This window comes from Carya illinoinensis, chromosome 8 (assembly GCF_018687715.1).
Source record: "Carya illinoinensis cultivar Pawnee chromosome 8, C.illinoinensisPawnee_v1, whole genome shotgun sequence".
In the NCBI taxonomy this organism is placed as follows: domain Eukaryota; kingdom Viridiplantae; phylum Streptophyta; class Magnoliopsida; order Fagales; family Juglandaceae; genus Carya; species Carya illinoinensis.
In genome coordinates, this window is record NC_056759.1 from 913,012 (window position 1) to 966,061 (window position 53,050).

At 34.6% G+C, this 53,050-nt stretch overlaps 8 protein-coding genes across 10 annotated transcripts; 3 read left to right on the plus strand and 5 right to left on the minus strand.

Annotated features, from left to right (window-relative positions):
• Positions 1–2,921: 2,921 nt before the first annotated feature.
• Positions 2,922–3,410, minus strand: LOC122318650. The gene has a single exon (XM_043136208.1). It carries the CDS (start codon positions 3,408–3,410, stop codon positions 2,922–2,924), a length of 489 nt encoding a protein of 162 aa, XP_042992142.1.
• A 7,341-nt stretch (positions 3,411–10,751) lies between these two features.
• On the minus strand, positions 10,752–11,808 carry LOC122318230 (ethylene-responsive transcription factor ERF003-like). Of its 2 annotated transcripts, none has more exons than XM_043135432.1 (2): positions 11,590–11,808; positions 10,752–11,499 (listed from the first exon to the last, which is right to left on the minus strand). In XM_043135432.1, the coding sequence occupies exons 1-2, from the start codon at positions 11,670–11,672 to the stop codon at positions 10,986–10,988; spliced, it is 597 nt and encodes a 198-aa protein (XP_042991366.1). In that variant the 5' UTR covers positions 11,673–11,808; the 3' UTR covers positions 10,752–10,985. The 2 variants fall into 2 exon arrangements, with proteins under 2 accessions (XP_042991366.1, XP_042991367.1); XM_043135433.1 differs by having other exon boundaries at positions 10,752–11,484; positions 11,590–11,802.
• Positions 11,809–13,382: 1,574 nt separating this feature from the next.
• LOC122318148 (ethylene-responsive transcription factor ERF003-like) lies at positions 13,383–14,527 on the minus strand. Its single transcript, XM_043135328.1, has 2 exons — positions 14,285–14,527; positions 13,383–14,183 (listed from the first exon to the last, which is right to left on the minus strand). The coding sequence occupies exons 1-2, from the start codon at positions 14,365–14,367 to the stop codon at positions 13,688–13,690; spliced, it is 579 nt and encodes a 192-aa protein (XP_042991262.1). The 5' UTR covers positions 14,368–14,527; the 3' UTR covers positions 13,383–13,687.
• A 4,690-nt stretch (positions 14,528–19,217) lies between these two features.
• LOC122318211 (aspartate aminotransferase P2, mitochondrial-like) lies at positions 19,218–24,512 on the plus strand. The gene is given in 11 exon segments (XM_043135410.1): positions 19,218–21,077; positions 21,264–21,302; positions 21,390–21,479; positions 21,584–21,692; positions 21,782–21,891; positions 22,227–22,261; positions 22,263–22,362; positions 22,556–22,588; positions 22,590–22,723; positions 23,261–23,525; positions 24,212–24,512. Coding segments are annotated over 11 exon segments (1,224 nt in total). The 5' UTR covers positions 19,218–20,900; the 3' UTR covers positions 24,344–24,512.
• Positions 24,513–25,436: 924 nt separating this feature from the next.
• LOC122317871 (probable receptor-like protein kinase At1g80640) lies at positions 25,437–29,495 on the minus strand. 2 transcript variants are annotated; one of them, XM_043134920.1, is made up of 10 exons: positions 28,917–29,495; positions 28,433–28,603; positions 28,003–28,142; positions 27,776–27,908; positions 27,602–27,665; positions 27,416–27,512; positions 27,161–27,263; positions 26,505–26,623; positions 26,308–26,397; positions 25,437–26,023 (listed from the first exon to the last, which is right to left on the minus strand). In XM_043134920.1, exons 1-10 carry the CDS (start codon positions 29,059–29,061, stop codon positions 25,871–25,873), a joined length of 1,215 nt encoding a protein of 404 aa, XP_042990854.1. In that variant the 5' UTR covers positions 29,062–29,495; the 3' UTR covers positions 25,437–25,870. The 2 variants fall into 2 exon arrangements, with proteins under 2 accessions (XP_042990854.1, XP_042990853.1); XM_043134919.1 differs by having other exon boundaries at positions 28,003–28,253; positions 28,917–29,494.
• Positions 29,496–35,722: 6,227 nt separating this feature from the next.
• LOC122319022 lies at positions 35,723–36,964 on the plus strand. Its single transcript, XM_043136877.1, has one exon. The coding sequence runs from the start codon at positions 35,991–35,993 to the stop codon at positions 36,549–36,551; it is 561 nt and encodes a 186-aa protein (XP_042992811.1). The 5' UTR covers positions 35,723–35,990; the 3' UTR covers positions 36,552–36,964.
• A 3,086-nt stretch (positions 36,965–40,050) lies between these two features.
• LOC122274152 lies at positions 40,051–43,226 on the plus strand. The gene is made up of 5 exons (XM_043083122.1): positions 40,051–40,517; positions 41,977–42,027; positions 42,121–42,183; positions 42,278–42,346; positions 42,536–43,226. The coding sequence occupies exons 1-5, from the start codon at positions 40,182–40,184 to the stop codon at positions 42,815–42,817; spliced, it is 801 nt and encodes a 266-aa protein (XP_042939056.1). The 5' UTR covers positions 40,051–40,181; the 3' UTR covers positions 42,818–43,226.
• A 1,368-nt stretch (positions 43,227–44,594) lies between these two features.
• LOC122319320 (aberrant root formation protein 4) lies at positions 44,595–51,380 on the minus strand. The gene is made up of 14 exons (XM_043137338.1): positions 51,039–51,380; positions 50,448–50,624; positions 50,190–50,339; positions 48,806–48,869; positions 48,047–48,222; positions 47,882–47,941; positions 47,508–47,658; positions 47,346–47,411; positions 46,969–47,240; positions 46,792–46,863; positions 46,523–46,600; positions 46,229–46,435; positions 45,428–45,479; positions 44,595–45,009 (listed from the first exon to the last, which is right to left on the minus strand). Exons 1-14 carry the CDS (start codon positions 51,114–51,116, stop codon positions 44,789–44,791), a joined length of 1,824 nt encoding a protein of 607 aa, XP_042993272.1. The 5' UTR covers positions 51,117–51,380; the 3' UTR covers positions 44,595–44,788.
• Between the last annotated feature and the right edge of the window lie 1,670 nt (positions 51,381–53,050).

The following is a 53,050-nucleotide window of genomic DNA, read 5'->3' on the forward strand; positions in this document are numbered from 1 at the left end:
GCCCACTAGAGTTTCCCGTCTTGCACTCAAAACAGTGTGATCAATTCTTATTAACAAACGGATAAATGCGGCTAAGTTTCTCAGTACAGAAGATTAGGAAAAAGTGGACATGGGGAAAGGAGGAGAGAAAAAGAGAGAGAGAGAGAGAGAGAGAGAGAGAGAGAGATGAGATTATTTTCAGGGATTGCAAGCTACTGCCGTGGCCAAGGGTCCTTTGAGACCTTTTTACAAACAATTAGTATTCATGGAGTTAGATGAGTTATAATTCATATGTAAATATAATTTACATTGCCCAGGTTAGAATCAGATTGAAATGAGATTTAAATCCAATACAAAAAATCCAATATAAGTTCTGTTAAGCAATAAAAGTTCAAAGTATACACAAATTACTGGAAGGGATTGCAAGTTACTGCTGTCGGGATGAGTGGGGTGCCACTGAGCGCGAGCTACTTTGGGGAGGCAGTTTCCAGTTCTCTTCCGTCGAGTTTGGGTTGGGATAGATTTCAATTTTGGGTTGGGAAGGCCTTCCCGTCGTCAGGTGTGGATTGGGAATAAAGACTAATGCATCCGTCTGGTGTCTATTGGGATAGGAAGAAAGCGATTTAGGTAGATTTAGGAAGAAAGTGGGTTTATTCGGGTGTAGTAGGCTGTATGGTTGAGATTCAAATCAGATGATATGTCGCAATATGATTGGTGGGCTGATTTTTTGGGTTAACCAGATGGGCTGATTATAAGATTTTTCCTATTTTTTTCTTGATCGTAAATCGAAGAAATTTTCTAATTTCATTTCAGTTATCAACACAAAAGGACTACTACTTTTTCTTTTTCAAATATTTTTTAGTCATATATTCATAAGTTGATGTGTAGAATTGACACCATGTAGTTTGTAAAAGAGAAATGCTAAAGCGGGAGCTTTTTTTTTTTTTTTTTTTTTAAACTTAGTGGTTAAGAATATAAAAAATGAATTGAAAAAAAAGGTGCATTCGGTGAGAATTTGAGAGCTTTTTTCGGTACCTGTAATATCACTCTTTGTAAAATTTGAATTTATAATTTTTTTATATATTAAATATTGTCACATCAACAAACCTATAGATTTTTTTTTGTTTTTTTTTTTGGGTTGGTTTAGCTAAGTAATTAATTAATAAAATATTGTATGCATATGGACAGTTAATTGATAATGACACCTCCATTACATTACTCCATGCAAATTTAAACCAGCAGTTGGCAGCAAGTGTGGATGGCCTAACGGGCGGAACGAATCTAGGAAACTCTTCACTTTTTCCTCCTTCAACCTTACCGAGAATGGGTCCTCCCAATCTTTCTTTATAATTATTTTCAAGTAAAATATTGGGCTAAAATCCGGGCTTTTATCGTGCGTTTGATCCATCGGTTTCTAATACGTGTGGATAATTTTTCAAGGAGTTTCTATAAAAACCTAGCAGGTTCCTTTAATGTCAAGACAAAGAAATGCAAGTTGGTCCAAGTCATGATAGTCGGCTGTAGTACATTATCAACCACACAAAACCCTCTCCCTAGAAATATATATTCTTTTTAAAAAAAATAAATAAATATAAATTTTATATGAAAAAATTTAATTTTTCAATAATAAATTATAGTCTTTAAAAAGTATGTGACTAGAGCTTGCTTTTGTATATTTTTTTAATTATATTTTTTTAACAGTTTTAAATATTATTAAAAAATATTTACTTAATCATTAAATAAATAAATAATAATAAATCCTAACTGTAGGAGCGGAAGAGTAGCATTTTCCAGTTTTTCACAGGATGGGACTTTCAATATTCACTATTCACGTGAGTGACCGTTGTCCACAGACAAAGGGAAGCAGACGCCAGAGTACGAAAGCGGTGTCAGCGGTCAAACAATGAACGGCTGAAGCACTGAACATTCTGGGAGTTGCCCTTTCCTTTATCTCCGACGTCTAGACACCAATTTGGCTACATTACGTATCTCTTTTCGGGGTTTTGTTACACGTATTCTCAATATTCCAACACTCCATTTTTTTTTAATTTTTATTAATTTATTTTTTATTAAATATTTAATATATAAATAATAAATTAATTAATTTAAAAAAAATAAATTCAAAAAAAAATATTAAAAAATAAAAAAATAATAAAATATTGAGAGATTGTGTAGATTTTTTCCTCTTTTCGTTTTCCTACCAAACCGTTTTTGTATCTTCCAACAACGGTAATTGCCCTCAGTACTTACCGTCCAAAACAAGTTACTTTTATTGATCCAAAACATGCTTAACAAAAGTAGCGGTTGAGATGGGTTACAGTAGGTTCTGGGTCCTACATAATTATTGCACAAAACAATTTAGTAAGCCAAGATATCTCCTTGAAAAATGACCCACCTCACATGGGTTTGTCCTATGGTCGGAAGCTTTGAGGAATTCACGCCTACTGTTCTAAATCTAATCAAGGTCGAACAGCTCAGACCACACCCAGAACCAACAAAGATTCAAGAATAGGAGCAAAAGAGAGAAAAAGAAAGAAAGAGAATAGCTTTCTTCTTTTCTTTCTTTTTAGTCATTAAGGAAGCAGGAGGAAGCTTCAACTATATAGAGCCGAAAAAAGAAGTGACAAGTAATAATCACTTCTACCATGCTTCATCAATCTGTTTGACAGCTTTTAATTACACCAAAATTATAGCAAAAATGTACATTACAGTACGTTACTACATTGAATCTCATACGAGTAGAATTGAAAGAATCTATGTTCTGATTTTGTGAAAGAGAAGTTGGAAGTTGTTATATCTAGCTATGTATATATAAGCAAGTTTGAATCATCTTCAATTCTGTTCACGACTTTCTTCTTTTGCGTCATAATAAATGGGTTAACGAGAGCTAATGATCCATCAAGCATTGCCAGATTATTGTAATAGATACCTCTTCGCAATCTTCACCTCTTCCAAGCATAAACAACCAAAGAAAACCCAGATGGACCGCCTAACTCAGTCTCCTCCGCGTTAGCCCACTCCAGAACCGAACTTCCTCCCGATGATCCCGCCGATGAAGACATTGATGTCGACGATGACGACAAGCTCTTCCTCCACTCGACCCTACTCAACCCATAACCCCAGCTCTGTTGCTCCCACAAAGCCATCCCATTCTTCTCATTCAAAGAATTCACCTCCTTGTCTTTTTCTTCTTGTTCTTCTTCTTCTTCAAACCTGAACATGAAAACAGCACGCCCATCTTCGTTGTCTTTCTCGAACAACCAGTTGTGCACGTCCCACGAGATATGTACGGGCACTCCATCGACTTCAATTCTCTCATTTCCTCTGAATTTCCACTTTAGGCGCTTTATCTGCAAGACCTTTTTGTTATCCACGCTGAAACAGAGTCTGGTATCATCGTCGTAGCCGCAGTCTATTTTTATATCCCTCATTCTGCCTCCAAATCTTGCTCTCGTGGTGTATATTTTGTTGGCAACGACATGCTCTCTTTTCAAGACGAGAACTTGGGCACTGTTAGGCTTTCGGGCTTTGGTTTTGGCGTAGGCTTGTTTGGTGCAGTCGCCAACAAGGAGGGTCATTTCATTCTCAACAACTACGGCGATGTAAAATCCGGAATGGGGTTCGGGTCCGGACCCGAACTTGGATTTGGTCAGGTCCCAAAAGATTTGGGTGTTGGAGTTGAGCTTCTTGGTCCCATGCTTTTTCCAGAAGAAGAAAGGTTTGAGGTGGAGATGGAAAGAGAATTGGGAAGGAAGAGAAGGATCAGGAGAGTCAAAAGGGTGGTGATGGCGGTGGAGGAGATCGAGATGGAGAGAGTGGCCGAGGAGGGAGCGAGACCAAGTGAGGGAGAAGAGGCCGAGGGGAGTGTGGTAGAGGCTGCAGGTAGCGAGGTTAGGGTGTCCGGCGGGGATGGGCGGAGAGCGCTGATTGTCCTTATTAATGGTTGATGGGCGGAAGCAAGAGGGAAAGGAAGAGGAGGAGCTGTGAGACATTCTTATTCTGTTTTTTCAGGTTCTATGATCTGGGAAGTGAGTCACTTGCGTTTTGTTTTGTTTTGTGGGCTTTGGAACGTCAAGGATGGGTGTTCCTTCATAAATATGTGTATGGACAATATATATATGGAGATAGGAGAACTTTTTTCCCTGCTGTACGCCATTCCCATTGGAACTTTTACAACTAATTACAGATGTATATATCAAATATTTGAATATAATGAACTTAAAAGAAGAAAAGTCAAGGGAAAAAAAAAAAACCATTGAATATTGAAGTGTTTGAATAGTAAACTTGTTTTGTATCTGGCCGTTTGAAATTTGAACGAGCATATCAGGAAAAGCCAAAGTCCACTCAAAGCGCGTCAACGTCGATCAGGAAGTAGTCTTCTCTTATTTTGTATGTGTAAATTCCTATATATGTAGCATGTGCCCATCATCATCAGTCATGTACGTTCCCTTTATCATCGCTGCACTTACTCCGCAAGTTCTTGTTATATAATAATAATAATAATAATATGATCATGAGCTTTATATTTATTCCAGGTCATAAGTCACTAAGTCAGTCCTATATAATATCCTTGCTCTAACTTCACGAATAAATCAACGTTACTATATACTATTCCTCACTAGGAATCGATCATATATGTCACCCTGCAAGTTGCAAATTAAGCAAATTCCATGACTCTAGCTAGGTAGCTACACATTTATGACCAGCTGATCATATAATTTCTTTCTTTTTTTCGAACTAACTAATCCTAGTTTTGACCGCCCATTACCATTGGCTACGTGAAAATAACAGGAAACCGGCCGATTCATCACAACTTGCAGCATGTCCGGCCAAGACCTGGTGTACATCGTGCATATATATAGGAGTTTACTAATTTGCTATAAATTAATTTAAGGACTCAAATGAAAATAACATTGTCGATGAACTAACAGGCTTTCAGCCATAGTTAGACTATGCTAACCGTCACCAAGCGGTCTTTTCCTTATAAGAATTGGGTAGAAGTCATTTATTTGATTCTAATCATCCTTTTTATTTTTTATTTTTATATTATAATATGTGTAGGTTTTAGAAAGACTATAAGAAACTGCAATCTCATCAAAGTTATTTTATATCTAATAGTTGATCTATAAATGTCGTACTTTCAAAAAAAACAAAAAACAAAACATGCAGCCATGCCCTGGCTGGTCTTTAGTATGTCATCGCTGACCGTGTGTATTATTACTGGTCCGTATGCCGGCGACAAGCATAATTATTCCTAGCACTATCGATCATATATATGCTTTGTGAGGTGTCTCCTCTGGCTTTAATTCATCACATGCATGCATGAAAGATAGCGCTTGGCTTTGCATTTAATATCCCAGGTGGTGGGTTCGCGCATGCGTGACAGATTGGCTTCTTCGGTCGGCCAATCACTTGATTAATGCATGTATGTACGTATTTTTGTACCATATTGGACTTATGTTCATTCTCCGGTACTTCTCCTCGGCCTTAGAATAAAATCTCCTTGCATTGGTAAGTAATAAGTATCATGATGCTGCAGGAAGTTAAGGCAAAAACGTAATTTCCAGAAAATTGAATTAATTAAGGTTCTATGATCTATTTGGTCCGCTCGCAATGTTGGGTAATATCATTAGCAACAATAGGCAGCAATAACCGTTGTGAACCATTTTAATCATGATTTCGCAACAAGACAAAAAGGGTAACATAATCTATCCGCTCATGTGAACCATTTAATGATGTTTTTTCATAACTTTATGAAATGCATGATAACATGGCGAAGCAGAAAGGGAAAGAAATTATGACTGCAAATGATGACTCCATGTTTTGTCCTATATATCTATATATATATTTTTTTTCATTTTTTGTTTTGGGTTTGGAATCTGCTTTATGAAACAATACATATATACATCGAACTGATGCATGATAGCGCGGTTTTGGGATGTAGAGGAAGCGGAATGGAGACAGTTGTTTCATTTTTAGTTATATTTATTGTTTATTAGTGTTGTGGATATATACAGTTACAAGTAGGTACTCATAAATATAATTTTGTATGGTCAATCACACACGTGAATGCAATTATAAAAAAAGTGTTACATATACAAAATATATGAGCGAGGGAATTTTCTCCTCTAAAATCCGCCACCGCATTTCCTAGACGGCCCCCTGTCCAGTGTCCAGTGTCCACTGCCCATCAACGGTTTAGGCAACTTAAAAACACACCAAAAAAAAATCCCAAAAAAAGAAACCGAAAATCCACAAATTACACACGCCCTAAAATTTCGGTCTCTCTCTCTCTCTCGCTGTGAGGCTCGCGCGAGGGACGTAACATGGACTGGCCTGGTGGTGCATGAGAACCTCTTTGCTTTGGGCCAGTTAATTAAATAATATTAAAGTCAAATGGACTTAGCGATCAAAGGTCCTCAAATGTACGTGTGGCCTCCTGCAGATTGAGGCTGTTCAGTAGTCCAAGAAACTTGTCTCACAAACACAAATTGGGTACCTCGGTTAATTTGTGACCCAAAAATAAACACAAATGGGTGTCTTTGACAAGGGCCGGCATTCGATTAAACACCCAAAGATTATAAGATCCACAGCCCATGCACGTACGTACCAGTAAACCAGTGGCGAAACCGGACATTTTTTTTTTTTTTGTGCGGATCAATTTTTCTAACATGCAACATTTATGTAAAAAAAAAAAAAAATCTTAAGTTTCATTCCATAGTAAATTATAAGATCATAACTGTATATAAAAATTACATCTTGATAAAATTATTTAATTTAAAGAGAGCTTTTATTTGGAAAAAAAAAAAGATATATAATTTATCATATACATGTAAAAATAAAATTCTAAAACACACGAATTAGCATCAATCCCTTTAAATTTCTTATGACCAAGAATATTCGACGAGTATCATTAGAGATCTTGTTCTAAAAAAAAATGATTTTAGATGCGCGCCTTGGCGATCAAGGATGATGTTTTTAGAGATTCTGTTCTCAAATTAAGACAATTTCAAATCAAAATAGATACAAAGATATAATTGTTGGGATTTGACCTCCATCAGAGATCAATATTCCTAATTAAACTTGATGGAGCTTTTCTTTTGCAGAGATCGATATTTCTCACGATGATCACGTTTGGATCGACCAGTTATATTTACTTCAACAACAGAGATATTGTTATATAAGAGATTAATCAGCCTAAAGGAATGGTGGAAAAACTGTCTACGTACACACTGTTTTGATGCAGAAGATAAGATCAGTACCACACCTAAAAAGAAATTAAAAAAGAAAATCAGGACCACATGAATGTCCCCACAATTTTTAACCGTTTTGTTATCTGGTTCTTGCACCTGATTATATGTTGCGACGCCGCCCATGATGTTCATGAATACTATGCATGATTAAAGTCACCACAGTCTCGCACTAAGCTTGTGGCCTAATTCTGTACCTACTTTTGTGCTGTGTCAATGCTTTTAATTTTGGTGCATGCATGTATTATATTAGACACGGCCTGAGGCTGAAGACCAGGTCATGCACACAGTCCCCATGCACATGCAATTACCATCTTATTTCGTGATGTTTACGATCTCTCATATATCTTGAACAGTGTATGCATGTGATATAACAGTACTACTGCCGTGGCTAGTAAATGCTAAGAGAAATGATTTTTGCAAGTTTTAAATAGATAAATTCTTTATAAGTCTTTGTAAAAAGAATATATCCTCCTTTAAAAAGTGTAAAAATAATTATTTTTTATTATTGAGATCCACTTTTTTACAAAAGGTTTGTATGATATTTGTCTATTTACTCGCATAAAACTGCATGCTCAGCAAATAACATCGAAGAAAAAGGTTACATAGTCCATATTGTCATGATATTTGGGTATGCTGATCATATTTTGGCGGTCTGTGTAATTCTTTTTCCTTGTCCAGCTCTAGAAAATTAGAAACAATCCTTGATCGATGTCATAAATCTCGCATCTATAAATAGTACTAAAACCTTAATCTCAAATGATAAATTTGCTTATAGAGTACTTAATAATTATTTATTGGCTGGGGATGTGCACGCATGGCCATTATGGGGTCGACCCATCTCTGCTTTGTCTCTTTGGCATTGATAAGATGAAGGGGGTGGTTAGGGTCATGTGGATGCTAACAAGAGCATGTTCATCCATGTGAAGGGATGGCAAATGAGGATAAAGAGATAGCAATATGTATGTAGCCTAACCCTAATTAATCAGATAGAAATAATCTGGTTGAGGTCTGGTCTATGTTTTCCAATGCGAAATATGTCATTTCCACTGAAAAACAGTAAGAAATATATCTATATATATTCTGTGCTTCAAATCAGGTTGAAAGTATTTTGGCTTTTCAGAGATAGATTAGTAGGCCACCAACAGTATCTTTCACTCCCAAACAAACCTCTTTGCCTTTTGGATTTTTGCATGACTCAACAAATAAAAGAAAATCTAAGCCCCACTAAGAAGAATAATATGCACAACATTTATGATTAATAGTTCATGAAAAGCTAGAGACCATATGATTCTTTATTTCACGGCATTTTCTCGTGAGATTCCATACAACCACGATAGGATACACAATGATTGGTTTTGACTGCTTTTTGCCCTTGGAAGATCTACCCTTTGACTCTCCATAAATGTTCTTTCATTGTAATTCTGTAACAATTTCGTTGAAAAGTTTTCATCGTAGTTTGATTATCACTATTGCTTTATCACCTACAATTTACAAATGATCAGATCAACAACATCGTACGTACAACTTCACATTTAATTAACAGGAAACTCAAATCTTTCTTTTTTCTCTATTTTTTTTTTTTAAAGAGTTCTGCAGGGTATCGCTAGCACAAAATATTTGTATCTTTGAATAGAGTTGTTGGTCTTGAACTAGGTATTTGCCCAGTACTGATATGAGAAAAAGAGGTCGATCAGGTGAAATTTCGTGTGTCCCCAAAGTTACATGGTTCAAACTATTAATGATGGTGAACTCAATAACATGCCATGATTGAAACACCTTTGCTTGCTGAATCAAAAGTAGCACAGCATAATGAGAATAAACAACTTTAGTTTTTGATGGTTGTGGGGAACAAAATCAATTCCCAAACAGGCAAACAATCATGAAGTTTCATTGGCAAAGATGGGACACACCCAAAATACCAAAAGTAAACATATATTTTTGAAATAGGAAAGAAGATTGCAAAGATTAAAGACTGAAACAAAATATTTTGGTAGGTTCGAGATGAGATGGCATGCAATAACTAAAGCAAAGCTCTTGAACTAGTTTGCAGGGAAAGAAATTATACTTGATCGCAATTTTCATACGTACTATCTTAATCTTTTCCGGCCATTGCTCATGCCTAAAAGCTGCTGCTGCTCGCGCATCAGAATTGCGGGGGTGCATCAGAATTGTGGGGGTCCAAGCTGCACCTCATGACTAGTTTGCAATCAGGGAATAGTAGGTGCAAACTGCCAAATTGTCTTTAACTCGATTAGATACAGACGTGGAGATGAGAATGACAGAAAAATGATTAGAAAATGAATTCTATGTTAAAAATCACAATCAAATAAAAGCATTCCCTAAAAAGAGAATCGAAACCAAAAAAATAACACAAACAACAAATAAAAAGATATAGTAAAGACAGGAAAAAGTAATTGCATATCATCTAGATAGTACGTACATCTATAACGCAATATCATCATGTGAAAACGAGCAATTTGCTTTTGTTAAGCACATGAAATTCAATATTATTCATGAAGTAATTACATAGCCAAAGCAAGTATTAGCAACATATCTCGGTCATGATCGGCTACTTGTAAATTGTCAAAGAAAGTGATCTTCACAGAGAGAGAGAGAGAGAGAGAGATAAAATCAGTAGAAAACTACTCAAAACAAATTTCACTGTCCCTAGATTGTCTCTATAGCGGCAATCCCAACCAGAAAACCCTTTTTTGAGTTTTAACCCAACAATTCATAAAGGTGATCCTCTATTGCCAAGAAAAAACCAGAAAATGTCCTCTATTTTCTAAACACAACACCAGCCAGCAGTAAGTGGAAACATATCTTTCCTGGCAGACAAAGCATTATATTAATGGTTGCACAGATGGATGGAAATGAAAATGTAATTTCCTTTTCCATTATCCTCTTTTTCATATATGATGAGTTCATTCACTTTTAAACCCGTTTGTTATGTGTCTATTTAATGCAGCAGATATTCTTATATTATATATAATCCTGGATATCCAGTTTAATAGCCGGAATTTTACCAACTACTATACCATTTCGATTTTATTACCCTGTTTCGTGGACGCTTCAAAGCTACACCAATCCCCTGCTCAACAAAAAATGCCTCAGTCCTTGTTTTTTCCTGCAAACCTTTTCCAGTGCAAGCTTCCACTGTTCTTGATCATAAATCTGACAGTGGAATTCTAGGCTTATGCGCTCCACAGTATTTAACTCATATCCCAGTAGGGAAAAGAAAAAGAAATAGTGCATGCCCTATTGTCAGTTCATTCGACAGTACGAGTGATGATTCTTCTTGACCGCATTCATTCACCAAAGAGAATTGAAACTGTTGCATTTCCGAGAAAAGTGCTACCATTCCTCTCATCAATCCTGACTAGCTAATGAGAACACTTGAGTGACAAACTACTTCGGTAGTGGCCCATTTCTTTGGTTCGAATCAGAGATGGTTTGGCCTGAAGGAAATACCAGAATTACCTACCATTTCATTCCTTTCACATGAAATTTGGGAAAACGTTAAAAGAAAGACATCAATACATTATAACACTATTGACTGTACAAATAGCAATGACATATTCGATTGAGTCACTTCGAAGCTAGTTCTAGGACCTAGCGATCAAGGATCTAAAACATGGGAAGAGGGTCTCAAAAGGGCTAAGAAAATGCACTAAATTAGCAAAATGAATGGCATTCGCAGAGAAGAAATACAGGATGAATTGGAGGAGGTTTGAGATCAGGTCCTGGCCTAAGTTACAGAGCCTGAGGGTGTACAACAGAGCAAAGCTCGATAGACCCGTAATGAACCAACTCTTGAATCATCTGTTCGATGTGATCATCTTCGAGAGGCTTAAACTGCAGCTGTGTGCTTTCCACTTGAAATTTCTTGACAACCCAATTGGCTTCCGTTTCTTGCTGAGCAGCAGCCAGGGTCTTATCCGGCAGTCGAGTACCCATTTCAATGGGGCTTCTAACAGTGCAGCTGGTTGTGTTAGCAAGCGGCAATACTGCCTTTTGTGGCTCCTGTTGTCTTGATGATTTTGTCATTTGGATTGAAGTCATGTAGCACCTATGCAGTTTAGCTGTCAAAGTGGCTGAGAGAAGCTTTGAAGACGATGAGTGAGCCACTGCATTTGGGTTGTAGGGGAAGTTAGTCCTAGCTCTTGGACCGCACATTAGCCTTGCGGCTTCGTCATAAGCCCGGGCTGCGTCTTCCGCGGTTTCAAATGTTCCTAGCCAAATTCTAGTCTTCCTGCACAAACGAAAACTTTCAGCATGCACCCACCAGTAAGTTGTAACGTGTCGGAATTACCATGCGTAGGTTATAATAGTTGATACAATTGTGAGATTAACTTACAGTAGAGGGTGGCGAATCTCTGAGACCCAAGAGCCCCAATGCCTTTGGCGAACTCCTCGATATCGCTGTTGTGGCCTGGCCATTATTCTTTAAAAGGTGAAACGTTTTGATAGAAATGTGTTTGTGAGTGTCGTGCGACCTGAAGGAGAAAAATGGAGGCAGAGAGTGGTCCTAATAATTAAAATGAGGAGACGAGGCGAAGAGAGGCCTTTATGTAGGTAGAATTGTTTGAACGACCTTAAATGGACAAAATTTTTTTGAGATGATGATCAAATCAGGCCATTAATTAGACTTTTTTTTTTTTTTAAACATTCTAGCAACCAATTAGTAATTAAATAGTTTACTGTTTTAATTAATGTTTTAATTACTCTTAGGTGGTTTTTTTTCTGGATTTTTATTACTATTTATTTTCAGAAAAAAATATATATTCTTATAATTTGTTTGCAGAGATCAGAACAAAAGGCCTAGTTAGCTCCCTCGTTTTTGTCCGTGTCTCTGTATCCGACGTCTTCTTGTCTGTATTATATTGAAGTAACTCATGCAGGCTTTGATCTTCAAAACTTCGATTGCACGTAATAGATATTCTTGGTAAGATCATAGAGGTCGATCGAGAATGAGACAGATACTGTTTGTCCAGTTAATTTATTAGTATATAAACGTCTTGCATTAATTATTTTTAAAAAAATGAATAAATGCGAGATCTACATAAAAAAAAATTAATTAATTAATTTTTTAATAGTGAACCTCACTCTTTTTCAAAATGATTACACGATACTTACGCACTTCACAATTGTATGTTACATTAGTCAGAGATCAATAATTGACAAGTTTTGTACCCACTAGCTCGAACTATTCATCATCATATCACGTACCAAGTAATTCAAAAAAAATCCTCGTACTGTGGAATTAAATTTAGGATGTCCGAGTTAACTATAAAATAAGTGATGGTTTGGATGGGTGAACTCTAATTTTCCCTAAAACCAATTATATATTCAAGACGACTCTAATTAAATAGATCGATGCATCGAATCTTCCCTTGCCCCAACTTTACGTTAATTTTAATTATTTCTTTGGTCTGAGATCGCGGGATATTAATTAAGCTATAGAAAATCGCGAGCTGTTAGTTTGATTAGGCTAGCTGATATGCATTTAATTTTCATCCATGCATGATGTGGCGAGATATGATTGAATGGAAGTCTGTATCAAGCATGTATATATAGACAGACAAGAGATGTGACCTACTGATGAGGCTAAATATCTGTATCTTTTCATTTGTAAATGATCACAGTTTCCCCGTGATTAACGCTCAATGTGGGGGGAAAACCCCTCCCTTTTTGAGCGAAACTGGTCTGGGTCTCATCATGTCAATGTCACAATATTGTCATGACGTGGGTTCCTACAGCAGCATAACATGGATACCACGAAAAGTTGAAATCAAGAAGGCCACCAGCATGGGAGAAGAGATCATTCCCACCTTCGTAAAACTTCAGGACATTTTCAAATGCATAAAGGCCATATATATATATAAGAGAAAGGGATCGAGATAATTAATAGATAAGGTCATCAATATATACACATATATATATATATATCTAATCATGTAAACAGCTAGATATCAATATATGGGAGGCAGCTTAATATATATTGAATGGGAGTCGAGCCACTTCCTATGAAGTGGCATGCATGGGGTCCGAGCACTTTTTTGCCATTAACAAAATTTCAGATAACATGAGTACTATTAAAGAAAAATGAATTAAAAAAATATATATATGTAAATCTTGCATGCACTTGGGTTTAGATCGAGTACTATAATATTACTGATCAAATCATCAAAACTAAAGCGGAAGCTTATATCATATCTTAATCATTACATATTTGATGCTGCATATATGGCATCATTCAAATGGGGGTGCCTGAAGAAAACTATGAATAGGATCATAGAACTATTCATGGGTCCAAGAGAGATCAGGTTGATCATAAAACTAGGTTAAATTAGCTCAATGAATCACATTAGCAGTGAAGATACATGTACGTATACCAGAGACTTGAAGGAAGAAGGATGTTTGAGATCGATGTTTGTGGATATGGCTAACATGCATTAAAGATCCTGTGGTGGTACTACAGAGCAAAGCTCAATGGAGCCATAGTGAAGAAGTTCTTCGATCATTTGCTCTATATGAGCGTCTTCAAGAGGCTTGAACTGCGCCAGTTGGCTACTTTCCACTTTGACTTTCTTCATGACCCAACTTGGCTCTAGTTCTAGTACTTCGGCCGCAGGTCTCTTTTCCTGTAACCGCATACCCATTTCGATGGTTTTTCCTGCAATGCCGTTGGTGGCAAAGACATGTGGTGATGATGATTTTAGAGGCTGTTGTGCTATTGGTTTTGTCATTTGGAGCGATGCCATGTAGCACTTATGTAGTTTTGCTGTCAAAGTTGCCGAGAGAAGCTTCGATGTAGATGACTGAGGTGCATTTGGGTTGTAAGGGAAGTTCGTTCTAGCCCTTGGGCCGCACATAAGCCTTGCCGCTTCGTCGTATGCTCGAGCCGCGTCTTCGGCCGTTTCGAATGTTCCCAGCCAAATTCTAGTCTTCCTGCACAAACGAAACGTTTCGTTTAGTACTCAGGGCAAGGAACACATAAACGCGCATGAGAACGTTATACATAGGTTTCGCATGCACTGTGGTAAACGTACAATATAGGGTGGCGAATTTCGGAGACCCAAGAGCCCCAGTGCCTCTGCCGAACGCCCCGGAATCGCTGCTGCGGTCTGGCCATGTGGAAGAAGAAAGAGACTTTTCTTTCAGAAGATGTTTGTGGAAATGCCTGAACGAGGCAGGAGAGTGGTGCCAGCGAGGGAGGGGGAGAAAGAGGGTTTTTGTAGCTGCATTTGTTGACAACATATAGGCAACTGTGGAGCTCCTTTTCTATGACTTCACTGGCAACCAATTTATGGAATTGGGTCCCACTGGAGCTTTTCAGGATGGTGCAACTTCTTTTCTTTGTATTTATTTGTTACCAGTAAGTAGGCTTATGTTGCAAGTGATGATTATATAATAAATAAGTGAAGCAAAATTTCAAACTGTCCAAATTCAATTCACAAGAATAATAAGAAAGTAGCTATATATTACATCCAAAAGCATCAGAATACTGTTCTCTTGCCTTTTGTCCATTCTTTCTTCAAGAAAATCTAAGGTCATAGTCTCATAGATTCTTCTCATCATGTGATTTTGTTCTTGAGTTTAGAATATGACTCAATCAACTATCAACTACATGTTTTGTATACTTAAAAATTCAAAATAAATAAGTCCAGTGGTTCTGATCAATGAAATATCATTGAGCGTATCATCTTCTTCTCACAATATTCATAATGAATTTCTAAGCATCAAAATTAGTATTAATATATATATATATATATGTTGCATTAATTCTAAAAGGATGGTCAATATATATGGAGATCGAGGTCTATGCAATTAATACAATTGGGCTCAAATATTAATGTGGGGCACATAGATTAAAAAATTCTTGGACCATAATAATTACCATAATCATCCAAATCATTTGCTCAAATCCTGTTCTCTATTATCTGATCAATTTGCAATCAAAGCAACAACAATTTGATGTACGTCTTGATTCATTTTGATAGTTTTTAATTAGTTGATGAGCACAGATTTAACAAAGTTTAAAAGTATAGGAATGATGCAACGGAGTACAATGGATCGATCTCTCATGTGCACGAAAAGGTGGGCTGCTCAGGCGGTATTGGTTTCGCAGCTTTCAATTTCATGCAACGGATAAAAAATATATATCAAGCACCAAGGGAGTTCTCGTCTGCATTGTAGATTTTGTTGGTATTAGGTCAATCATCTCCCATGGCATCTGCATGCAGGGTTCTGCAAATTGGAAACTTGAGCATAGCATATGCTTCATAACAGAACAGGACAAAAGCATGCAGTCCGAGTTTTTAGATTGCCCTTCATTTCTGTTCACCCACATGCCAAGAATGATCCCCCAGAGAGAGAGAGAGAGAGGGAGAGAGTCAAATTTCTATAAAATTAATTGGGTTTTTTTTTTTTTTTTTTTTTTGCACGCAATTATATGGTGTGTAGGAGAGAAATTAACATGCCACGATCACCTTTCAAGCAGCTATTTCTGACTGTGCCTGTTCCTGATCGTGACCATATATGATCCCCATCGCAAATACTTGCATCCTCGACCTTTCTCCTTTTCTTCCGTAAACAGAGAAGGAAAAGGATATTCTTAGTTCGTTCCTTATATTAACATTAATATAATCTTAAACAGGGTTCCAGGTAATTCCCATAACAGAATATATGTAAAGAACCGGTAATGGGAAGTACTTTTGCTACAGGTAATTACCTGGTAAAACATGAAAATTATTGAAACATGATCAACAGAGACAAATTACACCGTCTCATTTTTGGATTACAGCTAACCAGGTAGCCAGCCTGAATCAACAGAAAGGTCAAAAGGATATAGTCTAATGTCTAGGACCCACAAAACACAAACGCGTGATGTGGGGCCCAAAATCTAACATGGGTGATGATAGCAAGTTGTCCCTTATGTGGTGCAAAGGTTCGAAACCTCCCCACGGTTTCAACCCCACGGCACTGTCCAGTCCATGTCAAGTCTCTCTCTCTCTCTCTCTCTCTGTGACGATCACATGCAAACACGATCCATTGACCTGAAAGAATACTGAACAGGTTTGAAATTGTGTTTGGGATACGAGCATGGGATATCTTAGTATAATGCTACCAAGACGTTTAGCAACTCTTTTTAAGTTTTTAGTATATTGCTACTCAGCTTGCACACATCCATGTAGACACCTTTGCGCTTATTTTTACACTACTGCGGGAATCCCTTTTTTCAGGAGATCATGCAAGTAGACACGAAAATTTTCCAGAATTTGGACATGTTAAGCGTCACTATATCTTCTCGTCTGCAATAAATATATATAATATGCTTGTATAGCCAGGAATTCCGGGCAAAGATAGAATAAAGTTTACTCCTCTCTCTCTCTCTCTCTCTCTCTCTCTCTCTCTCTCTCTCTCTCTCTCTCTCTCCCCTTTTATTTATTTCTGTTTAATTGCGCGCTTATGATAAGGACTAGTCAATGAGAGTAGATAGCAATTCGAAGACGTTGATCTATTGCTCTAAAACGCGGTTTGGTTGCTAAACAAGGGAGGTGAACCTGCTGGCCGGTGAAGTACACTGATAGAAATGTCCGTGTCTTCCAAGTCCAAGCCCGCAGTACATGGGATATTGCCCAGGCTAGCTGTTCCTTTGAATTCTGAACAACATCACACGAGCTACCTCATTAGCTTGGCATGAAAAGGAACATACTCATGTCTCCAAATTACTCCATGTGCATGCATGTTCCTCTTTTCTCTCCAAGTAAAACGTAAAACTAGATCAGGACAGCACTTCTAACAAAGAAAACTTAAATTTCCGGAGAGAAATTAGGAAAAGAGAAAAATGCATGAAACGCAGATTACGGGATTACATTTTTTTAGGGAAAATCGAACTTTTACCCACAAGACCACAAACGTACTTGCGGATATAATATGGATATCCTTAATTGGCCCCCACAAAAGTTGGTCGAAGTTCAACAACATGTTTATTATAGTAGTGGCGGGTGAGAATTGCTGGGGAAGAATTAAGGGAACCATGCATGCATGTGGTTCAATTGCTCAGACATTAATGAGCAATGGAAGATTTTGCAGTGACTTTGACATCTCGATTATAATTATATGTAACTACTATTACTGCCATAGAACTGACTGAAAATAGCATTAATATTTCGGTGACATGTTGATATATAGAATAATTATCCTCAATCTGATACAGATGATCTTTTTTCAGCACTGAAAAAAAATATATATGAAGGTAGGCTCGTGTTTATACAGGAATCAAGAAGCACTTGATCTGATACAGATGTTTTTTTTTTGGGTCAAACATATTGAAGAACACGGGGTATGGGCTAGGCCCAGATTTGAATCAAATATATCCATTGTCTAAGCCCAATAACTCACTAAAACAAAGAAAAGAAAAAAGTAATTAAAAAGAAGGAACATTAAGCCGACCAAAAGGCTTGTATCACAAATGAAATGAACCAATAAAGGGTAAAGTTTTAGATTGGGCCCGCTAGAAATTTTGCCCAAACCCAACCTATCTATCAGATTGTCCCAACGCTGTTTTCGCCTACATGTAAAAATAAATAAATAAAAAACTCCTCCAACCCCTGGGCCGTAGGCCCCTAGGGAATCTCTCACATTCAGTTGTACGGACGTTGGTACTGCAATGTTGATCATCCGTTACCAACTTACAACGTTGTTACTGGTTAAATTCTTTTTTGAAAAAAAGTACAACGTCGTACGATTCATATATATATATATATGAAAATGACACCAAGTACATTTCCTTTTACAGTTCAGGCTCCGTTGTTTCCAACGCAGAATTAGCTGAGGCTTCTACTTCGTGCACTGAGTGTGAGTTCTGTTCGCATTTATACTTCTAATTCGACGAGTTCATTTCGCTAATTAATCGACCTAATTTGTATCGTAGTTTCATCGTTTTTGTAGTTGTCGAGTTTCGACCGAGTTTTCATTAATACTCGTTGATTTTACCGATTTCGGTGACTCTCATATTGCTATCGGTCTGACATTTTGCTCTTATAATTATTGAGTCGGATGGCTTCGACGATGCTTTCCCTAGCTTCAGCCTCTCCATCTACGTCATTCTCGGCGGACGAGTATCTCAAGTTAATGCTTCTTTTCATTTTTTATTCCAATTTCATTTACATCTTGTTTCTTTTGAATGGAGGTTTCTGCTAGGTTGCCGAAAAAGATTGGAAAATAAAACGAATCGGAATTTTGGTTATCAAGTTTTTTTTTTTTTTTCCATTTTTATGATCCGGACATGTCGTTAGGAAACTAAAACGAATCAAAATTTTGATTTCTATTTTTTTTTTTTTTTTCATTTTTAGGATCCGTAGAAAAGCAGCACTGGACGGTTGTTTATTTAAACCAGGATATAGATCATCGTTGGATAGTAAGGAAGGAGTTTTCTCTTCTTTTTTTAATGTTTTCTCGGAAACCAATCTTACTTCTTATGCAGTACTTCATCATTAATATGTTCTAATTTGAACAGGGGAAGTTGAAGTTTGGAAGTACTAGTTTGAGCTTCAACAACGAGAAAGGCAAAGTCTTTACTAACACAAAGGTATATAGCGCAGTGGCCTGCTCTGGCTAAGTGGCTATGTAGGCGTGGATTAATTTGTCCTTACCGGGAATAATGGCCTTCCTGGGTTTTTCTTAATATTACGCGACCGTCACGTTGATTTAAGATTTATATAATGTCTGATCATCACGGTACATATTCACATTGAATCTCTTTCTCTCTCTCTGCCTAGTTTATATAAAGTTGATCGGTGGCTTTGATCTCTTCTATAGGTGCTGTGTTCTGTTACTAGTTGATAGGTTTGGATGATGTTTTATCTCATCTTATTTCATCGTTACAATTTTTTCAAATTTTCGCACAAAATATAATAAACAATTTAACTTTTTCAAATCCCAAAATAATAATAATATTAAAAAATAATATTCTAAGAATATTTTATTCAACTTTCATTTAAAACCATCTCATCTCATTTGACTATCCAAATAGCACCATAATGTTCATGCCTCACTTTGTTACCAAATCAATGCATTCACTTTCTGATTGCATATTGGTTTTCACGAGGCCGTTACTAGACTCTCTTGGTTAGGACTGTTGGAGTATATTTATATGTATGGTTGTTTTTGGTTTATTTGTTGGTAGAATGTTTGCTTTTTATTCATATCTGAGTTCTAATTGTAAGAGTTTTATTTAAACTCTATATCCCACACACCCATCTTGATAGAATTTGAAATAGTTCAAATCTATCAGATTAAATATGAGTGATAACGGGATAAGAAAAATCCTAAGAGATAAGATTAAAACTCTATCTCTAATTATAGTCAAATACAAATTCTTAGATTTCTTAATGGTCAGAAATCTATAAATAGTACTGAGGGATTAAAGGGTTCTCACCTACAACATTAGAGTGCCTTTTACCATCGTGAGACACTTATGAGGCAAAGTTGCTGGGTGATCCTTTCCTTATAATCAGATCTATTTCTTCATCGAACTGATGGAGAAAGGTACGTATTATTTATCACTGTTTATTATTATAGATCAGAGAAATCGAAGATCCGTTTATTAATATTCATGTTAAATATCTAACATGTAGTATCAGAGCCGGGTTATAAATTTTTATGATCTCAATAAAATATAAAGTGAATATATATTTACGTATAACTGTGTTTTTATCATGAAGAATAAAAAGACACCTTTTTTATCTGACAAAGAAAATTGCGATGGTATTCTATTTCCTGTGTTTGATTTTCACGAGGACCCACAAAGTGACATTATGTATACGTTTTGAATTTCACTTTTGCCATATTGAGTATGTGCTGGAGGAAGAGAAACTCCCTCACGTTTTTCCTTCTAATCATGCTTGGGTTTTATTTTCACTTTCCCTTGCTGTATTGTTTCTTTTCTTTCTATACTGTGTTGCGATGGAAAAGAATATTGAGGGTGTCTGTAAAAATTTAAAAAAAAAAAAAAGAATGAGAGGAAAGTGATTTGGGGGTCGGCGACGTCCCTCTAATTGCTGGAGATGTCCATAGCCGCATCTGAAGCTTGAAAGGATATATGGCTGAAGCTTGAAAGGATATGTGGCTATGATGAAGGATGCGGCGCTGAAAATAGTCTGAAGGAAGAAAAGTGATGAGTTTTTTCCTTTAGGGTTTTATGTTATAGACTTAAGGTTGTGGGCTTTGGGCTGTGGGCTTCGGCCATAAACATGACAATAAAGTGTTTTATGCTATCTGGACTGTATTCACACTTATAAAGAAGCAATCGGGCCTATGGGCCACTGATGTGGCCCAGCCCAATAAAAGAACAAAAAAAAAAAACAAAAATGGAGAGCAATCGGGCCTGTACAATACCTTCGGCCCAAGTCAACATATCCAATTGACTTGGTCTCGGACTGGATTGCTGAACCGGTCCGGTTCAGACCCGGGTCGGACCGGTCAGATTAAAATATTATTATTTTAATATTAAAAATAATAAAAAAAAATTCCGAATTTTATTTATTTATTTATACATGTTATTATTGTTATCTAACACCGTTAAAGTTGGTAGAATGTTTGCTTTTTATTCATATCTGAGTTCTAATCACTTCTGAGGTGCAGTGTTTTAGTCGAATATCTATGGTGGCTTCCATTAATGTTTCTCGTTTTGAGGGTGTCACAATGGCTCCTCCCGATCCAATTATTGGGGTTTCCGAAGCTTTTAAGGCAGACACACAGGAAAACAAGCTCAACCTTGGAGTTGGAGCCTATCGGACGGAAGAGCTTCAACCTTATGTACTGAATGTTGTCAAGAAGGTCCGACTCAATTGCATCATATATACATGTCATAAGTTAAAATTTCGTTGTGTTCTCCATGTACACAATTTTACCATTAACATTACATGCTAGCAGTTTTTAGCTTCTTACTGGAAAAACTGAGAACTGATTCTTTGACAAGGAATTTGACCTTACATTAATCATATTGAAACGTTTCTTTCCTAGGCGGAGAATCTTATGGTCGAAAGGGGAGAAAACAAAGAGGTATCTCTTTTTGCTCAGATGTATGGTTGACCTGGAGTCATTATTCATGCTTCTAATCACTTACTAAATTTTGATGATTATCCTCAGTACCTCCCAATTGAAGGTTTGGCTGCATTCAATAAGGTGACTGCTGAGTTATTATTTGGAGCAGACAACCCCGTAATAAAACAACAGAGAGTACGTGGGAATTCAAATGCCTGAATTTTTTCAAAGACTGATATTGTTTCTCTCTTCTTTTGTATCTATATATAAAAAAAATACCTTTATATTATTCCTTCCAGGTTGCTACTGTTCAAGGTCTTTCAGGAACTGGTTCTCTTCGATTAGCTGCTGCTTTAATTGAACGATATTTTCCTGGGGCTAAAGTTCTGATATCATCTCCCACTTGGGGTGTGTATTGCCATTCACTTAAACCTGTATGTGAAATTTGTCTTAACAATAAGTACTGGATTTTCACGGCCAACAAAATTCTCCTGCAGGTAATCACAAGAATATTTTCAACGATGCTAGAGTTCCATGGTCTGAATACCGATACTATGATCCAAAAACAGTTGGTTTGGACTTTGAGGGGATGTTAGCCGATATAAAGGTTCCAACTTGGTGTAATTGTGCTTTTTATGTGGTTTTTTTTTTTTTTTTTTTTTTCAGATTTTATCTGGTGTTACCAGCTTTCATCTTAATATCCATGTTTCAATTCAATGTTGGTTCTTTGCACTTTCAGCTGAAATATCCATTTAATTGTAATTTTTATCAGAATCGGAGAACAACGTGTGTACACTTATTATGTGAAAATTCTTTAGTAATTTAGACATATAGACTCGTAAAACTTTGTACTTATGATTTATTTTCCATAAAATTCTCAATTCCAGTCTAAATTGACTTCTATTAACCCATTTACCAATAATTAATCTGTTCTTTATTCAGGCTGCCCCTGAAGGGTCTTTTGTGTTACTTCATGGCCAACCCAACTGGCATCGATCCAACCCCTGAACAGTGGGAAAAGATTGCTGATATCATTCGAGAGAAGAACCATATACCATTTTTTGATGTTGCATACCAGGTATGATTGCAGAATTCGTTTATATTTGTCTAAATTGTGATTTTTGATACCCAGGTTTTTGGAAAAAGCAACGTTTTTAAACTTTTGTTGATATATATTGGAACGCTTTGTCTTCCAGAGAATCATGTAGATTTTTGTTTAATCGAGAATTATCTGCATAGTGTGTTCAAATATGTACGTATAAATGCTTCAGGGATTTGCTAGTGGAAGCCTTGATATAGATGCCAGCATCTGTGAGATTATTTGCTGCACGGGGTTTGGAGCTTCTGGTTGCCCAATCATATAGTAAAAATCTGGGCCTTTATTCAGAAAGGATTGGAGCAATCAATGTTGTCTGCTCATCAGCAGATGCTGCAGCAAGGTATGGTGAACCCAATATCCTATGATCTGCTCACTTTCTGGTCTATGGTTAAATCATCATTCCCACAAATATGTTCATAATGAGATGAAAAACTAACAACCGTATCAAAAGATCACCTATTAAATAAGTTTCCGTGTACTTGCATTCAGGCATTGTCTATGCATCACCATTTGGATATTTGAGATCAGTGTCAAAAAACTTGAATGTGATTTGAGCCTGAAAACTCCCCAAAATCTGCAAGCGGAGGCCTTTCCTGAGTCTGTGCATGCATTTGAAAGACGAAATAGAAAGTAATGAAGTATTGGGGGAAGATTTCCTCAATGATCTTAGCACACTCACCTCTCAACATTCATGAACTAAATATTTGGTTGGCAGTTGTCATGGCAAGAGTGTCTTTCACACCATCAGTTTTCCCCTTGTGTGTTTCTTAAAATAGTTAGGCATGATCAACCCAGAAGCTCCAGAAGGAAACATATTATTGAAATAGAAAGTACTCCCTGAGGTCCGCTTGATGGGTATATTTTTATATATTTTCAGGGTGAAGAGCCAACTGAAAAGGCTTGCTCAACCAATGTACTCCAATCCTCCTATTCATGGGGCCATGATTGTTGCCAATGTTGTTGGGGACCCAGCTCTCTTCAATGAATGGAAAGCAGAAATGGAAATCATGGCTGGAAGGATAAAGAACACGCGACAGAAACTATATGATAGCCTCTCTGCAAAAGATAAGAGTGGGAAGGATTGGTCATTTATACTTGAGCAGATTGGCATGTTCTCATTCACGGGCCTGAACAAAGATCAGGTAACTGCCTCTTCTCAACTCCCATCAGAACATCCAAGTTTTATGCCCATAAGCTTTTGTTTCCCTGATTTTTTTTTTTTTTTTGTCTTTTTTGACGTTGTGGATTCTCTGGTCTTGTTTTTAAATAGGATAATGCTACATGTAATCTTGGAGCGTGCAGTTCCCGTGTACTCCCTTTAAAAACAGTGGAGGCCAGCATTAAACAATAATTTTTTTAATGTGAATCACAAATTTACCCACTTTTTTTAAAGGTAGTACACAAGGACTGTACACAAGGACTGCACACTCCATGACTGCAAATATCATTTCTCTTTTTATTAATATTAACTAGTCAAATCTAATACCATTGTATATATTTCCCAAATTATGGGTATATACTTCTGCAACTTCTTTATTGCATTGTTTAATGCCTCACCCAGCATCAAGTTCAATTGATTTTTTTTTCTCCCTTTTAGACCAAAAGCTTTTGTTTCATCTTCATTGAGTACTAGCTTCCCTGCTAATTGTCATGTATATTTTCGGAATTTATGAGCATGGTCAACTGTTCACACATACCTGAAACCAGTTACAATATCCAAATACCTTGAAACTCTGTGTGGCTACTTTGAAAGTGCAGTTTGCAATACAATGGTGCACGGAACTGTTTCTTGGTTTTATAATGTTGCATCTTCTTGTTGTGTGATCAGAGCGACAATATGACGACCAAGTGGCATGTATTCATGACAAAGGATGGAAGGATATCCTTGGCTGGATTATCTTTGGCCAAATGTGAGTACCTTGCAGATGCCATCGTCAATTCATTCCACAATGTCCGTTGAAATTAATGGATACATAGTTACATTTTTGGAGTACAATATGCAAACTAGTTACTGAGTATGAATTATAACAACGAATTATAACAACGCATGTTGATTTTTGAAGTTCAAACTGAGGCCATTCCATAGTTGATAATTTCTAAATTCAAAAATTGATGAGCATTGCTTACAATGACTCTGTGTAAAGGTGCATGACTGGTGTTGCATAAAACTGAAGTATCATCTGGTCTTGTTTATTGGATGATATGTGGTTTCTTATGCAAGATATGCGTGCACAGGAATGCTTTTGCACACATCCACATGCAGAAAGTTTAAAATTTGGTTGTTAGACTGCACTAAGATCAACTTAGTTCAGTCTAATTTTAAACTGAATCTAACATCTAAACACACAACTCTTAAATTACTAAACTCATATTAACTCATTATCATTGATAAAGAACTGAGGTCAAGTTAGCTCAACATTTAGATGTAGCCTAAAAAGTGAAGGCTCACTTTTAGTTATGATTTATGTGTTCCGACAATGTTTTAGGCCAGGTAGCTCACACTTTAAAAGTGCCACATGTTTTAGACTGAAGAAAACTATATTTAGAATATGTAAATTTTATGCATTCTTTTATTATTATAAAAATAATTTTGTAATGTAAATCTCTTATTTATTTACTTTTTATAAAGATAGTGAGCATAACCACCCTAAAATTCTAACACTGTAAATATCATTTTTTTCATTTTTCTTTATTTTATCAGAGAGCAAAAGAATTGAGAGTGGAGAGGGGTGGGGAAGTCCCGTTGCCATTGTTCAATTGCTTTCATGATTGGCACAAGTAGAGTTGTTTTTCCTCTCTCTCTCTCTCTCTTGTTATTCTTTTGTTTGTCCCTTTGCATTGAGGCCGTACAATTAACTTCCGTCCAAAACATGCGGCCCTTTTTTTTAACTTTACGGTCGTCGCAAAGGGGTTGACTATCGTGCCGCTTTGCTGCATTCTTCGGATTATGGTAGCCTACTCTGTTCTTTTTTTTTTTTTTGGACTGTTTTCGAAATATGAGCAACCTTTTTTAAAATTTAAAAAAAAAAAAAAAAAAAAAAAAAAGCCAAAACTGAGATGAAAACAAGAATTTACATTCTCGCAATATTATCATGAAAGACAAAAGGAGCTCCAGAGGTATTACCACTTGCAAAATTTTCAAAACATACACCAATAAATGGTGGGAAAAGGGGGAAGAATAGAATCATTAGCTGAACTAGTCATCGTTCTCCTAGAGGACCAATTATATGCACTGGTAATTTTCAGGAACTCAAGAACTAGACGGCTTCAATTTACAAAATATGAAAAACCATTTAATTCTCTTCTGCTCCAAACCATTAATGCTTCTCGTTCTCTGACAAAACCATCATGTGTATGTATCTATATCTATATCTATATATATATATATGCGTGCAAAGGAGAGCAAGGTAATCGATGTAGATCTTTTATTTACGCAACCCTACTAATAACGCAGCGGCAACGCTCTGTATCAGTGACCAGAAGGAAGCTATGTGGAACCAGATGGTGGAGTTGCTTGTGCAACTCTGAGAGTGCCTCCAAGCTCAACGGGAACCAGAGGAACAAGAGAATGCAAGACATCTGTTATTAATGGGCGGTAGCTTGGTTCTGGTTGCACACATAGCACAGCTACAGCAGCAACCTACACGATCATTTGATAATATTGGGCGCAATCAGTTCAAAAAAAAAAAGAGGATGAATTTCTTAGACCCAAATATGGGAGCTGCGATCTGCCTAAGAAATCATTCATCCCGAGTCTCAAATTGCCACACAACCATTAAAACCAGACCAACCCAAAAGTTTGTTATGGTTAATCAGCTATTGATTGATTTGAAGGATCCCAAGTTGCACCCATTAGGAAAACTTAAAATGGGTAAACAATGTTGAATTACAAGAGTAAAGGTAGGGAATAATCACTTCACAAACCTGGCATAAGTGTTTAAGATCCATTGTATCTTTTATTGCAGGATCCACAATGTTTGGGAGTTTAGATCTGTCTGTGAGCTGGGGCATGGCCTGCATCCATAAATGGCTATGGTATTAAGTTCTGAGGTTCAAATGTTTTTTAATGGGATGCAAATAAAATAAAATAAAAAGACATTGTTTTAAGAGTGGGGCATTACCCATGTGACCATAGATTGACACTGAGATGGAGCCAGTTTTTCCACAGGCCTTCTTCCCAATAGAAGCTCCAGAAGCACGACTCCAAAGGCATATACATCACTTTTATCCGTCAATTTACCTGGAAGATTAAAAATACTTGAAATTGTTTTCTTTCAAGAATGCTAAATGCAAAAGGAAAAATCTAGTTGCAAATACAATTGTGCACTAATATATGTACCAATTTAATGCGATTGGTCAAAAAGTAGATTTTATTAAAAACAGTGATAATTTAAATTTTGAATAGAAATGAATCAGTATTGATACGTAAATTAGTACACGACTTTGTTTATACCAATGCAAAAACTAGATCAACCTTAGAACGCACTTAAGTCAATAATGAAAAAGTTTTCAGGGTTGTCTAGATAATGATTGATCCATATGCACTAAAGTAGTAGTACCCGTGCATGTGCTCAAGATAGCTTTAATCAAAAGACATAATGAGTTTAAACCTATATCAAAACCAACGTCTCACAACATTATTGCAGCGTCAGAGGTCCAAAACAATAGTCATATTACATCATGGAAGATAATTTATATATATATATGGAGATATGGCAACCTGTCATATATACTTGAAGAATACCGTGAGCAATAATTATAATTTTAGTAGGCATACCATCTAAAAGATACTCTGGAGCCACGTATCCCAAGGTGCCTGAAAGCTTGATGTTGTTCTTGTTTTGGGCTGCATCGGTTACAGCAAGACCAAAATCCGAAAGCTGACTCCAGACAATAACGTGTGTCAGACAGTCAGAGAGAGAGAGTTAAATGGAAGACAGTAAAAATGTATAATGGCAATATATTGAGACAAATTTCCGCAATTTTATAAAAGAAATCGAAGACTTCAATGATTTTCTCAAATATATTTTACCTTAGCATTGAAGTTGGAGTCCAGAAGTATGTTAGATGATTTCAGATCTCTATGGATCACTGATGGGTTGCAGTGCTCATGCAGATATTCTAATCCTCTGGTCAATATTTTCCAACATGTTAAACATTGAAGTCCCAATAAAATGATTTTTTTTTTTTTTTAAAATACTCTGGTAAACAAGCTCACCTTGCTGCATCGAGAGCAATTTTCATCCGCTTATGCCAAGTTAATGCCGAACCACGAGAAGGTCCTATTCATATTAATTAAATTTGGAAAATAAATAAATTAGCATTATTAAATTCAAATTCTTTTCTAAACTTCCATCTTCAGATGGTCAAAGCGAAGAAGAAGAAGATTTACCATGCAATTGAATTTCCAAAGACCCATTTTGCATCAATTCATAGACAATAAATCTAGTCTTGCAATGAATGCAGCATCCCAGTAGAGAAATTATATTTGGATGTTGAGTTTTGCTTAACAAATCAACCTCATTCTGTAAATCCAGATGATAATTTAAGATCGGAAGAATAGGGTCATAACAAATTCAAAGAGAAATGAACGCCATATGGTTTAAAAACAAAAATTACCTCAAATTCCTTCTCGGCGTCCTGAGTTTCACAGTTAAGTTTCTTCACTGCAACATTCAAGTTGTCATCCAATTGAGCCTTGTAAACACATCCAAATCCGCCCTCTCCCAAGACATTACCATCTCGAAAATAGTCAGTTGCTGTTTCAAGTTGCTTGTAGTCAATCATTGGAACAGATCCTTTCTTACCAACCACTTTTATGGAGTTGAAATTAGTAAAAAAGGGAGCTAAAGCAAGTCCCTTCTCAGCATCTTCGTATCCAAAACAAACCCAAAAACACAGAACGCAAGAAACAGAGAATCTCAGAACAAATATTATAGAAGCATGATATGAATAGTCTCGGAGCACTATCATAAGTGATGCACATTCACCAAAACCCAATGATGGTTAAGTTGGGAAAGAAATTAGTTTTTGTCGCGTAAGGATGTACCTGAATTCAGAGCACTTTTTCCATCGGATTTGTGAGAAAACTTCCTGTGATAAATCCACAAACATAACAAAGACAAAATGGTTGCAGCAAGGGTAGTGCAGGCAACAACGACTATTATTAGCATTTTCTTGTGTGTATACGTATGAGACTCTTCGATTCCCACTTGAATTCCTGGTTCGCATGGGGATTATAGATATATAGAAGTTAGCTCTAGCAAAACGGGAAAATCTCATCTATTATACGATTACCAAGTTTAGAGATACAACAAAAAAGGGCAAGATCAAAATCCACAGCAAAAAATAATTGTTTAATCTTAACAATAAATGAATAGAATCGACAAAAAAAAATAAAAAAAATCATACGACAGCATCAGAGATACTGTATTTTCGTCATTGTTTTTTAATTTGAATTTTCGAACTAAATTGGCCCGCTACCCAACTAAAAACAAGTACCTGGAGTCATGAATAGCACAACATTAGAGTACCTGGGGAGAAGGCAGCCATTGATGTGGAAATCGGAGAAACGGGCGAGACCACTGGCGAGGAAACAGAAGCTACTGGCGTGGCACCAACCCCAATGGGTTTACGAAGACACAGAAACAGCAAAACAAAGAAAAGAAGAAGCTTCATTGTTGGCTGTTTCAATGTTAAAGTCTTTGTTAAGAAAAACTCTATATGGAGATGGAGAAATGCAGAGGCCGGGTCTTGCGGTCTGACAAAGGACAAGAGAGAAGAGGCTACGAAGGCTATGGAATATGGTTGGATGTTTAGTTTTGTTTTAAATTATTTTGTACTAATTTTCGTTCTTTCTTTTTCTCCAGGAACAGTCGGTCGCCGTCTCATCTCTATCTCGGCATCTGCGAAACCAATGACGCAAAAAGGAAAGAAAAGAATAGAAAGGGAGAGGAAAGGCAATTTATATGAGAAGTAGGGACAACTGCACGAAAATCATGTGGGCAGCCATGAAAGCAGAGTTGGTCCAAAAATATAAATCCAAAAAGCTGCAAATGCCCGTTTATGCTCTCTTCTTCAGGCGTCCTCACTCTTGCCCATATACAGTCAACCACTATTGGACATTTGAATCTTCACTTTATTTTTATCCTTCAGTTCAAAATCATGTTTCTGAAATTTGTATTTTTAATAGAATTATCCTGTTTATGCTCTCTATTTTAGTGTTTTTTTAAGAAAATTATGTTTATGAAAATTCCAGGGAAAAAAAGTATTTATGAAAGGAAATTAAGAACAAAAAGTAGAAAATGCCTTTCTTATTTTTTTTTTCTTCAATAAAATGAATGTTTTCTCTCTTTTTTTAACAAATAAATTATCAGTCATTTCCATGTTTTAATTAAAAACTCGAATACTTTTCAATATCTTTAGCAAAGTGGGTCTAGTGGTCTTCAAACAAATTGAGACACCCTTTTTTCTCATCTTTATATATTTTTCTTACCGACCTAACCCTCTCCACTATCAATTTAATGAAAATAACACAAAAGGCCGCCAATTTATCAGTCTTTTACAAAAAAAGTATATATATTTATATATGCAAGCATATGATTATCTTTCTCAATAATAATAATAACAACATTTAGACTTTATATTATTTAGTGCAAATTTCTATCATAAATATTGTAAAATTCACATATTGCTTAAGAAAATTTATCTTCAAACCACGTTAAGGATTTATGACAGAAAATATTAAGAAATGCTGATCCCTTTCGTCCTTTTTACTTTACAGGGAACAAAAAATGGACTTATCACGTGTTAGGTGAGAGGACGCAATGAAACAGTTAGCCCACTGGCATTATAAAAATAAAATATAATTCTATTAATGATTTATTATTTTTACTCTTCTTTTTAAATACATTTTTTTAAAATATTATTAATATTTCTTTTGATGAGGTGCCACATCAGCACTTATTATTTAATAAGAAATGATATTTATAATCTTAAAATATATAAATTGTACATATATGTTTTAAAATATATATATATATATAATTAAAATACATAAAAAATTTTAAAGATAAGTACGTGAGACTACACAACGTAAGATTACAGTAGAGGTAATATTACTCTTGCCCGTGATGAGGTACCCAAAATCATGGGGGGCCCGCAGTATTATATCATAATCAACGTTAGGGTCAAAGAGCCAAGGGTGGCTGGAGTGTCATTATCTGGGCATTATGATGAGTTTATATGCAGAAAATGACATTTATTATAAGCCAAAGCTACGTACTTATATCCCCGAAATTGCTCTTCTTTTAATTATTATTTATAATTTTTTAAGATATTATATATATACATATATATTTTAAAGAAATATGGAAAAGCAATTATCTCTAGTCTTTAGATTGCCAATGTATGACACGATGATGTATTCTCTTAATGTATTATTTATGAAATATTATTTCTATTATTATTATTATTATTTTCTCCGATATATAAGGAAATTAGAAATTGTGAATTCCTAAAAATGCGGGCTTCCATGCTTTTATAGGCTGATTGCATCATTTGATTGATTCTTTAAGCTTTGTTTAACATATTTACAGCTATTTATCGTGTTGGGCATTAGTTCTTGATCCTAGTTGATAAACGTCATATCTTCCTAAATCATTGACCGACCTCGCAATTAAAGCCGTGTGATTCGCGAGAGAGCCCAATACATTCCCTCTTTACAAATGTGTACATAATTCACATTATTGATGTAGTACGATTTAATTGCTTTTATTACAAATCAAATATTGCCACCTTAACAATGTAGAATGTGTGCCCTGCCGAATTTGTAAAATGTCATAAAAGTTTTAACAGCCTCATGCTCTCTCTCAAACCATTTACATAATGTATGCATGGCTCTAATGCAAAAGTCTATCGAGTTATTCTATTTTAAAGTATGTATGTATAGCACGTCATTCACATAATTTAAATAAAAAATTTTGATTTGTAAGATTTAAATTTTAAAATTTATATTTCAATTCAAATTTATTATTTTTCACATCATCATTCTATAATGTGACATTAAATGATTGAAAACTATTTATTATTTTTCACTTGTGAACTTATCATCTAATGTCATGACAAAAAAATGATAAAAACATAGATGATGTATAGATTTTTTTTTCTCTCAAAAAAGAATATTGTAACAAGTGAATGCTATTAGTAATTAGGAGGTGGCTTCTTGCACTTCATTGGAAAACTTGGAGACGTGAAAATATGGCTGATAAGGTGACTAAGAAAATGCATATGCGAGTGAAATGATCCACTGTTTTCTTTCTTTATGAAATGAATTTTTATGTGCTATACCAAACCTAAAAGGATGCAATTGAAATTATCTAATGACGTGATATTAAATAATTTGAGACTATTTATTATTTTTTATTTATAACCTATCATCTAATATCAAATCATGGGATGGTGAAAAAATGATGAAAAAATAAATTATGAATAGATTTTTTCTTTCGACAAATAACTTTGTAACAAGTGAATGCAATTAGTAGTTAGGAGGTAGCTTCTTGCACTTCATTGGAAAACTTGGAGACGCGAAAATGGTTATGTTAGGTAGCAATTCTTTAGACAGATGATGGGTATAAAATTATCGCAAATAAAGTAGAGTGGTTAGACAACTTAGACTTGAGGCCAGTTTGTCTGGAATTTGATAGACCCATTATCTGAGTTTTGGATGAAAACTCTAGCCCGCAAGTTTAGATAATGGGCCCACGCGGGTCGGCTTACATCATACTCGAACAACTAAACACAACAACGTTAAAGCATTTTCCATATGTTTCAGCTAGGCAGAAAAATAATGATAAAAAACAAAAGAGCATCATTTTTTTTTATCCAATCATATCAATTATTCATACATACATATGGTCAGTGGATCCCAGGCCTTAGTTTGGCCCATTTCGTTTGTTTTCACAGATTAGTTAAAATTAAAGTTAAATATTAAATAATATATTTTTAAAATATATATTTAAATATTATTTTTATTTTAAAATTTTTTATTTTAAAAAATTATAATAATAAAATAAGACAAGTTAATAAAAATTATGAAAACAAACAAAAGCTTAGACTAGGCTATAGTACACATTTTACCACGCTAATGATTTATTAAAAAAAGGCACAAAAAAAAAAAAAAAAAACAGAAACAAAATGTAAATGACAATCGATGGGATGGTTTACCGTTTAGCCATCAAGTGAAACTGGGCTCGTAGCCTCTCGGCCGTTAGCTTTGGACTTTTATTGAAGCCCAGAACTCAACTCGTATTTTCTTTTGTATATATTATTTTATTTTTCTTATGTTTTCTTTTATAATTATATTCTTAAATATGATAAATCACATTTAATAAATTATTTCTATGATATAATTTATTTTAAAATATAAATTTTAATATTTAAATTAAATATTATTATTTAAGTATATATTTTACTCATCAACTTGAAAATATAATAATTATATAATATATATATTTTTTAAATTTTACTAAATATAAATAAAGTCGTGTACTAATCTATATATCAATATTAATTTTTTCATATTTAAAATTTAAATTAGCATTGTTTTTAATAAAATTTACTTTTTGATTAATCACATTATATTAGTACACATATTAGTACGCAGTTATGCTTGGAACTAGATTTTTTCATTTTTTTTCATATATAATATATTTCAAAGATGCTAAGTGAATTATGTCTATAGTAGTTTTTTGGTTTTTAAATAAATTTGTCATTTTAAAAAAGAGTTTTATTTGAAAAATTCTACTTATCATCCCTATACATAATATATAATTTTATTTATAAATAATTATTTTCAACTTTGCTATACATAAGCCCACACATTATATTTTTTTATTTTTTATTTTTTTAATTTTAAGTTTATTTTTTTAAAATTAATTGAATTCTTTTACTTATTATCTATATATTAAATATTTAATAAAAAAATTAAAAAATGTAATATGTGAGTTTATGTTTAAAAATTTTCAATTATTTCCTTTAGATTTATCATCTATCATAAGATTACATAATCTCTGTTTTTGTGAATTAAAATTGAAAATAGAAAAACCTTTTCTTTTCCTTTTTTAAAGAAAGTGAAAAACTTTTAAAAGTTCTATACAACCAACCGTGTATTAGTTGACGCGTGCCAACTAAGTTATGGAAAAAGGTTTGTCAAACAGTGAAAGGAAAAGACGGCCCAGCCGAACCTCCCAAATGGAAGTCGCTGTCGACGGCTACGTCAGCCGAATAGGAGAAAGACACGTGTAGCTTTTATTCGCTCACAGCTGTAGGCTACTATATCTGCCCCTCGGTTGGGGCTTTGTTACGTACCGTCGGAAAATACAGTCAGCATGCAGTCGGTTGTACAGAATGAATAAAAATAAATTATAAAAAAATTATTTTATATTCAGGAGACCTACATGAATTATAAAAAGTTATAAAAATAATTTTTTTTTTTTTTATATAAGTTTTATATTATTTTTTTTTATAATTAACTGCACGCCAACTGTATTTTTCGACTGAAAAATCATTTCTGTTGGGATTAACTACAACACGTACCCTCGAAGCGTTGGATGTTGACTGAGACAGATGAAACCTCCTCCTACTCCTCCTGAATGCGTGTTTTCCAATCAAAGGCCAGGGTCAACTTTTCAAATCGCGTCCACCCGAGATTTATAAGAAAAAATATAAATATAATTATGTATTAATATATGTATTAATTTATTATAATTAATAAAAAAATAAATTTTATTAAAAATAATATTAATTTAAATTTTAAATATAAAATAATCAATATTAATACGTAAGTTAGTACGTATTAACTTACTAAGTTAGTACGCATCACATTATAGAATAATGTGATGGATCTTTGGCTATTATATTTTTTTTAACAAATATTTGCAATAATCAAATATGGTATAAATTTAGAGGAGTAATTAGTTTATATGAATGTAAATTTTTTTTTTAATTGAATGCATTATTATGTCAAGCAAATGACCGTACAAAATTGATTGTATTAAATAATTAGGTTGATGTCTATTTTTATAATTGTAAATATTACTTCTCATTTTACTAGTATTTTTCTTTTTCTTATTCTAGATAGTGTCATCCTTACTCGCATTTGATAACATAACACAATGTAAATAATTACTATTTAAATAATAAAAATTTTATATATAGTTATTTTTACATATTTTTTATGTATTTTATTAATGTAATTAATTGCATCATTTTTTAATATAAAATAGTTATTTTAACCAATCACATTATTGAAATGTACAAAAAATACGTAAAAGTGATTGTATATAACAAATTTCTTTAAATAATAAGTATTGCTACACATATATATATATAATTATATATATAATACTATATAAATTATGCAACAATTTGATTTGTCAGTATTTTCTTTCTTATTTAAATTTTAAAATTTTTACCATTTTTACTATCTATTGTAACTATAAAATAGCATTTTCCTTAAACAATTGATAGAATAAAATGTTTAAAATGTTCCACGGCTCAAAATATGATTCGAGATAAGGAATTTAGTTTTATTTTTAATTTTGACATAAATGAATTGGTCAGAACGACGATAACTAGAAGTCTAAACTAATGGAAAGTTTATCGCACCGCATACATATTTTCAACGTGATGGCAACTTGGTAATTGTGTTGAAGAGAAAGGGCTAATAATTAAAGTCGTAGATAATTATGCCAGCCGAAGGGTTTGCAACCACGTCAGATAATGAGCATTTCACAGCAGTGTTAGGTTTGGCCCTTTCCTCTTCCTATCCCAAAAACAGAAACGAAAACAAAAACGGTGTGGCCTTCTAGTCCTTTACAGCAAACGCGCCTCAAGTGCGTGACAATATATATTTATTATATATAATTGTATTATTAAATAATACACTCCCATCATTTATTTTCAAAAATTAAAAATTAAATAAAAAATTTGACAATTACTTGACTCCTTGTTTTTTGAAACAAATCTTTATCATGATATATTATAAATAAAAGAGTATTATTTATCATTCTCACACTATATATTATTATTAATATATGTATTTAAATATAATAATAAAAATAATAAATTATTTATTAATATATAGAGCAGAAAAGATAAATAAATATTTTTTATGTAGGCATAAGGAACGAGAAGATAAGAAAAAATAATGAGTGATTAGATGGGGCGTGTGACACACGGGTACCTGTTGAGAGTGGTTTTACTAATTAAGCATCCATGGAATTGGCCATAGTTGTTTTTTGGCCTTCGGGTCACCTTACCCTTATAAGTAACCGCTGCTCCTCCTCGGCCAAACACATTGAGGTTCATCTGCAAAAGCATTCCTTCTCTTCTCCTCCCCTTTTGACCTCTTCTGTCTTTCTCTGGAAATAGAGAATTTACCCTCTTGAATTCCCCCTCTCCGATAGAAATATAAAATTTTCCGTCCTTCTACAAATTTTCTCTCTTGAAATTTCAGATTAGTTTTTCCCTTTATACGAAATTTCTTTCCTTTTTTAAGAACCTGCCCTTCTGTTATTATCTTCAATTTCATATCTGCTTTCAGTATAATGGGTGGTGTGGCTGTTCTAAACCCTCAAGATTGTCTAGAACAGCCTTTCTCTCGGAAGACCCTAATCTCTCCGACTCACATGAAGAAGCCACGAAACCCTAACTATAACCCTAACCCGAACCGGGCTAACCGCATGCAACCCGACCGTAGGAAAAGGAGCCCTACGCCGCCTAGCACCGCCATCCTGGGTCCTGCTCCGAGACGATCCGTGACCCAGCAAGCGCTCTCCTCCAAGAGCCTCATCATGGGTCAGGTCAAGATCCTTAAACGCGGTGAGAAGCTGAACGACACGGCGTCTGATAAGGAGAACCTTGGAGTGCCGGATCTGGGATCGACGGAGCGGCTGGGTCTGGATACGGGCTCGGTGCCGTCTCGGATCAACCAGTCGACCGCGTCGAACGGAGTCTCTGGGTTCTACGCCGGGTCCTCGGTGTTTGTTGCGTCACCGCCCCCTAGTTCGCTTCCCTTACCGGCTTTTTTCATGAAGAAGTGTGTTCCTGGAAAGAACGAAGATGTTGCGAGCGACTTGCGTAGGATTCTACGGCTCGATTTAGCATAACCTTGTCGTGGTAGAATGGTTCGGCAGTCTATAATCAACTTTGGATGTGGAATAGTTGTCGTTTTGGTTTATCTGATTCTCGATCTTCCCTTACATTTTATCGAGGCGAAGGTCGAGTTGACAACCCTAAAGCAATTATGGTATCAAGTAGTTTTAGATTGTTCTTTGAAAGAAATTTCTAGTCTAGATTATCATGTAAAGGATTAGTGTTTCATCGGGGTTTGTTGGTTTTGGGTGCTTGGATTTGGGTGGTAAGGTCGATGCGCGTGTTTTGTACCTACTTTGTACTTTCTTTCTGGTTTGGGTGGTTGTTCTTAGATTGTTGTTTAAGGTTGGAGCGTCTAATTTATAGGTTTGGTTTGTGTTAAATTTCTGTTTGATGAATGAAAACGATCTGTTTGTTTGTCTTGTAATTTGTAGTGGCGTGGTTCATGGGAATTTGTCTAATTCGAAAACCCAAAATTGCCCATACTCTGGGTGCTCATACTGTAAAGACTTCTGAAAATTTTCCGGAGCTTCATGTGGAGGAGCTCTCAACTATCGAATCGTGAAAGCCCAGACCACCAAAGGGATCGATTAATTCCAATTTCAAATGGTGCTTTTGACACAGGCACCGCCCTGTTTTACGGATGGAAAGTAGTTGGTGCTCATAGATCTCTGACGCCTCCGAGTCTCAAAGAAAGCTGTTGATTTAGCTACCGGCCAAGTTATTTCATTAGTCGAGGCTTCGTCTTAGGGGCGGCATATTGACCGGATCCAATCAAGTGTCAACGTGATTAATCAACTGTTTGTATCTGAGATTCTGAATGTTCAATTTTGGGCTACGAATGGAAATGCAGAAAGCCTAAAGAATTGGATTTTGACACGGATTTTCTTCGTTAGAAGAAACCCAAGTTGTATAATTTACTCTCCACCTTGTCATCTAGCTCCATTTTTGGTGGAAAGACGTGCAAATTCTTTAACACTGTCCTCTTTAAATGCACTTGATATCGAATGCCAACATGAACGAATATTAGATGTTTTGATTTTTTTCGCTTGTCATGATTCAATTATCCACCTCAATTGGAAATGGAGTCATCCTTTAGAAGCATGGTCCACCCCCATGAGGAGTAGATGAATTCCATAGGTGGCCTCCATGATTATGGGTTTTTTTTTTTTCTTTTTTTTAATTGAGCAAAATAGTCAATACTTATGGTTTGGAACTGCAGTGTTCAGTCCTTGTGTTACCTACTTGTTTTTGCAGCCGATGAATTGGTTTCACCCACCATATTTACTAGAACTGAATTCCATGACATCATTCACAACAGTTCCTTTTGTGGTAATGACTTGTGAAGAAGGTTTCCGAATATGTGAATAGGAGAAGTTCACTCCACTGGATTTCCTGACTTGGAGATCAATCTTCTTATAAGACACGTCGACAGAATGGAGCAGAGTACAACCAGATGGTAAAGGTCATTATGATTCAAAGCTCGAATCCAATGATGCAAAGCAAAACCAGAGAGGGCTTGTTATTTCTATCAAATTAGCTTTAATAATTCTAAGATAAGATAAGCTGTCCCCTCTACTGTCTATGTTGCACCTGATTGCCCACTTTCTCTATGGACCGTGGCTCGGCTACCACTCCACTACTTGGGCTCCAAGCTACTGCTCATCTCTTCCAACCAACCTTCTATTCCACCTACTAACAATAACCTTATAAGAATGTTTAATATGCATGTAAATTTTATAAAAATAAATTTATAAGTTGAGGTTTTTGATAATGAGTTGAGATGAGTTGATAAAAATTGAATAAAATATTATTAAAAAATTATTTTTTAATATTATTATTATTTTGAAATTTAAAAAAGTTGAATTATTTATTATATTTTGTATGAAAATTTGAGAAAATTGTAATGATTATATAAGATAAGTTAAAATCATCTTTTTATCCAAACCTATACTAAATTAACATATTATAACTTATATTTAACGTCTTAACGTTTAAATATGATAATTTTATTTTTTCTATTTATTATTCTACACACTATATTTGTTTGTTTTTTTTTTCTACTTCTGCTAAACTAATCCAATTTTTCTACTAATCATCATTACACTACATATATATTAAGAGAAAAAAATAGAAAGATAAAAAATCATCTACAATATTATAAATGATAACTACAATTTTTCTTTTGTAAGAGCACTAGTATTGGATTAGCCGAATGCCAGTGCTTATCATATTTTAAAGAATATTGAAAAAATTAAATCCACATTAAATTAGCTAAACACTTTTTATATGAAAATATTAGCTACAGTAAATTCATCCCACATTTCATATATGAAAACAATTATAGTTTCTTCAAACTAGTATTTTATTATTTCTTTTCTCACATTCATCTCACGTTTGATATTATTATATTATATATATGAAATTTTTATGGATTGTATCTATGAGATTTTTATTTATATAATATGAGATTTTACCATCTATGTACATATGAAATTATTATATTATAGATTGTTGGATTGTGAAAATAAAAATGAATATGATTGTTAGAGGTTATTGAAAATTATGAAAATAAAATAAAAAAGTATTAAAAAATTAATTAAAGAAATATAAATAATAAAAAATAATAATATTTTATTATTATAGAGAATATGATTGCTAATCCAATATAGATTTTAAGTGTTGAATAACTAGCTAAAAGTTAAAAAGTGACATATTCTTCAAATTTTGAAGATTGAAATAGTCAATCCAATGCGAATGCTCTAGTATCTCTATATTACACCTGCACTTTTACTTTTTTCCAAGTTTGGTGTGCAATCGTCACTTATTGTACTCTCATTGTATTCATAAAAGGAATTAAAATATAACTTATATATATATAATAAGGTAATAAGTCTCCACAATTGCTAATGTTGCAATAGAAAATAGAGCACTGGTGCGGTAACTTTGTGTTTATAACTATTTTACCACTTTATAATAAAATAATATGTTTTTTTCTAAAATTAAACAGATTAGAAGTAAATATAAAGTCAAAGAAGATTTTAAAAAATTAATACTTTTTATTATTAAGTTTTTTAAAAAAATAAAAAAACTCATCTACTTAAACATTGTTTAGTCATGTAGATATCTCATATCATTATTATAAAATCTTCAAACTTAATTTTCAAACTTTCATATAAAATATGATAAATCAATTAATTTTTTAAATTGTAAAATAAAAATAATATTAAAATTTAAAAATATTTTATTCAATTTTTAACTTTTATCTCATTTCATTTCATTTTTAACTTTATCATTTTTAAATAAAAAAAAACCTTACAAATATATCTATTTCTATTTTATGTTTTTTTTTAATTAAAAAGAAAAAAAAGAAAAAAAAAAAGTCAGACTCAAGACCCACTCCCACCCGAAACAACGAAGGGATGACGAACATAAACGAATCAATGGAATACCACACCACACATTAGACCACCCCTTCAAACCCACTATAAATACCTTCCTCCTCTTTCGTTTTCTTTCTCTTTCTACTTTCTCTCTCTCTCTCTCTCTCTCTCTCTCTCTCGCGATTAACTCATCCTTCTCAGAGACGCATATAAACGATTCCTGCAGTTTTTCTCCACTACTTTGCTGAACAGAACTAGGAGATGGCCCGGGACGAGTGGGTGAGCGTGGCCATGACGGACGATACGGTTGTGGCCGAGCTCCTCGTGCGGCTCAAGCAATCTCAAGCGGCGTCATCTTCTCTCAAGTCTTGGACTAGAGCGGTCGTCCCGCTCCGGTGGGGACTGAGGCAGCCACGTTCGAGGTCTGTCTCGTTGAGATGCGATGCCGTTCCACCGATAAAAGAAGCTGACTCGACGAGAGGCAGCCCCACCACGCCTCTCTCTTGGAGCGGCGGTGCTTCCCCTTCTGCCACCGCTGACAGCTTCGAAGAGTCCAGCTTCCACGCCAGCTTTTCTTTCGCTGCCTTCAGATCCAAGGTTATCTCTCGTCTCTCCTCATTCTTCTCTTACTATATCTTCAGCTTCTTTTTCCCACTGCTGGCCGCCTGATCTGTGCCGTGTCATAGTTTATTTGTTTGAAAAAAAAACCATCGGAGAGTGTTTTGATTTCCGTCTGAGGAGTGGTGGAGAATGGGGATGAGAAGGATCAGAGGTTGAGGTTGGGGTTGGGGTTTTTCGCGTGTCCGTCGATGAGACATTTCTCGTCTACGAAATTGCTTTTTAAGGTCATTTTACTATTTTGCCCCGTATTAACTGCCTTATTTACTCGGTGTAATTTGTTAGTTTCGAAACTGATGTCCCCTGCGAAAAAGAGGGAAAGAAGAAAGATGGAAACCGATTTTTGTTTTCCAATTGCCCATGACCAATAAAAACCTTAGTCACCGGGGACAAATCTGTCAATAAATGTTCTATACTTTTTTCTTTTTGCTTAAAAAAATAGTGGTTGTTCGGAACAGCGGTGACTAATCGGCTAATGAGAGAGTATGTACTCTGATGTAGTCGGAATTGCCCTTGGTATCTTACAGTACAGACGCTCACGTGAAGTCATGCAAACACGGACTCCGGTCACCTGTCATGTTGTTAGGTTTTTTGATATGACGAAAATATCCTTCGGAAAGTGCCAATAGATTCCGGTGGCGGAACGCAATCCTGGAAGGGACGGAATTTTGTCAGGAGGAGAAATGGACATGGTTATGATTTGTCCAGAGAAAAGAGGATTAGAGGAAGCTTCAATCTCAAGGCCTTTCGTCGTCCTTTATGTTTTTGACGATAATACCACCGTGTGGGGGCCTTTGAATACGGGGGGGCGAGGACATTTCGGGGTCAAGGTTTGTGGTTTGGTGGGCCCTACTTATGGGAGTGGCCAGAGTGAGAAGGGTGCGCGGTTTGGTGCCTTTTTGTTAGTGCCTCTTGGTTACCGAATAATTCATCAACATTGCGGATATAATTCCGTGATAAGACGCTGTGAATATCGTTTTTCCCGAAATGGTGTCTACTCTCCATTCCCTCCTCATCACCTGCCCAATCAGTTTGAGGTGAAAAACGCCAAACTCCTAATAACCTTGAGTTAAAAATTGTTTATCCCAGTTTAAAAGCATGGCCATCTGTAAAGTCATGCTAGTGCTGTGTGTAATATATCGTGCTGCTAGTTTTCAGGATTAGAAAGAACGAAAATATGTATTTTGTGGTTTTGAATCTTTGATGGGTCCCGTGAGAAATGGGAACGTACCTGACTTTTTGGAGGAGTTTGGTGCCGTCGTTGAGTGATAATCTGACGCCACTTGCTACGTTGTCTCTTTTGTTTGGGTCACTGTAATTCTCGTACCCATCTTTGCGTAACTCTGTTTTTTTCCCCACTTTTGTCGCGGGAAAAATTGTACGATTATGCTTATGTTGGCTTCACTGACGTGTGTTGCACGCATATTTTTCTTTTCAGGGTGTTGCTACAAGTGAATCCACCGCTACCAAGAGGTCAAGAAGAAAAAAGGTAAAAATCGATATTGTTATGTGAACTATTACAGCTGCGAAATATTCTCGCGAAACTTGAAATATTCTGATCCGAAAACTATTTGAAACTCAGACATTTGTTGAACTTAAGGAGGAGGAGAGTTCTCTGTTGAAGGAAAGAATAACTTTGAAAAAGGTGTGTTCTTGGTGTGCTTTTTACTGACTTTCTACTTTTTTGTACCCCACAATTTATTAGTTCTTTTAAATAATCTTTTACATTCCCTGAATAGGAGTTAGCAACACTACGTTCAACTTTTAAGGAACAGAGAGCCAGAAACGAGAGCTTGAAGAGAATAAAGGTGAACGGACTATTATATTTTAATCTTGTCCTTTGATTGTATCTATGTAATCACTATACAAATTTGCCAACCAGTATTATACAGCAATATCACTAATGGAGTCTACATATTGCACTAAGCTCCTTCCAGTTGTCTTGCGGTTCTTTCTTTGTTCAACTCTTCTGAAAAGAACATCTTTATGTTTTGCAGCTTGATTCGATCTTGCACTCAACAACAAATCTCAATGCAACTTGTGATGGACTTGAGAAAGCTGTTTTCAAAGAAACCTACAGGGGAGTAGCCTCCGTTCCTGACCATAATTCTTTGAGTGTACCGGAAAACACCGCAAGTGATGATAACCTGCAATCAGAACCTTGTGAGGCAGACAAGGCTGCTGCCCCGGCAAGCGATGGCGATTTCTTGCTGCCTGATCTAAATATGATGCCATCTGAGGAAGATTCAAGTACTGAGACTTTATATGGGATGAGCTGAGGATCTCATGTTTGACAGCTTTTCTTCTCCTCACCAAAGGACCTGGTTCCATCAGGCTATCAAATTCTGTTACATTGTCATGGCCAAGCACAGAACCTCGTGTAGATGTGACTGTATAAAAACTTCAGTGGAAGTTACCTATCAACTGTTCCATTCTCTCTTTCTTAAATGAGAAAGAAGTTGAAAAAAAGTTTCGGGAGAGGGATTTCAAGGGTATATTGCAACAATCGTATCGATTGGGCTGCCAATATCCTCAATTGCAGCAACTTCTTTCTCTGGAAATTTGTCGATGATAAACCAACCCTTTTCTCGATCCTTAAATCGTGCCATTCTTTCTGGTAACACCCAGTTGGACTCACCCGTTGAAAGTATTCAAAGTCAACACTTGCATTTTGGGTTTGTTAGTTGATGAAAAGCTTTTATTTTCAAGTAAATTAGACGCCATACATTTGTAGATTGTGGAATAGGACGAGCCTCTACACGTAGCACCCGCGTTGAGCAGCTAAGAGGTGGGTGGCATCTCCCATGTTTAATTGAAATTTGATGAAATAGCAATTTTAACATCTATATGGCAATTTTATGTTCTCACCCCCCCCCCCCCCCCCCCCCCCCCCCCCCCCCCCCCCCCCCCCCCCTTTTTTAAGAATTGAAGTTCTCCAATTGAATACATGTTATATATTTTACTTCGTGTGGTAAATGCCAAATGGCACAAGCTTTGGATTACTTTAAAAAATAGTATCCTTTTTCTTTTCATTTTTTTTTATAGAAAACTTTAAAAAAGTGTATCGATTTCTGTAGTGATGAGTAAGTTCCTGCAATCTTTTTGAAAGAAATTATTAAAAAAAAGGGGGTTATGGAGTAGAGCATCCTCACTGGGTTATATAAAATTCTTATTTTTGTAAAATTTGAAGAAAATAGCTCAAAATAGCCATTCAATGAATTATGTATTTTATCACTAATATCCAATTTGCTACAATACCACCTCTACATCTATGGCACACTATGCACATTTGTATAAATATTTAATTCATTTCTCTCTCCACTTTTCACTCTATTCATTTCTCTATCTACTTTTTACTTTATTTAAAATGAATAAAATTTATTAAGAAATATAATATTTAAATGATATAAAAAAATTAAATAAATTAATATATGATATATTGTGAAAATCAGTATATAAAATTATAAAAAAAAAAAAAAAGTAAAATTTGATAATGTATTTTTAAAAATATAAACCATTAGGAATGTTCAAAGGATACCGAGAAACTATTGAGGAAGAGCATCAGGTTTGCTTCTATTTTAAGGGCGGGTCTGGCCACCGAGATGAGACACGGAAATCTCAAACATTTTCAAAACTGAGGTGAGATCAAATATCCAAACTCCCATTCATGTAAAACTGAGATAAGATATCTATATTTCAAAAATACTCTATACAACTATTTACCGACATGATAGATCACAAAAACATCGATGAGAATATTGTCCATCTTCTGACAAACGTTACTGCGTAAAGGCAAAGGATGGGATCCCCTAAAAGTTAAAAAGAACTCTTTGGATTTTGTTGAGATATATTAACATTTGTTAAGAATAATGATTTTTACTAGCCTCTCAAGTATACAAGTAGACTTGTGTAAGGTCTTGATATTTCAAAAAAAGAAAAAGGAAAAAAAAAGTAGACTTCACTATTCAAAAGTGTAAAAAAAAAAATCCCTTTTTATCTGGTGAGATATACTTTTTTTTTATAAAAAAGACTTACATAAAACTTGCACACCTAAACTGCAGATAACCTTACTGTTTGTAATTCCTTTTCAATCTAAATAAAGCAAACCAATTTTCCTCAAAACTATAAAAGAACAATTGCAACCCAGAAACACTTTCTATCCGTTTATGATTTTTTACCGAGAGAAGGATTTCGTATTGAAGACTATAGAAAAACATTGCATAGCATGCATACCCACAAGCGACAGTTTATTATGTAGATGGTTTCAGATTTTCTTCGACAAGTTCTATACACCGGTACAAAACCATCTCGATCGGGTTTAGTTGACAGACTGTGTCAACAGCAAGTTGATCAGAATCATTCCTGTTCTGTGTCATTATGCCTGTCACCAGGGTTCGAAGAGGTAGAAACCATTCGTGGTATGCCTTGTGTAAATTATTCTGGGACAGCACTCCACTATAGTTGGTTTTTCCTGTTCCATTTCTCGCTCAAGTCAAATTTAAAACATATTCTCTTTTAGATTTTTTAATATTTAAAAAACATATAATTTAAATTACAGTCAATAAAAAGTAGAAGAGGCGAAGCCATAATGCATTGGAAGTATACTATATATATCTATATATATGTATGTATAAGAAAGTTTAAAAAGAAGGTTTTATTTAGTTTACGGTACAGAAGATAAATATATTATTTAATAGGGGCATAATGTCGATGTCCATTTTGGTGTACTATTTCCATCATTTAACTTGTCATGTGTGTTCTTTTGCCACCACCCTAAGAAGAGCATGCATAAAAGGAGTACGAAAATGTATACAACAAAGAAGTATGCTAGTAAAACCTTTTTTTCGGCCTTGGCTTCTAACAAGATATTGGACAAAATAAGGAATTACCTGACGACTCTGTTATTAACACAAATCTGTACAAGTTCAGGGCAGACAGCACCTGTATAATGTTTGATCAATGAATAACTAATCAGTAATTTATTATACCATATGGTAATACAAACTCCAAAATAGGCAGAAATTTTCATTGCAAGGCCGAATCAAAATAAAATCTTCGAGCTGGTTTAATGGGGTGCCATTGCCCCACTCAGAGCTCCATTTTTAGGTAAGTAAAGCTGAAGGCTTTTATTTATTTATTTATTTAAAAAAACAAAAGAATTCTACCCTCAAAAGCCCCCTTTTCAATTAACTAAAATTACCCCTACATAATTACTAAATTTTAGAAATTTCTATATAAACTCTTATCACTTTATTGTCAACTTACATAATACCTTATCTTTTACTCTTTTTTTCCACCCTTGAACCAAATGAAGGGAGTGAGTATCACGCTATCACTCCCCTCTCCAATTCGATTTGAGATTATTAAAACATCAAAACGAATTGATAATCATTCCCTCTCATCTCCTGCAAACCCCCAAACATACTGCAAGCCCACACACCCTGCACCAACTTTCTTCACACATCACATTCATATGGTTATCCCAGAAAAGGCCACGGTGTCCAATATGGTAAAATTAACATAAAAGGAAAACAAAAATCTGAATACCATGGCAATCTCCTAAACAGCAAAGCATAGTGAAAGAACAAAATGATACCGACTTCACATGCAGCATGCACAAGCAAAATAGCAATTAAGCAAGGAAAAACAAGAAACCCAGAGGGGAAATAAAATTTCGTTAGAAGGAATACCGCATCCCCATGCTCAGGAAGGGGTGGAGGGCCTCCCTTGGGTGGCCTCAGTACTAATTCCACTAGTTCAAGGACATTAGCATTCCACAACAAAGGACTCCAACATTCTTTATTTTCTGTTTGCTGTACTTCATCATTTATTGTCGATATTCTTTTGCTACTCTCTGCATGTATTTCCCCTTTAACAAGATCCAAAAGAATTGCAATCTACATATCGTTGTTATGACTACATCAGTCAATGCAATACAGATATAAAATGTTGCAGTTCATGAAAACGGACTTGAAACAATTTACCATGGAGGAAGAGTTGGTATTTGTAATCAAAGCTTTTAAAATTTCAAACCTACGAGAAGTTGGAATATCTGCAAGTACCTGGTTTTGAGCACCAACACAATCAAGTATTAACAATGCTTATAGAGAAGTTTATACAAACACTTGAAAAAATAAGGTAGAAAAGCTTTAGATAAAAAAAAAAAGAACGGTCACCCACTTCTAGAGAATGCAGCAAACAAATTTCTAGTAGAGTTACAACTTCAAGGCAATAAGAGATACAAATTCCCTACCCTTTTAAACGCATCAAAGGCAAGCTTCCTTAACACCGTATTTGGTGCATATATGATTACCATTTTAATAGCCTGAAAAATGTAGTTTTGACCATCAGAGATTAGATGCATCAAAATTTATACTTAATAAAAACAGGTTGGTTATGATGTATACTCAAAACATGAGACAGAGAGTACCTGCAAAGCAGCAAAAAGACTAGGCATATACAATGCAAAGTCAATATATTCATCATCAAGGTTCTGGGATACATTGCCATCAGTGATGCAAAGCAAGAAGTCGATGGCATGTTTCTTTAGATCCGATGGCAGACTGACAAAAGAGTACATGTGCTTTAACATGCCGACTGTTTGCCACCTTCTTAACTGGTTACTCCGAAGTTCATCCTTGACAGTAGTCAAGTCTTCCTCAGCAGCCTGAGCAACTTCATCTGATATATGGCCCCAAATAACTGCCCCAAGAAAGATAAATGCATGTCAGAGAAACATGAAATAATATCAAAATAAAACTCAATGGCAAAATAGGAAATAAAATCAGTGCATATGCAAATATGAACCTGAAAGTGATGCGCCGAGTTTGAGATCGGATAAACAACTCATATAATCAACTTCATCTTCCGCACCTTTTTAAACAGAAAAAGATGAAGTAAAATGATGAAAAAAAAAAAACTAACTATATGAGAGTGAAAAAAAATATATATTAATTGAAAATGAAGTACCTCCTATAACAATGCTAGTCATTTTGTCAACATCATTCCCAGTTATTAAACCAAGGTATGATAGACCACAGTAGGGAAAGAGGCGTGACAACTGCGACACCAAGTGCTGACAGCTTACTTTGTTTTGATTCAAGCTGATGGAAACAAGAGCCTGCACATCATGGGTGTATTTTAAGACACATACAGGCAGATATAATAAACATCAGCAAACTGAACAAAAAAACCACCAAGTTGGCGAAAAGAAGACCCCCGAGCAAATGAAAGAAGAAAAGGCAATTGAATACAATCAAACAACACAATTCTTCAAGCTGTAACATAAATGAAAACATTTTAATATTCAAACTGGACGTTCAGTTCCATAGAGAAATTCCAACCATGATTTCCAAGACATATAGACCAAGTAGAGCACAAAGTTTTTCATTTGATTTGCCCTCCTGTTGAACAGCACAGAAGGTCAGAACTCTGATGGAGAACTTATAAAGAGTCGCAAGAAATAGCTCAACAAAGCAGGAAATGTAATAAATGAAAATGTCACAGACCAACTTTGTGCAAACTGTATGTATAGAATTGGCAATGCCTACAGCTCTGTCAAACAAACCCTCAATTTCTGTATCCCCATCATCAGTCTCTGAGGTCACAAACTTTAAAACATTAACAATAACAGGCACCGCTACTTTTACTTGTTCATAATGATGCCTCCGAATGGAAAGAATTACTGAAACCAAAAATAGTATGCACAAACAACATTATCAGCCAACATCAGGCAACAGTGTAGCTTTCACAACATTCATACACACAAATCATAAGCACAGAACCACATTATACAAAAACAGAACTGCAAGAGAACCTTACTTGTTTATCATTCATCTTTAAATTAAGCAACAGAACACATTATTACTAATGTATCTTTGCTGTATTTCTAGATTATCAAGAATTAACATATTGCCCAGGTCAAATCATATTGTATGTTTATCTTGTATCCATATTGGTGCTTCATAGGCTATATCTTTAATATATAAATTAAAACTAAATTTGTAATAGATTTTTCAATGCTTTTCCGCTAATCTTGATTTTGAAGCTCGATTTGAAGAACTACTAGATTTATCCTCACTGAAAACTAATTGTAAGTAATAATAATAAAAATAAGAAAATGATACAACAAATAGACACTACCAGTACTAACTCATATTGGAATAAGTCCATTCCACAGATGGCATGCCTCGTCTAGTAATATGTAAATGAATCAATAAGACCATTGCTTTCACCTTACTTAAGGTAACACATGTTAATCTCATTACCTTTTGAAAGACCACTTAGGAGAGGGGTAAAATAAGCAGAAGTCTTGACGATCTTAGCTAATGCCTGGTGGAATTAAAATCAGATGTCAGCAAAGAACCATAACACAGAACAACAAATAGTTACAAGTAAATGTGATAATGGATGTATTAGGCAACACTCCTTTTTTATAACTAATAAGCATACACACTCCTCGACGAGTATAAGCAATGAAAAATGTAGAAATGGCACAGCTATTACACAAAATTGATGCAGCACACGTGAAAATATCAGTAAAAAAAACTGAAGACCAAAATCTGAAGCAACGTAGTGAAAGAAACAAAGCCCTTTTGTTCTGATGATGTCAAAATATATTGACAGTATCTAGGACTAGTCAACATTTCACTTTGGATTATAAAATTTAGATGAAATTGTTGGTGAAATTACACAATAATATAATGAAAATTACAATAAAGTTAAAATAGAAACGAAGCCAGTTTGGACTGAGGCACGGAAATCTCGCTTTCTTTAAGGAGATTCAAACCCTCTACGGTGTACAAAGTCTCAAATTCACCGGTGCAGCAGAATTCTTCTTGACTTAACTCCTCCAAGATACAACAGCCCAACTGATCGTCGTATAGTCCGAACCAACTTTGCACAAGTGGTTGACCTCAAAACTCCACTCAAAGAACACCTCTCTTTTATTTGAAAAATACTCTAAAAAAAAATAATATCTACGTACTTCCCCTACATGAAAGAAAGACACACCACACTAGGATGAACACATGTCCCCGACGGACACCCACGTTCATCAAAATTTAAACAAAAACTTAATTTATTGCATTTGGTAACATGTAGTGTAGTAAAGAGCCATCAAAGAAAAGGTTAACTGATGGTTATTCATTTTAGAAAGGTTCAGCTGGGCTATTGAATGAAAAGATAAAAAAACAATAATGTTTTTCAACGGAATGACAATTGAAAGAAAGAAATAAAATGCCAACATTAATACTCTAAACTAAAAGAAAAAAAACAGCCACCACCAATGGATATTTTAATAAGCTTTAACACACCAACGGCTAAAGACTAAAAGTTGGCAAACGGCTATAAAATTACCTTCTATATACGTACATGCACCCGAAAGAAGAGAAAAAAAACTGAATTAAGGAATTTAAGTAACGGTAATAATCTCTTAAACAAAAACGTTACTAATAAATATTATTTACTAAAACAAATACCAACAGAAATTTTATAAGATAAGCCATCACCGATGAAAATACTTGTGATGTACACTGCCATCCCCTCCCCCTTTTCAAGAAATCAAAATAGCATAGCCATGTATTCCTAACCAAACATCAAAATGGTATAAAGATTTGAGACTAATTGACTATATACACCTAAATAACATACCTCGCAAAGAATTGAAAGCATATCCCGTGGGCTACACATCGTTATTAATTGATTGATAACACTCTCAGCAATCTTCAAACATTCATCCGACACACTCGCAAACTTTGACACTGCCTTCGGCAACTCAAATGACAACGAATCGATAACTTCCTGGCACAGCACCATACAATTTATAAATTCGTCAAAAAATCAATTCATTATCGACAAACAATGGAGAGCGAAAAAAATAAATAATAAGAGGAGAAAGAAGAATAAAACCTGGTCCGGTGAAGGAGAACACAGATATGCATAAACTTCGGAAAGAACTTCGAATGCATTGTATTTTGCATCCTCGTTGTCAGGATCTAATAAAGCGGCATCTGAGATTGTCTCGAGGAAGTTAACAAGCTCCGAGATCGAGTTTTCAGACTGGTGTGGATCTCCGGCTTCGATCAACTACAGTGTATAAAGAAAATATGATTTAGACACACTCCGTTCGAGTCCTGTTAAAAATAAAGTAAACGAAAGTTGTAATTATATACGTGCGTATTGTCTTGATTTCTTACCGGTCGTATCAATGAAACACGAATAAACTCAACTAACACTGTCACGCGTTCTTTTATTTTGTTTTCCATTACCTTGCAATGATTTCTTAGTAAACAAGTATAAACACTTGGAAATTGCTACTTCCATTTGACCAGTTGAAAAACGTAAAACTCGACTCAGCTGAACAATTATATCCGGCCTTTTCTTTTGTTCGATTTGGAATCAGAGATATTTAGAAGCTTTTTGAACTGTGCCATTTCCAAAGTTTTTACGGGAACGAAACAAATCTCCGGAAATCGAAGAGAGGAAAGCGGGGGCTCTTACTTTGGAGCATGAATTCAGGATTTCTCGAACATGAAGAGCAGCGGAGGGGCGGTGATTGTCTGCACTTGCCACTGACATGGCGCTGCTGCAACAATGGAACTTAAAATCTGACAACTCGAGCGAATCCTCTGGAATTCCTTCGATTAAGGTAAAAACCGTAGCCCCTGCAATAGGAAGTTTCAGCTTGAAATGATTCAAAGCCCCAGAATAGCTCGAGAACTTTTCGAGAAGAGGCGAGACAAGGCGGGTGACGGATTTCGAGTTTTGATCCGTTGAAATTGGCAAATTGCGTCGAACCGGTTGTTTTGCTTGCAGTACAACTGAACCCGAAAGTAATATACAATCGAAAAATTTAGTTACAAGCTATAGACTCATATGTATATTAATTTAATATAATTAATTAAAAATAAATTTTATTAAAAAAATTTTAATTTAAATTTTAAATATAAAAAAAAATATTAATATATAAATTAATATACAATTTTACTTTTATATAGTAAAACTTATATATAATTAAAAAATAGTGTGATTTGAAAGATGAACCCAATTTTTTATTTACATAATCGATTTGTGAGATTTAAATTTTAATTATTTTAATACAAAAATAATGAAAGGTTACTTCTATAATTTCAAAATACTTTTTAAAATATTAAATGTATATGTTAATAGATTTTATAGAATTGAAAGACATAATTAGAAGTTATTTGATAAAATACTTTTTTAGGTGCATTTTATATTTTAAGTGAATACTTTTTAAAAATAGTTGACATAAAAAGTTGCTTAAGCTGCATGACATTTAAATTGAGGTTTACAAAATTCAAGATAAAGATTTAGGTTTACATGTCATTTTTATTTTTTTAAAAGCTAAATACATTATTTAGCTAAAAGATAAAGTATTATTTATTGTGAAATGATAAATTTACATCTCTTTTGCAATCCTTAGTAAAATGAAAGGTAGTTGTGTAAAAAATCGAGATTATTTTTATGACATAAATGTTACAATTATAAGAATATTTTATAAATAAATTCATAAATTAATATGACTTCAGTTAATACGTTAAACCTATTTTATAATAAAAGTAATTTTATAATCTAACATACTACATCAAATCACTTTAATTTATATATTTGTTTTAATCAAATTTATCTATATTAAAAATATTTCTCTCTATAAAAAGGCATACAAATATGTTGGTTTAAACTAAAATCAAAAGATGATATTTAGAAAAATAAAAAAGAAAATATTTGTTTAGATACAATAAGTGTTTCATCTCATCGTTACAAATTTTTATTCAAAATATAATAAATAATTCAAAATTTTCAAATCTCAAAATAACAATATTAAAAAAATAATAATATAATAATTTAAAAAAAAAATTAATTTTTATCTCGACTTATCTTATCTCAATTCACTATTCAAATTATAACTAAGAAATCAATCCAAAATCACATTGAGCATGTGACCAAATTTACAGATTGAGATAAATTTAAGCCAACAGTATAGCTGTAAATTAATTCGTTTCGAACTATACTGAACATCTATAGGGACCAAACCAAATTGGTAGCTATCTATCTTGTTGGTCTGACCTAATTATTTTATTATTTTTTCAAAAAAATTAGTAAAAAAATTTTAAATTACTATATTAAAATTAAATAAATTATTAATGCGGATTATGTAACTCACTCATTAAAAAATATTTTATTATAATTATATTTATGATGTTAATAGTTACTACTTACTAATTTAGATTTTACTATTTGACATGTATAATTATTTATAATATCGTACATTTTATATATAGTTAATGAATATAAAATAATTCTATTATATATAAATTATTCATGTTTGTTTGTAACTTAGGTATTTAAGAAAAAATTACGTAATTATTTTAATTAAGTGTAAATAGTAGAGTATGTATGATGTATAATGTATTAACCATTTATATATAATGTCATAAATTATCAAATGATTTATGATTTATTATTAATTGATAGCATATATTATTTTATAT

What these genes read in the sequence shown, in the direction of transcription:
- LOC122318650 (XM_043136208.1), bottom strand. Translation starts at nt 3,410, where the DNA reads ATGAGGGATATAAAAATAGACTGCGGCTACGACGATGATACCAGACTC.
- LOC122318230 (XM_043135432.1), bottom strand. Translation starts at nt 11,672, where the DNA reads ATGGCCAGGCCACAACAGCGATATCGAGGAGTTCGCCAAAGGCATTGG. An exon ending in GAGATTCGCCACCCTCTACT is followed by an intron (nt 11,500 to 11,589) that starts GTAAGTTAATCT and finishes GCATGCTGAAAG; the next exon opens with TTTTCGTTTGTGCAGGAAGA.
- LOC122318148 (XM_043135328.1), bottom strand. Translation starts at nt 14,367, where the DNA reads ATGGCCAGACCGCAGCAGCGATTCCGGGGCGTTCGGCAGAGGCACTGG. An exon ending in GAAATTCGCCACCCTATATT is followed by an intron (nt 14,184 to 14,284) that starts GTACGTTTACCA and finishes TCGTTTGTGCAG; the next exon opens with GAAGACTAGAATTTGGCTGG.
- LOC122317871 (XM_043134919.1), bottom strand. Translation starts at nt 29,061, where the DNA reads ATGAAGCTTCTTCTTTTCTTTGTTTTGCTGTTTCTGTGTCTTCGTAAA. An exon ending in ATTGCTCTCGATGCAGCAAG is followed by an intron (nt 27,513 to 27,601) that starts GTGAGCTTGTTT and finishes AATATTGACCAG; the next exon opens with AGGATTAGAATATCTGCATG. An exon ending in TCCAGAGTATCTTTTAGATG is followed by an intron (nt 26,624 to 27,160) that starts GTATGCCTACTA and finishes TTAATCTTCCAG; the next exon opens with GTAAATTGACGGATAAAAGT.
- LOC122319022 (XM_043136877.1), top strand. Translation starts at nt 35,991, where the DNA reads ATGGGTGGTGTGGCTGTTCTAAACCCTCAAGATTGTCTAGAACAGCCT.
- LOC122274152 (XM_043083122.1), top strand. Translation starts at nt 40,182, where the DNA reads ATGGCCCGGGACGAGTGGGTGAGCGTGGCCATGACGGACGATACGGTT. An exon ending in AGAGGTCAAGAAGAAAAAAG is followed by an intron (nt 42,028 to 42,120) that starts GTAAAAATCGAT and finishes TTTGAAACTCAG; the next exon opens with ACATTTGTTGAACTTAAGGA. An exon ending in AGAGCTTGAAGAGAATAAAG is followed by an intron (nt 42,347 to 42,535) that starts GTGAACGGACTA and finishes TATGTTTTGCAG; the next exon opens with CTTGATTCGATCTTGCACTC.
- LOC122319320 (XM_043137338.1), bottom strand. Translation starts at nt 51,116, where the DNA reads ATGTCAGTGGCAAGTGCAGACAATCACCGCCCCTCCGCTGCTCTTCAT. An exon ending in TGCTTTCAATTCTTTGCGAG is followed by an intron (nt 48,870 to 50,189) that starts GTATGTTATTTA and finishes TAATTCCACCAG; the next exon opens with GCATTAGCTAAGATCGTCAA. An exon ending in GACTAGCATTGTTATAGGAG is followed by an intron (nt 47,412 to 47,507) that starts GTACTTCATTTT and finishes CTGTTTAAAAAG; the next exon opens with GTGCGGAAGATGAAGTTGAT.